At 48.6% G+C, this 57,746-nt stretch overlaps 1 protein-coding gene across 1 annotated transcript; it reads right to left on the bottom strand.

Moving 5' to 3' along the window:
- Positions 1-328: 328 nt before the first annotated feature.
- Positions 329-56,965, bottom strand: LOC117658223 (myosin-7). The gene is made up of 40 exons (XM_087891685.1): positions 56,786-56,965; positions 55,163-55,219; positions 54,024-54,223; positions 51,955-52,098; positions 50,922-51,078; positions 50,249-50,276; positions 49,078-49,192; positions 47,384-47,476; positions 47,204-47,267; positions 46,977-47,075; positions 45,062-45,165; positions 42,451-42,589; positions 40,919-41,037; positions 38,858-39,007; positions 36,109-36,279; positions 33,881-34,190; positions 32,742-32,812; positions 30,877-30,964; positions 27,113-27,230; positions 25,981-26,104; positions 23,824-23,960; positions 22,517-22,772; positions 21,271-21,513; positions 19,771-19,947; positions 18,530-18,675; positions 18,350-18,440; positions 16,550-16,939; positions 15,007-15,133; positions 13,718-13,836; positions 12,760-12,956; positions 12,279-12,462; positions 11,454-11,619; positions 11,251-11,375; positions 9,555-9,863; positions 8,459-8,662; positions 7,170-7,295; positions 5,308-5,583; positions 3,669-3,764; positions 1,509-1,643; positions 329-514 (listed from the first exon to the last, which is right to left on the bottom strand). The coding sequence occupies exons 3-40, from the start codon at positions 54,213-54,215 to the stop codon at positions 491-493; spliced, it is 5,814 nt and encodes a 1,937-aa protein (XP_087747811.1). The 5' UTR covers positions 54,216-54,223; positions 55,163-55,219; positions 56,786-56,965; the 3' UTR covers positions 329-490.
- Between the last annotated feature and the right edge of the window lie 781 nt (positions 56,966-57,746).

Here is a 57,746-nt window from a genome sequence, read left to right as displayed (position 1 = left end):
GGAGATGGGGAGTTCTAGTTCCACCTTAGGCGTGAAATCCAGCTGGGTGACTTTGGGCCAATCACCAGGAGATGGTGAATTCTAGTTCCACCTTAGGCGTGAAAGCCAGCTGGGTGGCTTTGGACCAATCACCAGGAGATGGGGAGTTCTAGTTCCACCTTAGGCATGAAAGCCACCTGGGTGACTTTGGACCAATCACCAGGAGATGGTGAATTCTAGTTCCCCCTTAGGTGTGAAAGCCAGCTGGGTGACTTTGGGCCAATCACCAGGAGACGGTGAGTTCTAGTCCTGTCTTAGACACGAAATTAAATAAATAAACAAACAAACATCTTTTTCATCATTTTTATTCTACCTTGGAGAAGCGGGCAATGCTGATATACAGAGCACAGGAGAGGGGGCAGCGGTTCCCCCAGGGCCTTTTAGGTCTGGGGGTAGATGCGTGAGGGGGAGGGGCAGTCTCGGAGAGCAGGCCATCCGGTCTTCGAAGGAGTTACTCCTCGTACAAACCTTTAGGCTGGGGAAGAAAGGAACAAAAAGGTGAGGAAGGAAGGAAGGAAACGACTGAGTTGGCTTAGGGTTATGGGTAGGGGAAGGGTTAGAGTTAGGGTTAGCAATAGGGTTAGGTTTAGAGTTGGGGTAGAGTTTAGGGTTAGGGGAAGGATTAGGGTCAAAGTTAGGAGTAGGGTCAAGGTTAGGGTTAGGGGTAGAGTTAGCGGTAAGGATAGGGGTAGGAGTAAGAGTAAGGTTAAGGTTAAGGAATAGGAGTAGGGTTAAGGTAAGGGTAGGGTAGAGGTAGAGTTAGGGGTAGGAGTAGGAGTAGGAGTAGGAGTAAGAGTAAGAGTACGATTAAGGTTAGAGGTAGGATTAAGGTGAAGGTAGGGATGGGATAGGGATAAGAGTAGGAGTAAGAGTAGGGTTAAGGTTAGGGGTAGGGGTAGAGGTAGAGTTAGGGGTAGGAGTAGGAGTAAGAGTAGGGTTAAGGTTAGGGGTAGGTAGGGTTAGGAGTAAGGTTAATGTTAGAGGTAGGATTAGGGTTAAGTTATGGATAGGGTAGAGTTAGGGGTAGGAATAGGGGTAGGAGTTAGGGGTAGGGGTAGGAGTAGGAGTAAGAGTAGGGTTAAGGTTAGGGGTAGGGATAGGTAGGGTTAGGAGTAAGGTTAATGTTAGAGGTAGGATTAGGGTTAAGATAGGGATAGGGTAGAGTTAGGGGTAGGAGTAGGAGTAAGGTTAGTGGTGGGGTAGAGTTAGGAGGTGGGGGTAGGAGTTGGAGTAAGAGTAAGGTTAGTGGTAGGGGTAGAGTTAGGGGTAGGGGTAGGAGTAGAAGTAAGAGTAGGATTAAAGTTAGTGGTAGGAATAGAGTTAAGGGTAGGTGTAGGGTTAGTGGTAGAGGGAGGGCTAGGGTAAGATTAGGATTAGAGTTAGGATTAGAGTTAGGAGTAGAGTTAAGGTTAGAGGCAGGGATAGGGTTACGGGGTTAGGGTTAGTCTCTCTTAAGGGCAGGTCCTTACCTTCACCCCAATGTCACGACTTTTGGCTCTCAGCTTGTTGACCTGGGATTCTGCGATGTCGGCCCTCTCCTCGGCTTCGTCCAATTCGTGCTGAACCTTCCGGAATTTGCCCAGGTTGTTGTTGGCTTGCTCCTCCTGTGGAGAACCGAGAAGGGATGCATTGAAAATTACAGAGAACTTTCACCTCTGAGGAGCTCCCACTACCATGTTGCTCCAGAGACAATCAAGATCCAATTTCCCATTCAAAATGTTTGGACGCATTTCAGGTAGTCCTCGACTTATGACCGTTTGCTTCAAAACCATTTGAAGTCACAAAGGTGCCGGGGGGGCGGGGGAAAGTGATTTACGACCAGTCCTCACACTTATGACCAGTCCTCGCACTTATGACCATCACATTATTATTTACTTTATTCATTAAACATGAAACCCAGGCAACTGTTTAATTAACAATTTAATTATCAGTTAACTGTTCAACCACCATAATATTATTATTATTATTATTATTATTATTATTATTATTATTATTATTATTATTATTATTATTATTATTATTATTATTATTATTATTACCTTTAGAGCACTCCATGGCTTAGGGCCTGGTTATTTACGGGACTGCCTCCTGCCGCAAACGGCCTCCCACCGGCCGGTACGCTCTCACAGAGAGGGACTCCTCCGGGTGCCGTCGGCCAAACAATGTCGGCTGGCGGCCCCCCGGGGGAGAGCCTTCTCTGTGGGGGCACCTTCTATCTGGAACGAGCTCCCCCCGGAGATACGGAGGATCCCGGATCTACGCACCTTCCGCCGCGCTCTCAAGACCTTTTTATTTCACCAGGCTGGTCTGGCCTAACCTCTCCCATTCTCTTTTTAATGTAAATTTTAATGTAAATTTTAATTTGTTCTTAACCTGGGGTTTTAAATTTGTCTTGGGCTAAATTGATTTAATTCGATTTTACTTCTGCTCTTAAATTTTTGCATTCTATGTGTTTTATCTTGTGCCTGTTCACCGCCCTGAGTCCTTCGGGAGTAGGGCGGTATATAAATCAAATCAAATGAAAATGAAATGAAATTATTATTATTATTATTATTATTATTATTATTATTATTATTATTATTATTATTATTATTATTATTGACACTTGACTATTGAAGTACAGCATATTTACGACTGTCCATAAGTAGTTTCAAAATGAAATTGGGTTATAATATTCTTCATTTTACAAGCATTTGAAAAAAGTGGGCTGAAAAAAGTGACTTTTCTCGCATTTACAGCTCTGTGTGTGTTGGGGGCGTGGTCCTTGCACCCACAACCTCTGGCCTCTGGAGGGCCTCCAGCGGGGCGGGGGAGGTGATTTTCGTCCTCCCCAGGCTCCAAGAAAGCTTCTGGAGCCCGGGGAGGGCGAAAAATGGGCCTACCAGGCCTACCAGAAGTCTGGAAATGGGCCGTTTCCAGCCTCTGGAGGCTTCAGGGAAGTCTGCTAGGCCCAAAACGGGGTGCGGGGGGCATGCGCGGGGGAGTGGGGCACAGGGGGCATTGAACTATGGATGTGGGCACACGCGTGCACGACCCCTCTGCACTCCCCCCGCTTTTGGCACACGACGGCAAAAAAGTTAGCCATCACTGGTATAGAGTCTCCTGCTCGAGCAAGGGGCTGGACTAGAAGACCTCCAAGGTCCCTTCCAGCTCTATTCGGATTCGGATTATCTCGAGGTCCCCGTATCACATGATCAAAATTTGGGTATTTGGCAAATAGCAGGCTGCAGTCTCTTGGGGTCATGTCATCATCCTTGATGACCTTCTCCCAAAACTTCTCACAAGAAACATTAACAGGGAAAGCCAGATTCATTTAACAATTGTGCGATTTGCTTAATGACTGCATGAAAAAAAGGTAAAAAAAAAAACCCGAGCGTGACTCGCTTAATGACCTCATCGCGGAGGAGTCGTAAGTCGAGGACTATCTGTACTAATGTTGAGGGGGTGAGAGAGGAGGTTTGGATGAGGGTTCTGATAGGTCGCCATGATTGAGGTGACTATCGATGTTCTGAGATGGGAAAGAAAGGCCAACTTCTCCAGCTCAGCATCCTGAGATGGGCTAAAATAAACTAGGATGAGTGATAAACCAGGATGGTCCCAAGGAAGACGGAAAGATGGACGCTACTTACCGCCTCCTCTGCTTGCCTCTTGTAAGCCTTCACCTTCAACTGGAGCTTGTCAACCAGGTCTTGGAGACGGAGCAGGTTCTTGCGATCCTCCTCCGTCTAAGGAACCGGAAGAGAACGAGATGGAGAGATCAGGGTTTGTTTGGCGGCAGCAAAAAGTGGATTTATACCACCGAGTTTAAATAAGAACTTGCCCTGGGTCGCATCACCAGCTCTTAATTATTTGGAAGCATTTGTGAAATGGACAAAAAAATGGTATTTTTTAAGGAAATCCTTCTCTAAACCATGGTTACATTCTAGCCTAGATGGGGAAATGTTGCTGTATTCTGAATCTAGGGCAGTGTTTCTCAATCTTGTGTACTTTGAGATGGGTAGACTTCAACTCCCAGAATTCCCCAGCCAGCTTTGTCTAGAAGAAGAATTCTAAAGTACCCAAGATTGAGGAAATACTGTTCTAGAGTATTCTGGAATAGTGGGAGTGGAAGTCCACCCATCTTAAAGTACCCACAGTTGAGGAAACACTATTCTAGAGTATTCTTGAATTCTGGGAGTTGAAGTCCACCCATCTTAAAGTACCCAAGGCTGAGGAAAGACTATTCTGGAGTATTCTGGAATTTTGGGAGTGGAAGTCCACCCGTCTTAAAGTACCCAAGGCTGAGGAAACACTATTCTAGGGTATTCTGGAATTCTGGGAGTGGAAGTTCATCCATCTTAAAGTATCCGAGGTTGAGGAAACAATATTCTAGAGTATTCTGGAATTCTGGGAGTTGAAGTCCACCTGTCTTAAAGTACCCACGGTCGAAGAAACACTATTCTAGAGTATTCTGGAATTCTGGGAGTTGAAGTCCACCTGTCTTAAAGTACCCACGGTCGAGGAAACACTATTCTAGAGTATTCTGGAATTCTAGGAGTTGACGTCCACACGTCTTAAAGTACCCAAGGTTGAGGAAACACTATTCTAGAGTATTCTGGAATTCTGGGAGTGGAAGTCCACCCGTCTTAAAGTACCCAAGGCTGAAGAAACACTATTCTGGAGTATTCTGGAATTTTGGGAGTGGAAGTCCACCTGTCTTAAAGTACCCAAGGCTGAGGAAACACTATTCTAGGGTATTCTGGAATTCTAGGAGTGGAAGTCCACCCATCTTAAAGTACCCGAGGTCGAGGAAACACTATTCTAGAGTATTCTGGAATTCTGGGAGTTGAAGTCCACCCATCTTAAAGTATCCACGGTTGAAGAAGCAATATTCTAGAGTATTCTGGAATTCTGGGAGTGGAAGTCCACCCGTCTTAAAGTACCCAAGGTTGAGGAAACACTATTTTAGAGTATTCTGGAATTCTAGGAGTTGACGTCCACACGTCTTAAAGTACCGCAAGGTTGAGAAACATTATTCTAGAGTATTATTTTACCTCATGGAATTTTCTTTGGATGGACAAAATGTTATATTTTATAAGATTCCAGGGGGGGAGGGGAATACAGTTCAATCCATCCAACCAACCCCAAATTCTTCATCCCACCCATTTTAGAGGGGTGCCTCAAAAGCTTTGTTGAAGTCACCATGGCCGACCCACCCATTCCACACAAAAACTTGGCTTCAGAACCAGGTTGTAACAGAACCAGTCAGGTTAACCTGTGTCTCCTTACCTGGTAGGTGAGCTCCTTGATGCGTCTCTCACACTTGCGCATCCCTTTGACGTTCTCCGCATTGCGTTTCTGCTCCCCTTCCAGCTCGTTCTCCAGCTCTCGCACTCGGGCCTCCAGTTTCTGAAGCTGCTTCTTGCCGCCCTTGAGGGCCAGCTGCTCCGCCTCATCCAGACGCAACTGGAGGTCCTTGATGGTCTGCTCCATGTTCTTCTTCATCCTCTCCAGGTGGGCGCTGGTGTCCTGTTCCTTCTTCAGCTCCTCCGCCATCATGGCCGCCTGCCCCGTTCAAGAGGACGAGAGAAAAAGATGTCCACCAGGCTTCACTCTTTGCATGAATTGGGAATTTAGTCCTAAACTCAAAGGCTAATTATTCATGTCAACATTACGGGTCTTCTTTTGATGCTCCTGGTGGACCAAATCAAAGGAGGACCTGGAGATGTGCCTTATTTCAGATTTTAGATCTCCACGACTTGTGACCATAATTGAGTCCAGAATTATAGCTGTTACACATTGTGGTTAAATGCATTGGTGGTATTCAGCCAGTTCTATCCAGTTTGGGCAAACCAGTAGTGGCGGCTGTGGGAAGCTCCGCCCACCCACCCGGACATCATCACGTCCTGTTTTTGACGCTCTGCGCGCTCACATTTGCGAACCGGTAGTGAAGGTAAGTGAATACCACCCCTGGTTAAGTGGATCGCTTCTTCAGCTCCTCTGCCATCATGGCCATTCAAGAGGACAATGGAGAAACGTGTCCACCAGACAGAAGGACATGATTTTAGATTGGGGAGACCTCTCATATGTTTACTCCTTCCAAGAATTGATCATATTCGTGTGAAGATTATGATTGGGGGGTCATCAAAGCAAAGGAAAACCTGTTGATATGTCTCAATTCATGGACTTTCGATCTCCTTATTATTAAAATCAGGAGAAAGTGGAGGTATTTTGGCCCCACGGGGTTGTTATGGAGAAGAGGGGAGATCCTGCCCCATGGATACCCCATGGTCAGCCTTGCTTTCTCTTTCACACATAACTTTTGTCCTCATCCTTCATCACAGGGTCTTCTGAAATCAGCTTTATGGGTGTAAGGAAGAGAGGTGTGCTGGAGGGTATCAGAGGTGGTATTCAGCCGGTTCGGACCAGTTCAGGTGAACCGGTAGTAGCGACCTGCCCGGGCGCAATCCCGTCCTATATCGCTGTGGTGTGGACAGCACACACAAGTGAATTCCTGTGTTGTTTGACACTGCATGCATGTGCGGACGGCACATGTGAGCGAATAAATTCCTGTGTTGTTTGACGCCGCACCACTCACATTTCCGGTGCTGGGCGAACCGGTGATGACAGAATATGAAGCCCACTTCTGAGGGGTATGCGTGGAAGAGGGAGACCAGAACCTATACACCTTTCCTCAGTGAATGCCATCTTTTTAGCTCTTGTTTTTTTCATAAAGAAAGCAAAGATTTTATCTCAGGTTCATCTATAACTCATAAACTATTCTTGGATGTTAAAGAAAGGGCTGCCGTGTGAGTTGATCTCAAAACAGGACCTACGATCCTTTCCGAATTAATAATAGCCGTCAAAGATAGCATGACATTAATTTAGTAGTAATAAACCCCTGTGCACAATGAAGGCATCTGTTCCAAATTAACCACTCCTGTTTTCTGTTATCCGATACCAGGTTGGGTCTGCAAGCATCGAAGTGGCCAGAAGATGGCAGTAAAGAGAGACAGAAAATTCCCCTTTGCTGCCATCTGCTGGTCACTTACTGTAGATAGTTGCAGCCCAAAAACCGATGCTTTCTAAATAGCTCCTCATTGGAATTAGTGCTTGCTTGGAAAAGTAGATGCGCTAAAAATGTCACTCACGTCTGTGATAGCTTTCTTAGCCTTCTCTTCAGCATTTCTGCATTCCTGAATGGCATCTTCCATATCTGTCTGCAGCTGGGAGAGGTCGGACTCCATCTTCTTTTTCTGGTTGATAAGACTGGTATTCTGCGGGGAGGAGAGGAGGAAGGAAGGAAGGAAAGAGAGAAGAAAGGAAAGAAAGAAGGAAGAAAGGAAGGAGAGGAGGAGGAAGGGAAGGGAGAAAGAAAGGAGGAAGGAAGGAAAGAGAGAAGGAAGGAAACAAAAAAAGAAGGAGAGGTAGAGATAGAGATAGAGGTAGGAGAGGAGGGGAGGGGAGAGGAAAGGAGAAGAGAAGAGAGAGAAAAAGGAAGAAGATAAGAAAAGGGAGAGGAGGGAAGAGGAGAAGAGAAGAGAAAAAAGAAAGGAAGAGGAGAGAAGGAAAGGGAGAGGAGAGAAGAAAAGAAGAGAGAAAAAGAAAGGAAGCAATTAAGAAAAGGGAGAGGAGAGGGGAGGGGAGGGGAGAGGAGAGGAAAAGAGAAGAAGAAAAGAAGAGAAAAAGAAAGGAAGACATTAAGAAAGGGGAGAGGAGAGGAGGGGAGGGGAGGGGAAGGGAAAGGTGGGGAGAAGAGAAGAGAAGAGAAGAAGAGAATAAAAGGGAGAGGAGAGAAGAGAAGAGAGAAAAAGAAAGGAAGAAGTTAAGAAAGAGAAGAGAAGAGAAGAGACGAGACGAGACGAGACGAGAAGAGAAGAGAAGAGACGAGACGAGACGAGACGAGACGAGAAGAGAAGAGAAGAGAAGAGGAGAGAGAAAAAGAAAGGAAGAAATTAAGAAAAGGGAGAGGAGAGGGGAGGGGAGAGGAGAGGAAAAGAGAAGAAGAAAAGAAGAGAAAAAGAAAGGAAGACATTAAGAAAGGGGAGAGGAGAGGAGAGGAGGGGAGGGGAAGGGAAAGGTGGGGAGAGGAGAAGAGAAGAGAAGAGAAGAGAAGAAGAGAATAAAAGGGAGAGGAGAGAAGAGAAGAGAGAAAAAGAAAGGAAGAAGTTAAGAAAGAGAAGAGAAGAGAGGAGAAGAGAAGAGAAGAGACGAGACGAGACGAGAAGAGACGAGACGAGACGAGACGAGACGAGAAGAGAAGAGAAGAGAAGAGAAGAGAAGAGAAGAGAAGAGAAGAGAAGAGAAGAGATCAACAGAGTCTTTAATTTCTGGAATGTGACATAGTGGAAATAATTTCATGGAAGCAGGACCAGGAGGGCATCTCTCTTGGCTCCTCCCAACCCCGGAGGAGCTTGGAGAACTGTCAGATCGTCCTTACCTGGGTGTGAAGGAGCTGGACTCTTTCACTGGTTTCGATGAGTTCTTGTTCCGCCAGTTTCCGGGCCCTTTCCGTCTGCTCCACCACGGCCCGCAACTCCTCCAGCTCAGCCTGGAGCAGGTTGTTCCTTCGCTCCACGATGGCGATGTTTTCCTTCAGGTCCTCGTTGGCTCGGATCGCGTCGTCCAGCTGTATGTGAGTGTCCTAGGAAGAAGGGAAGGAGAGGTGGAATGAGCAAGGGGGAAAGCTGAACTGGAACCATGCTGGAGACGGACAGACAGACGGACGGACGGATGGATGATTGGATGGATGGGTGGGAGGGAGGGAGGAAAGAAAGAAGGAAGGAAAAGAGCATGAGAAAGAAGGAAGGAAGGAAAAAAGAAAGGAAGGAAGATGGAAGGAAAAGAAAGAAGGGAGAGTGGAAGGAAGGAAGAAGGGGAGAGTGGGAGAGTGGATGAGATGGAGGGAGAGGGAGGAAAGTAGGGATGAAGGAAGGAAGAAGAGGGGAGAGGAGGAGAGGAAGAAAGGAAGGAGAAGATGAGGAAGGAAGGAAAGGAAGGAAAGAACTGAGGAAGGCAGGAAGGAGACAAAGAATCCTTGTGTGATGCAAGGAAGAAAGGGAGGAAAGGGAGGGAGGGAGGAAGGAAAGAAGGGAGAGAGATGGAGGGAAAGAGGAAGAAAGTATGGGAGGGAGGGAGGAAAGAAAAAAAGGAAGGAAGATGGAAGGAAGAAAAGAAAGGGAGGGAGGAAGCCAGGAAGGGAGTAAGGAAAGAACGGAGGAGGGAAGAAGGGAGGGAGGGAGGCAGGAAGGAGGAAGGAAGGAAAGAAGGAAAGAAGTGAGGAGGGAAAGAGAGAAAGGAAGGAAGAAAGGAAGGAAGGCAAGAAGGGAAGGAGGGAGGAAGGCAGGAAGGAGGAAGGAATAGAGGTAAGGGAGGGAGGAGGGAAGGAGAGGAAGCGGAAGGAAGGAAGGAAGGAAGGAAGGAAGAAAGGAAGGAAGGAAGGAAGGAAGGAAGGAAGGAAGGAAGGAAGGAAGGAAGGAAGGAAGGAAGGAAGGAAGGAAGGAAGGTCCTCCACCAGATCAACATCCAGGCTGTACCTTCAGGTAGCCTTGCAAAGATTTCACTTGCTTCTGAGCTTCGACTGCTATGCGGTTGGCATGGCTGAGTTGAATCTCCATCTCGTTGAGGTCGCCCTCCATCTTCTTCTTGACCCTCAAGGCCTCGTTGCGGCTGCGGGTCTCGGCATCCAAGGAAGCTTGGAGCGAGTCCACCGTCCTGAGGTGATTCCGCTTGGCCTGCTCCATCTCTTCGTCCTTCTCGGCCAACTTGCGCTCCATTTCGGCCTTGATCTGGTTGAACTCCAGCTGAGCTCGGAGGATCTTGCCTTCCTCGTGTTCAAGAGAAGCCTGGAGGTTTGGGAAAAGGTTGGACGAGAGAGAATCCTTAGATCCTGGGTAGCCAACATGGTGACCGTGATACCAACAGGATCTCAGACACCAACTTGTGGCCTCCAGAAAGCTCCATCACTTCTGGATCATCGTGGCCGCCATTTTGTGAGAAGACAATTCTATCACAGCGGCCATTTTGTCTGCACTTGAGACCAAGTTCTCAAGGTTTCCGATGCCCCCAAATATTATTACTCGTATTTCCAGTGAAGAAACTAAAATACATCTGGTCCTCCACTTACAACAGTTCATTTAGTGACCGTTCCAAGTTACAATGGCACTGGAAAAAGTGACTTGGGACCGTTTTTCACGCTTATGACCGTTGCAGCTTCCCCACGTTCACGTAGTCAAAATTTGGACACTCCACAACTGACTTGTATTTACGACAGTTGCAGTGTCCCGGGGTCACGTGATCTCCCTTTAGCGACCTTCCGACGAACAAATGTCAATGGGGAAGCCAGGTTCACTTAATAATTGTGTTACTAACTTAACAACTTGCAGGGATTCAACTTAACAACCGCGGCAAGAAAGGTCGTAAAATGGGGCAAAACTCACTTAACAACGGACTCGCTCAGCAACAAAAATTTGGGGCTCAATTTTCGCCGTAAGTCGAGGACTGCCTGTACCCTATGAATGGAACTCACTCCCCATAGATGGAGCTATGGTGTGGTAAATTTCTTAATAACCATAAACACAATTGTTTTATCCCTGCTAAGCTTCCAGTCCTTGACTATCAATCAATCAGAATAGAGCTGGAAGGGACCTTGGAGGTCTTCTAGTCCAACCCTCTGTCAACTCGCAAAGCATTTCTAGTCTGCTCTTGAGTTGCCATGGGCAGAAAGAGGGGAGAACTGACAGAGCAATTCAGCTGCCACATTCCACGCATACCTTCCTTCAAGGTTGGATCTCAGATTACCAGAGCCAGTTTGTGAGGCGTGGTTTCTACAGCCCATGAAAGTGCCTCTTTGGAGAATGTGATTTATGACACAGCCTGAGAGTAGGGGGAAACGGTCATAGTTGAGCCGTAAATTACGTGCGGCAGAGTTGACTACACTTGGGAAGCTGCCAACATGTTGCTCCTAATAAATAATTGGATTTCTTTTGAAACTTGGCTCGAGGCTCATGAGTTAATTAGGGCATTCATCGGAGCCCTGACACCCTCCTCATATTTTTGAAGATGAGAAGAAATGGAGTCTAGAAAGAACAATGTTGCTTTGGCCACCATTTTGAGTTCTTCATCCACATTCTGAAGGTCCTCCTGAAGCCCGGGAAGAACTCAACTGAAAACAAAATGGTGGAGAACTTGAGTTGAGGTTGCTGGTTTTTCACAGCCCGGAGGACTTCTCACCTCAGCTTCCTCAAGAGCCGCCTGCAGCTCCAACTTCTCGGCCTCCAGCCCCTTCCGCGTCTTCTCAAGCTCATTGATGGTCTTGCCAGTGCTTCCGAGCTGCTCGGTGAGATCCGAAATCTCCTCTGTACAAAAAGACAAGAAAATGTTGGAAGCAATGCCTAGAAATAAGGAGGCTCTCAACGTGAAGGGGACGGACCCACCTTGCAAGTTCTTGTTCTCCCTCTTGATGGTCTCCAGATGTTCCAGAGATTCCTCGTAGGCATTCTTCAGTTTGAAGAGCTCTGTACTGAGGGACCTGGCCTCTTTCTGAGATGACTCCAGTTCAGTTTGGGACTCCTCAAACTTTTGCTTCCACTCTGACAAGATCTGGGGTGGAGGGAGGAGGAGGAGGAGCAGAAGGAAAAGGAGAAGGAGGAGGAGGAGGAGGAGGAGGAGGAGGAGGAGGAGGAGGAGGAGGAGGAGGAGAAGAAGAAGAGGAAGAAGAAGAAGAAAGTTGTAACTTTGAACAGTTGTTAAGCGATCATTTGTAAGTTGAGCACCACCTGTATACAGGTAGTACTCAACCTACAACCATTCGTTTAGTGACCGTTCAAAGTTACAACAGCTTGGGAAAAAAGTGACGACCATTTTTTCACATGACCGTTGCATTATCCACATGGTCCCATGATCAACATTCGGACGCTTGGCAACTGTCTCGTATTTATGATGGTTGCAGTGTCCTGAGGTCATGTGATCCCCTTTTGCGACCTTTCGACAAGCAAAGTCAATGGGGAAACCACATTCGCTTAACAACCATGTCACTCACTTAACAACTGCAGTGATTCCCTTAACGACTGTGGCAAGAAAGGTGGTAAAATGGGGCCAAAACTCACATCACAAATGTCTCACTTAGGAGCAGACATCAATTGTGATTGTATGTCGAGGACTACCTGTGGTCCCTTATTCCCCCCCCCGAAGAGTCCACATCGTAAGATTTCCCCCACCCATAATCCTCTGCTCTGTTTCTCCCATGTTCCTCAACATACTTTGTCGAAGTTCCTTTGCTTCTTATCCAGGGCGGCTGCGGCCGCGTTTGAACGCTCCACATCCACCATGAGATCTTCAATCTCGTTCTGCAGGCGGTGTTTGGTCTTCTCCAGCGAGGAACACTTGGCGTTCACCGCCTCCACCGCTTCTTCGGCATCCTGAAGCCGCTGAGCCAGCTTCTTCCTGATAGGTGAGATGACGTCCCGATGTCAGTCGGCCCCCACCCCAATACCATGAAGATGATGGGACACCCAGGCTAAACTGGAAGGTAGGACATTTATGGGTCAACTCAAAGCTAACCAGTTTCTGAGGGAAAGTGAAAGTGAGGATGTCAGGATGGGGTGGAAGGGAACCATCTTGGATGTAGAGGGACACAATGAATTGGAGAGGGACGAGGAGGAAAACCGGGAATGAGGAGAAGAACCACTCAGGTGATGGATCTTCTCTGGGGACATGGATGAAGATGATGGAGTCACTCACTTGGCCTCCTCCAGTTCCTCTGTTCTCTGGATGGCGTCGGTTTCATACTTGGTTCTCCACTGGGCCACCTCTGAGTTGGCCTTGGAGAGCGAGCGCTGGAGCTCAGCTTTGGCCTCCGTTTCTTCTTCGTACTGTTCCCTCAGAAGGTCACAGTCGTGTCGGGCCGACTGGAGCGCGTGGGCCAAAGCATTCTTGGCCTAGAAGTGGAGAAGAACGGGGATGCATTGTCAGTGTCTCGTTCTTGGCCTAGCTAGCTCCATTGTTCTGACCTAGGCTTCCCAAGAGCGTGAAGCAGACTCCTTGTCCCGACAAAACCCACTTTTTATTAAGTTACTGTGAATTCCTCTCATTCACATCCAGCAAAGTCTTTCAAGGGAGAATTTACAGTCACAGACCTTATCTGGCTTGGAGAGCTGCCAGGTCGATATCTTCAAAACTTGGCAAGGGGCCACGAACCAATTAAGTGAACTAATTGTCTCCTGCAAACTCCACTCCCCTGTGGTTCCTCTTTTATTCCCTCTGAGAGGGGCCATTCATTGTCCACCTTACTCCCTAGTCGACCCTTGTTCTTTAAGCTGTTCCCTTCGTCTGTGGCCTTACTCCCTAGTCGACCCTTGTTCTTTAAGCTGTTCCCTTCGTCTGTGGCCTTACTCCCTAGTCGACCCTTGTTCTTTAAGCTGTTCCCTTTGTCTGGAAACTCTGTGCACACTGGGAACTGGCTCCAGCTGTTCATCTGCCTCACTGATGTCTCACTCCGAAGGCAGCTGATAACTGGCGTACGGCATTTCTGCCTCCGACGCAGAGCCCTCATCAGAGCCTTCCCCAGACTCCAGGACTGTCCCATGTTCCTCCCCAACCTCCTCACTGTCCGAATCTGCTGCCAGCTCCACTGGCAGGCCACAACATCCATCTCTCTCAATTTGTCCCTCGTGACCCTCAGCCTCCATGTGTCTCATGCCTTCGCTTCTTCTTCAAGTTGCCTCTTCAGATCTTCTAGCTGTTGGGTGTAGGTCAACTTTCCCCGTGTCAGCTGGCTGATCAAAGCTTCCTTCTCATCCAACTGGCGGGACAATTCACCTGGAATTAAAAAAAAAAAAAAACATAGGCAAGGGAGAATGAAGGACGAAGGTCTCACCAGAAGGCTCGCTTGGCGGTAGACAATTGGTTACAGGTAGTCCTCATGTTAGGACCATAATGGAGCCTGCCTATCATTGGTCCCCACACTATAAAAAAAGATGTTGAGACTCTAGAAAAAGTGCAGAGAAGAGCAACCAGGAGGATTAGGGGACTGGAGGCTAAAACATACGACGAACGGTTGCAGGAACTGGGCATGGCTGGTCTAGTGAAGAGAAGGACCAGGGGAGACAGGATAGCAGTCTTCCAATATTTGAGAGGCTGCCACAGAGAGAAGGGGGTCCATCTATTCTCCAAATCACCCTAAGGCCAGACAAGGAATAATGGATGGAAACTGATCAAGGAGAGATTCAACCTGGAAATAAGGAGACATTTTCTGACAGTGAGAACCATCAATCAATGGAACAGAAGTTGCCTTCGGAAGTTGTGGGAGCTTCATCACTGGAGGCTTTCAAGAAGAGACTGGACTGCCATCTGTCCGAAATGATGTAGGATTTCCTGCTTGGGTGGGGGATTGGACTAGATGACCTACAAGGTCCCTTCCAACTCTGATGATCTGTAATCTATAATCTATCATGGTGGAAACTCGTAATGGTCGTAAAACAGGGAGGTCAGATCGCTGGTGGTTGCTAAGAAAAACACTGGTCGTTAAGTGAATCTGAGTCATTAAGCGAACATCACGCTTATTAAGTGAATCGATGGTTTGGTATGGGGATGGTTTCACCAAAATTTGAAAGTGAATTGCCGAGTTTGGGGGGAAATTGTCATAAAACATGGTCACATGATTGTAGGATAGTCAAAATGACCACAAATGGACCATGGTTGTTGAGGGTCCATGTGGCCATGTGACCACAGGGGGGTGGCAGCCATTAGAACTTCAAACCCAGGTTGTTGGTGTCCTCCAGGTAGATCTGTCAGAACTTTGAATGGTTGCCGAACAACTGGTTGTAAATTGGGAATTATCTGTATTCTGACAGATTATTCCTCAGGTTTAGTATCTCCAAGAAAGATTGCGACAATTTGTTGGTGAAAGTGGACAATTTTGGAAAAAGAAGACCAAGAGAACGATTGGCGTTCTTAAGGATAAGCGTGTAGAGTTCTCCCATTGCTTACCGTTCTCGGTCTGGAGCTTGGCTCGTTGCGAGGTGAGGTCGTGGACCATGCGTTGAGACTCTTCGGACTTGGCCCGGTGCTCATTCATTTGGTCTTCAAAAGTCCGACACATCTTCTCCAGGTTGGCCTAGAGTTCCAGAAGGAGAACACATGGTGAAAAAACCTAGAGAAATAGATTTAAATAAAGGATGGGTGGGTGGGTGGGTGGGTGGGTGGAAGGAAAGAAGGAAGGATGGAAGGAAGAAGGGATGGATGGATAGATAAAAGGATGGAAAGATGGATGGATGAGAGGATGGATGATGAGGATGGATGGATGGTTGGATTGATGGATGAATGGTTGGATAGATGGATGGAAAGAAAGAAGGACAGATGGATGAGGATGGATGGATGGTTGGATGGATGGATGGAAGGAAAGAAGGATGGTTGGATGGATGGAAGAAGGGGTGGATGGATAGCTAGAAGGATGGAAAGACGGATGGAAGAGAAGATGGATGGATGAGGATGGATGAATGGTTGGATGGATGGAAGGAAAGAAGGATGGATGGATGGAAAAAGGGATGGATGGGTAGATAGAAGGATGGAAGAGAAGATGGATGGATGAGGATGGATGAGGATGGATAAATGGTTGGTTGGATATATGGATGGATGAATGGTTGGATGGATGGAAGGAAAGATGGATGGATGGATGGATGAGGATGGATGAATAGTTGGATGGATGGAAGGAAAGAAGGATGGATGGATGGAAGAAGGGATGGATGGATAGATAGAAGGATGGAAAGATGGATGGATGAGAGGATGGATGGATGAGGATGGATGAATGAATGGATGGATGGATGAATGGTTGGATGGATGGAAAGAAGGAAAGAAGGATGGGTGGAAAAAGGGATGGATGGGTAGATAGAAGGATGGAAAGATGGATGGATGAGAGGATGGATGAGGATGGATAAATGGTTGGTTGGATGGACGGATGGATGAATGGTTGGATGGATGGAAGGAAAGAAGGATGGATGGATGGATCGATCGATGGATAGATAGAAGGATGGAAAGATGGATGGATGGATAAGACGATGGATGGATGAGAGGATGGATGGATGGATAGGTGAGTGGGTGGGTGGATGGATGGAGAAACAAGTCATTTTGTCTTGACATACATCAAACAACAACTCCTATCATCCTTCCAAAAATGGCTGTGCTGGTTGAGGATGACGGTAGTTACGATCATGATATGCCATGATGACATATAAAAAAAATAATAGAGGAGCATGGAAGGTTCAAAGAAAAAGAAAACAGGAGGAAGGTTGAGTAAAAGTTCAGATCTTTAAGAACCAAAACATTGAGGAGCAGATCCGGTTCAGATGTAGGAACGATTCATGTTCTTCTCATCTTTTGGGCCCTTCCCCCTTTCCAAATGAATTATTACTGTGTCTCCTGAGCCATCCCTAAAGCCCAACCTTGTCCACAAATCTGCATTTCCCCCCACCCACTTCTAAGGGGCAGCTCCAATGGGGGGGGGTGTCCCACCCCGCCTTCATTAATGTCGGACCTTGGCTTTCGTGAGCTGCTCCATGTTGGAGGCCATGTCGTCCACTTCTAGCTTCAGCTCGCTCTTCTCCTTCTCCAGCTTCTGCTTCACCCGCTGCAGGTTGTCGATCTGCTCGCCCAGCTCGGCCACGGAATCCGCGTGCTTCTTGCGCAGGGTGGCCGCCGTGGCCTCGTGCTGCAGCGTGGACTCTTCCAGGTCGCGCCGCATCTTCTGGAACTCAGCCTCCCGCTTCTTGTTCATCTCGATCTGCACCGAAGTGGCCCCTCCGGCTTCTTCCAGACGCTCGCTGATCTCCTCCAGTTCTCGTGAAAGTTCGGACCGCTGTTTTTCCACCTTGGCACGAGCCGTGCGCTCCGCTTCTAATTCTTCCTCCAGTTCCTCGATCCGGGCCTGGGTCAGGGAGAAGGAGGCCGTTTAATGGGTCAAAAAAGTGGACTTCATCTGAATGAATTTAGACTCAAAATCAATCTGACATCTCCAGGTGGTCATACCTAAACCTAAGATCCTAAGAGCTTCCAGAGAAAGACATCGGAAACACAAAAAATATATATCCTCGAGAACCAATAATTTAGGTAGAACCAGAGGTGGTATTCATCCGGTTCGGGAGAACCGGTAGTGGAAATTTTGAGTAGTTTCGAGAACCAGCAAATACCACCTCTGGCTGGCTCTGCCCTCCTGCCCCTGCCATTCCCTGTTCTATATTCCCTTGGTTTTTTAGCTCAGCTGATTCGCGCAGCAGAGCTGATTGCCGCACCTCAACTGAGCTAAACAACAGCTCAGCTCACCAGCGCTGACACCGAGGGCGGTCTTTTGAGTGCTGCGCAATTTTGGAATCCCACCACCGGTTAGAGCCCAACTAGATTTGAAGTTCTCAACTACTTCAGCCCATGAGAACCTTATGGTGGTTGTATTATGGCTATTGATTAGTGGAAACAAAGAGTGGTACCAGTGAGTATTTTGGTACTCATGGATACCATGTTTGACATCCTAGACCAGGGCCGGCCCATGACGTGGTCGGATCTGGCTTGCGAGGCCGTCCTTGTCTACCCAATGGGAAGAGGAAACAAGCCAGCAGTTTGGGGAGTGGCGTCAAGATGGCCACGCCCACCCATCTGGCCACGCCCACCCAGTCGGCCATGTCCTGTGAGTGGTGTCAAACTGGGCATGCCCACACAGTTGGCCACGCCCCCCCCGGCTCCCCCCTCCGAGGTCAACCACAGCCCTGATGTGGCCCTCAATGAAATTGAGGTTGACATCCCTGTTCTCAGTGGTGAAATGTAAAATTTGTTACTACCGGTTCTGTGGGCGTGGCTTGGTGGTGGTGGGAATGTGACTGGGTGGGCGTGGCCAACTTTTTTTTTTTTTTACTTTTAAAAGCATTTTTTCTGCAACCTTTTCGGCCGAAGAGGCTGTAGAAAAAAATGCTTTTAAAAGCCTCTGACGATCCCAGCTGAGCCGCGCGATCATCAGAGGCTTTTTTTTTTTACTTTTAAAAGCATTTTTTTGGCCGAAGAGGTTGTAGAAAAAATGCTTTTAAAAGTAAACAAAAAAAAAAAAGCCTCTGATGATCGTGCGGCTCAGCTGGGCATAGGGGATGGTGGGTGGGCAGGGATTTTTGCTACCGGTTCTCCGAACCACCCATTGCCATCGCTACTGGATCGAGTGATCCGGTCCAAACCGGGAGCATTTCACCCCTGCCTGTTCTTGACCTTATTCAAAAATGCTGTTTTCTAATTTTGATCTAGATTTTTTTTTTTTTAAAGAGAAACCACACCAATGTAGACTTTTGGACTTTTGTACCTGTAACTCTTTGAGTTTCTTCTGTAACTGGGCGGCCAAGGACTGCTCATCTTCAATTCTAGCGTTCAAGGCGTTCAACTCAAAATCTTTCCTGAGGATCGGGAAGGAGAACCAAGTTGGGATCCAGCAGTAAAGAGATGGACAACAGCTTACACCTCCATAACTACGTATTAGACCTACTTTTTCAGCTTTTCGTCAAGTTGTTGCCTGTCGTTCTCCAGATCCATGATGCTTTCTTGGGCCAGCTTCAAATCTCCTTCCAGCTTCCTCTTGGCCCGCTCAAGGTCCATGCGGATCTTCTTCTCCTGTTCCAAGGAGCCTTCCAGCTGTCAGGCCAAGAAAAACCAAATCAGCTTGGTCAATTCTGTAGGAATTGGGACTAGAAGTCCTTTGAGGTTGCTTCCAGCCCCATTGTTCTATGTTCTATGTTCTAGCGCCGTGATGGTGAACCTATGGCACACGTGCCAGAGGTGGCACGCAGGGCCCTCTCTGTGGCCATGCACACCGTCGCCAGCTGCTCTTCTGGTTTCCGGCACACCAGCTGGTCTTTGCGGGCACTGGAGCACCGGAAAACAGCCTGAAAACGGCCCAAAAAATGGCCTGGAAACGGCTCTGGAAAACGGCCTGAAAATGGCCCAGAAAAACAGCCTGAAAACGAGCCAAAAAACAGCCAAAAACAGCCCAGAAAAACAGTTTGAAAATGGCCCAGAAAATGGCCAAAAATAGCCCAGAAAAATGGCCTGAAAATGGGCCAAAAAACGGCCAAAAACAGCCCAGGAAAAAAGCCTGTAAATGGCTCAAAAAATGGGCAGAAAACATCCCCAAAACAGCCTGAAAACAGCCCAAAAATGGCCTGATAATGGCTCTGGAAAACGGACTGAAAATGGCCCAGAAAAACCGCTTGAAAACGAGCCAAAAAATGGCCAAAAACGGCCCAGGAAAAGGGCATGAAAATGGCCCAAAAAATGGCCTGAAAACATCCCAAAAAACATCCAGGAAACAGCTCAGGAAAACGGCCTGAAAAAGGCCCAGAAAAACGGCCTGAAAATGGGCCAAAAAACAGCCAAAAACAGCCCAGGAAAACGGCCTAAAAATGGGCTGAAAACATCCCCAAAAAACAGTCTGAAAATGGCCTGAAAAACAACCCAAAAAACTAGACCATTTTCTGGGCTGTTTTTTGGGCCAAAAAATGGCCAAAAAACCCGCCCAAAAAACAGCTGTGCGTGCGCCAGCCAGCTGGTCTTTGGGTTTCCGGTGCTCCAGCACATACGCAGGCACATGCATGGAAGCGCGTTCCGGTTTGGGCACTCGGTGCCAAAAAGGTTCACCATCACTGTTCTAGCATCTTCTCACCAGGAAATTTTCTCTAGGAAAACATGGGACGGGCACAATTTCTGGCACCCCAAGGTCGGTGTACTTACATCATCCATCTGTTGTTCCAGTTTGACCTTGGCTTTGGTCAACGTGTTGACCTTGTCTTCTTCCGCTTGAAGGTCATCCAGAGCTTGCTGGTGGGCCTCTTGGAGAGCCTTCTTCTCTTTGGTTAGCTTGACGATGATTTCATCCAAACCAGCCATTTCTTCGGTAAGATTCTTCACCTGTGGTCATATCACAACATACCACATCAGCTGCCGAGAGCTGTCAAAAATTCACACCTTGGTGGCAGGGGTGGGTTCTAAATTTTTTTACTACCGGTTCTGTGGGCGTGGCTTATTTTGTGGGTGTGGCTTGGAGGTCATGTGACTAGGTGGGCGTGGCTAGCTGGTCAGAGTCATTTCTGGAAGGTCCTCACACTTGCGACCAGTCCTCGCACTTACGACCCGACTCATTTGTTTGCTTTTAACACTGATCAGCTGTAGGACAGCTCTTTGAAGTCCCGCGGCAAGAGTTTAAACAGGTTTTTTCCCTCTAGTCATCAGCTGGGACTCAGGAGGCAGCAATAGATTGGGGGTGGGACCAAATAAAAGGTAAGAATAATGTGGGGGGGTGGGGGAGTGGGAGGGCGGGGGGGTGAGAATCGGTTTGGTTATGTCATATCGTCACCGCTACCGGCTCGGCCGAACCGGACCGAACCGGGAGGAACCCACCACTGCTTGGTGGACACCTGAAGATCTGGTGACTTAGTTACCCAGGTCACCTCTAACTGTGGAGGTTTCACATCAGTGGATTGTGTCTCTCACAATCCCCAACTCTTTACGGATGAATGAAAGCTTGTTACTTTGCTGCTTAAATCCAAGGCCTTAAAGATCTATCCAAGTGGCAGATCACAAGGGACCTGTTTTGTCATCCACTGGAATAAATAATACTGTATCAGGGAACTAATGGACGGATGTTGTGTAGGGCAGCTATTTGTGTGTATGTGACAGAGAGAGAGAGAGTGTGTGCGCACACTTGCAGATATTCCTAATTGTGGGATCTTTGGTCCTCTCTGAGCTTGGTTGTTTTCCCCGCAGACGTTTCATGACCCAACTAGGTAACAACAGCAGTGCTAAAAGGGAGGTGCGTTTGCTCTCTTTATAAAGAGAGCAAGCTTGCTCTCTTCTTCTACCACTGATGATGTTCTCTAATTGGGTCATGAATGGAGGAAAACAACCAAGCTCAGAGAGGACCAAGGACCGCATAGCTCTCCTCCTCCTCCACCTCTTCCTCCTCTCCACAAACCCCACTCCCTTCTAGCACTGATGATGTTGACTAGTTGGGTAATGAAACGTCTAGAAGAAAAGAATAAAGCTCGGAGATAAGCAAGGGCCCCACATTCTTCCTCTTCCTCTTCTCCCCTTCCTCTTCCACCTCCTTCACCACCACCTCTTCCCCACCAAGATCAACATTTCCATGAATGATGGCCCCCAACCAATATTTCTGATATCCCCTTGGCCACCTAATAGATTTCGGATTCCATGCCACGTCAAATCCATCCTTACCTTGTTCTCCGTGGCATGCTTCTCCTTCTCCACCTTGGCCAAGGTCAACTCCAGGTCATCAATATCTTTCTTGAGTTCCGAACATTCGTCTTCCAGCTTCCGCTTCTTGGCGGTCAGTTCGGCATTCATTTCCTCTTCATCTTCAAGCCGTTCAGTTATCTCTTTCACTTTGGCCTCCAGCTGGATCTTGTTCTTGATCAGCTGGTCGCAGCGTTCCTCAGCGTCATTCAAATTGTCTTGCTCCTAAAGAGGGAAGAATGTGAGATGAAGAAGTGACTCACACCTGAGTATGGAGTGTCTCAACCGTGGCCACTTTAAGACGAGCGGACTTCAACTCCCAGAATTCTATGCTGGCTGGAGAATCCTGGGAATTGAAGTCCACCGGGGTGGGCTGCTGGGGGTTCGCAGGGGTTCGGGAGAATCTCTAGCTTAGATTTTGTACAGTTTGGAGAACCCCCAAATCACACTCCTGGCTGGCCCCGTCCACCCTGCCCCAACGCTCCCAGAAGTCCCCACGTGGTCTGTTTTGGATGCAGGTAAGTGTAGGGTGCACGTGGAGGCTCAGGGAGGGCAAAAAATGGGTCTACCGGAAGTTCAGGAACGCTGGAAACTGGGCCGTTTCTGGCCTCCAGAGGGCCTCCGGAGCTTGGGGAGGCCATTTTCACCCTCCTGGAGGCTCAAGGAAAGCCTTTGGAGCCCAGGGAGGGTAAAAACACCCCCCGCCGTGGTGCAGGAGGCCGACTAGGCCATGCCCACCATGGCCACACCCACCCACCAACCGGGCAGAGAACCCCTTGCTAAAATTTTTGAAGCCTATTCCTGAAGTCCGCCCATCTTCTAGTTTGCTAAGTTGAGAAACGCTGCCTTAGTAAGGAATGGGATTCTACCGGTTCGGACCGGTTCAGGCGAACTGGTAACTCTGAAGATTAGCTGGAAGTGAACCAGTTCACTCCGACAATCAGCTGGGCCCGCCCGCCCCTGCGCTTTACTTACCTTTATCTTCACAGCTGATTAGTGGGGGAGAACGGATTGCCGCGCCTCAGCTGTTTTAATTCCCTAGCACTAACGCGGAAGGTGTTTTTTTCGTCGAACTGCACATGTGCACGCAGCGTGCGATCACCGAACCGGTTGTTAAACCAGAAGGATCCCACCACTGGCTTAGTGCTTTGATTATCATGTGGAGTCAACATTGTTCTTCACTTAACATGACCAACCTAGACACCGAGGGGAACCCTCCGTGACTTACTGTCTGAACTTGCAATTGTAGGTCATTCTTCTCCTGCACTAAGGAGACCATCTTCTCCTCCAGCTCCTTCCGACGGGCTTCCGTCTTCTCCAAGGCCTCTTTCAGCTTGGCCAACTCTTCCTTCAGGGCCAGCAACTCTTTCTCCGACTCGGCGCTCTTCAACAGCGGTTTGATCTTGAAGTACAACTTCATCCACGGCCAGTTCTTCACCACCATGAAAGCCCGGATGTTGTACTGGATCACCAGCAGGGATTCCCTGCAAAATAATTAGAGGAGAAGACCATCAGGCCAAAGGATCATGGACCTCGGTTTCATAGGCTTTCCCACACGCTGATGATGTTACCTAGCATGGTAAGGAGACGTCTGCAAGGAAACAATCAAGCTTGGGGAACACCACGAACCCAATCATTCAAGCTGAGCTACAGATATTCTCAAAATCAAGAACTTCTCTGTTCCATAAACATTACAGAAGTCTGATCTGGGTGGACAAGAAGCTATTTCATACATTCAAATCTGGAGGTATCTCTTTCTTCCAATAATTCTGGAAGCTACTTCAAAATAAGGAGTATCTTCCTTATTCTTGTGTCCCCTAAATAATTGGGAAGGAGACAGAAGTTGGTGGACCAAACCTTCCCATCATCCATTTGCGTTCTCCAAATCGTAGGACAAGGCCACCACAATCAGGAACCCAGTCCACAACAACAGAAGTGGGTCTATGTTTGAACCAAGATGAGCGAGGGGACCCAGGAATGGTCACAGAAGGTCTTTGCAGAGAGTTAACCACCAAAAAGGACCTCCTCCAGAGGAAAGAACCAAAGCAGGAGGACCACCAGAGGTGGTATTCAGCCGGTTCATACCGGTTCTCCCAGGGGTGGGATTCAGCCGGTTTGGACCTGTTCAGGCGAACCGGTAGCTCCTATTCTATGATCAGCTGAGAGCGAACTGGTTCGCTCCGATGATCAACTGGGCCCGCCCATCCGCCCCTGCGCTATTCTGACCTATATTTCCTTTGTTTGAAGCCCAGCTGATAGGCGCGGTAGAGCGGATTGCCGCATCTCAGCTGTTTTACTCACTGGAGCTGCAGTAGAAGGTAAGTTTTAGAGCTGTTTTCAAATGCACTGTGCATGGGCGGAGCACGCGCTCAGCGAACCGGTTGTTACACCAGTTGAATCCCACCACTGGATTCACCCGAACCGGTAGCGGAAATCACAGGCGGCCCTGCTCACCCACCACCGTTCTATGTCATCCTATTTAGGCACTTTTGCGAACTGGTAGGGAAAGTAAGTGAGGACCACCAATGGACTTACTTCCGTTCCATGATCTTCCTGAATTCTATCCTGGCCAGCACACCACGGGATTGGGCTTGGATGCGAGTGATGATCCGGGAGAGACGCTCGTCTCGCATTTCCTCCAGCAGTCCCAGGAGACCAGCCTTAAAGAACACCTGGATGGAAACAGAGTCGAACATAGCACAGGGGTGTCAAACTCGATTTAATTGAGGGCCGCATCAGGGTTATGTTTGACCTCAAAGGGGGGACAGACGGAGGGGCGTGGCCAGATCGACGTCACTCATGTCGGGGGCACCTGTGATGGCCAAGTCCTAAGACAGGACTTCCCTCAGACCAGAGGTTGGTTTCACATAATTTTACTACCGGTTCGCCGCGCACCGAAAACATGCGTGTGCACCTTCTGTGCATACACGTGGCCTTCTGCACATATGTTTCACTCACACGTGTGGCTTGCATGCATGCGCGCGGCTTAGAAAACGTGGCTGAATAGGACAGCATAGCGGGCAGGCCCATCCACAGGTCGCCACTACCAATTCGCCCGAACCGGTCTGAACCGGCTGAATACCACCATTGCCTCAGACCCTCTCTCCCTCTCATTATAATCTCCTTCCTTCCTTCCTTCCTTTCTTCCTTCCTTCCTTCCTTCTCTTCTTTTTCCCATTCCCTCTTCATTTCCTTTCTTCTTCCTTCCCCTCTTTCCTTCTTTTTCCTTCCTTGCTCTCTTCCCATCTTCCCGATTTCTTTTTCTTTGGTCTTTCCTCTTTTCCCCTTTCCCCTTTCCTCTCCCTTCTTGGATGCTCAAATGAAAATGGGGAAACATTTCTCCTTTTCTTTTCTTTTGCTTTTAGTTTGTTTTGCTAGCCCTGCTGCCTGGGAAAATGGAGCTCGAGAGGGTTGTGCGCGGCTCCCACCAGGGCCCTGTTTTTTGGCCGTGATGGTCTCCTGCAGCCCTCTGCCAGCAAAAAGGGAGCTCGGGGTGGAAGGCTGTGCCGTGGCCCTCTCGAGCTCTGTTTTTGGTGGCAGAGGCACCGTGGGCTGGTCCTTTGCTGTTTCCAGGGTGGCCCGGCGGGCCAAATTTAAGCAGAACTGGCCCGCAGGCCTTGAGTTTGACACCCCTGGCATAGAAATACAACATCGAATAATAGGTCCGAAAGGTGCTTTTTCAAGAGGACACAGATAAACCTCCATGTGGCCTCAATGACTCCCAGAGAGAGTACTAACGACCAGATGACTGCAAAGAAATATATATCCTTCCATCCTCCACCATTCAGTCAGAACTGAAGAAAGCTTCTTGGATGAGAAGCGAAACATTTTCAAAGAAAAACACAGAAAGTCCAGTTGCCTCTTGAAAAAAGCCCCTTTGGGACAACCATGACCCAGATGATTGAGAATCTCCATAGATATTTAGTGGTTGGAAGGGACCTTAGAGATCTTCTAGTCCAATCCCCTACCCACGGTAGGAGATCCTATATGATTCCCGACTTTCTTTCGGCATGATGGGATAGCTACATAGAAAGAATAACGGAACAACAGAACAGAATAATCAGATGGAAGGGACGCTGGAGGTCCTCCAGTCCAACCTCTCACCCAAGCAGGAGAAATAACAGGATAATGGAGTTAGAAAGGACCTTGGAGGTCTTCTAGTCTAACCCCCTGCTCAGGCAGGAAACCATTTCAGAAAAATGGCTGTCCAATCTCTTCTCAAAACCCAATTCCTGCAACCATCTTCTTTCTTTTAACAACCACATAATCCCTTGCGGGGTGGAGTCTGGGCAACTGAATGGAGCTGAGTGTTTAGTGGCCAGATGCCCTTCCTGTCGCCAATGAGGAGTTTTGTTCGGCAGATATATATATACTCATTGTGCTCTCTGGGCACTCTCATTGTGCCCAGAGAGAGAAATAGCAGTCTCTACTTAGGATCGAACTCACAGCCTCCTGATTGTGAGGTGAGAGCTCCACCTCTAGGCCACCGCACCACTCGCCCAATTCCTGAAACCATTCTTCGTATATTTTAGACTCCAGCCCCTTAATCATCTTAGTTGCTCTTCTCGGCACTTTTCCCTCAGATTCTTCTTAAAATGGCTGCCGTTTTTCTCCTAGAGCCCAACGGGAGCACCTTGAATGAAGCCCATCATCCTTTTCCAAGCTTCTGGAGTCTTTCAATTATTCACTCACCTTGGTGTGTCCAAATTTGTATTGGCTGTGGTCGATGTCCAGGGAGCTTAGAAGTTTCTCGGCCCCCTTCCGGCTGTCGATGAACTGGCCTTCCGGAATGGCCGCCGGGTTTAGGATGCGGTACCTCAAAAGGGAAAAAAGGACGGTCTGCAAGTTCAACTTACAACTGTTCATTTAGCGACCATTCAAAGTTACAGCGGCCCTGAAAAAAGTGACTTGCGACTGTTTTTCACACTTATGACCATCACGGAATCCCCATGGCCACGTGATCAAAATTTGGGCACTTGGCCACCGATATTTAGGACGGTTATAATGGAAGTTCCGGGCTCGGTTTTGGTCGTATGTCGAGGACCACTTGTAGACGCATTGAAGATTTGATTGAATTTTGACAGCTTAAGTCTTTTAAAGAATTGGCAAACCAAAAGACTTAGAATTTTTCATTCAGAAAACACCTTTTTTTTTTTTTTAGAAATATCTTCTGCCAATATAAATAAGATATTTGGTACTTTTCACTTTTAGATACAGCTAGTCCTCGACTTACAACAGTTCATTTAGTGATTGTTCGAAGTTACAACGGCACAGAAAAAAGTGACACTTAGGACCGTTTTTCACACTTTCAACTGTTGTGGCAACCCCACAGTCAGATGGTCAAAATTCAGACCCTTGAGAACTGACTCACATTTACGACCGTTGCAGTGTCCCTGGGCCCCCTGATCCCTTTTTGCGACCTTCTGACAAAACCAAGTCAATAGGGAGAAAGCCAGATTCGCTTAACAACCGTGTTCCTAATTTAACAACAGCAGGGATTCGCTTAACGTCTGTGGCAAGGAAGGTCGCAAAATGGGGCCAAATTCACTTCACAAATGTCTCACTTAGCAACAAACAATTTGGGACTCAATTCTGGTCGTAAGTCGAGGACTGCCTGTAGCCATTTCTATAACAGCAAACCTGTCTAATCGGTAAACCCCAAAATCAAAGTTACATTTTTTTCCCCACCTCAAGCATAAAGTCCAGAAATGGTTTCCAAATAGAAACGAAAGTCGTCGTGTTTTTTTTTTCTTTAATCGTTTTTTTTATGACTTTTCTAAGAGTCTTAAAAGCCCCTCCCCAAATTCCTGAATTTCGGGCCTACCTTTGCCGGAAATCCCCATAGAGGATCCTGTTAGGGAATCCTTTCCGACAGATACGGATCCCTTCCAACACGCCGTTACAACGCAGTTGGTGCATGACCAAAGCATTGTCTATGTGTCCTGTGGAAGATGGAGAAAAAGCCGGTAGGTGCGAAAGTAAGAAGCCAGTCCTCATTGAGGAAGTATCGGAAGACGATGAGGTGACCTTTTCTAACAGGATGCCACCCGTAAGGCTTACCAGTTCGGTATAACCAGACATATAATATATGCATAATTCTGTATTTATATGTATTTATTTATTTATTCTGTTATATTATGTAGTGTATATTGGAAGTGGTGACCCTTTGAGAACTGTATGCAATGAAATTTAATGTGTGCCGATTACTGTATATTCAAAGTGACAATAAAGTTATTATTCTATTCTATTCCAGTCCAGTCCAGTCCAGTCCAGTCAATTCCATTTCATATTTTCTACCGCTATTCTATTCTATTCTATTCTATTCTATTCTATTCTATTCTATTCTATTCTATTCTATTCTATTTCATTCTTCCATTCCATTCCATATTTTCTATTCTATTCTATTCTATTCTATTCTATTCTATTCCATTCCATTCCATTCCATTCCATTCTTCCATTCCATTCCATTCCATATTTTCTATTCTATTCTATTCTATTCTATTCTATTCTATTCTATTCTATTCTATTCTATTCTATTCTATTCTATTCTATTCTATTCTATTCTATTCTATTCTATTCCATTCCATATTTTCTATTCTATTCTATTCTATTCTATTCTATTCTATTCTATTCTATTCTATTCTATTCTATTCTATTCTATTCCATTCCATTCCATTCTTCCATTCCATTCCATTCCATATTTTCTATTCTATTCTATTCTATTCTATTCTATTCTATTCCATTCCATTCCCTTCCCTTCCCTTCCCTTCCCTTCCCTTCCCTTCTATTCTTACATTCCATTCCATGTTTTCTATTCTATTCTATTCTATTCTATTCTATTCTATTCTATTCTATTCTATTCTAGTCTAGTCTAGTCTATTCTAGTCTATTCTAGTCTATTCTAGTCTATTCTAGTCTAGTCTAGTCTAGTCTAGTCTAGTCCATTCCATTCCACTCTACATTGCACTACACTACTGTTGTGCCTGTCAGCCGCCGGCCCCTCCAGCAGCTGAATCAGAGGAGGAGGCGTGAGAATCAGGGCCAGCATCAGGGCAACCTGAGAGCTCCGAGGGGGAAGAGGGAATGGAGCTTTCAGAGAGAGATAGAGACAGAGGAGGAGGCGGAGCCTGGGCCGTCCGTCAGCCCTCAGATGGAGAGTCAACAGCCCCCAGGTCTGGAGGTAGCTGATGAGGAAGAGGAGGAACAGCTGGGTCCAGTGCCTGACGCATGGATGCACAGAAGGCAGAGGAGAGGAGAGCAGTGGAAATCTATGGGCCGGTCCTCGGGACGGAAGAGCCACCGCTGATAGCGAAGTTCTAGCTCTGGGGATAAAAGGCAGGGGGCGGAGATGAATAGATGTGGCAGACAATTATTCATCTTCCGGACGGACGGACTTGTTAGCCTGCGGTGAGAGAGAAACTTTTTGCCAGGGCTGCCGGCGCTCCTAATTAAGGGAATCTGCGTTAACTTCAGAGGGTTTGTCGTGTTTGGGAGCTGGGTCAGAACATCTCCTCTCCTCTCCTCTCCTCTCCTCTCCTCTCCTCTCCTCTCCTCTCCTCTCCTCTCCTCTCCTCTCCACTCCACTCCACTCCTCTCCTCTCCTCTCCTCTCCTCTCCTCTCCTCTCCTCTCCTCTCCTCTCCTCTCCTCTCCTCTCCTCTCCTCTCCACTCCACTCCACTCCTCTCCTCTCCTCTCCTCTCCTCTCCTCTCCTCTCCTCTCCTCTCCTCTCCTCTCCACTCCACTCCACTCCTCTCCTCTCCACTCCACTCCACTCCACTCCTCTCCTCTCCTCTCCACTCCACTCCTCTCCACTCCACTCCACTCCACTCCTCTCCACTCCACTCCACTCCTCTCCTCTCCTCTCCACTCCTCCTCTCCTCTCCTCTCCACTCCACTCCTCTCCTCTCCTCTCCTCTCCACTCCACTCCTCTCTTCTCCTCTCTACTCCTGTCCTCTCCTGTCCTCTCCTCTCCTCTCCACTCCACTCCACTCCTCTCCTCTCCTCTCCTCTCCACTCCACTCCACTCCACTCCACTCCACTCCACTCCACTCCACTCCACTCCTCTCTTCTCCTCTCTACTCCTGTCCTCTCCTCTCCTCTCCACTCCACTCCACTCCTGTCCTCTCCTCTCCACTCCTCTCTTCTCCTCTCTACTCCTGTCCTCTCCTCTCCTCTCCTCTCCACTCCACTCCACTCCACTCCACTCCACTCCTCTCCTCTCCTCTCCACTCCTCTCTTCTCCTCTCTACTCCTGTCCTCTCCTCTCCTCTCCTCTCCTCTCCACTCCACTCCACTCCTCTCCTCTCCTCTCCTCTCCTCTCCTCTCCACTCCTCTCCTCTCCTCTCTACTCCTGTCCTGTCCTCTCCTCTCCTCTCCTCTCCACTCCACTCCACTCCTCTCCTCTCCTCTCCTCTCCTCTCCTCTCCACTCCTCTCCTCTCCACTACTCTACTCTACTCTACTCTACTCTACTCTACTCTAGTATAAGACAGCTAGCATTTCTCATACTTAATACTATCCCTCTGTTGATGCAGCCTTGGATTGCATTGGCTTTTTTGGCAGCCGCAGCACACGGCTGGCTCATTTTTACGTTCATTAGCGCTGAAACAGGTTGTTAGGACCCTTGGTTGCCGTGCCTTATGGCTGTACAGGTAGTCCTCGACTTACAACAGTTCATTTAGTGACCGTCCAAAGTTACAATGGCACTGAAAAAAAGTGACCTACGACCGTTTTTTTCACAGTTATGACTTTTGCGGCTTCCCCAGGATCGCGGGATCAAAATTCAGACACTTGCCCACTGTTTCATACTTATGACCGTTGCAGTGTCCCGGGGGGGGGCGGGTCGCGTGATCCCTTTTGGCGACCTTCTGACAAGCAAAGTCAACGGGGAAGTCAGGTTTGCTTAATGATGGTGTTATTAATTTAACAACCGCTGTGCCTCACTTAACAACCTGCGGCAAGAAAAGCCATAAAACGGGGGCCAAACTCACTGAATAATTGTCTCACTGAGCAACGGGAGTTTTGGGCTCAACTGAGGTCGTAAACCGAGGATTACATGTAGTTATTATTACATCATTGCCTTTTAATGATCCAATAACCCCTTGCGGGGTGGAGTCTGGGCAACTGAACGGAGCTGAGTGTTTACTGGCCGGATGCCCTTCCTGTTTCCAATGCGGAGTTTTATTCAGCAGACATATTATTATTACATATTTACTTCAATCTGGAAATTCAGATTCACCCAGTGTTTCTACAGATCACAGGATCTGCTAAAATTAGCGTTATCCTTCTTACTGACCCACACGTGCAAAAACACACATGGAAACACACACACACACACACAAGCACAAACACACACACACACACTTCCTGTTGTTTGTGCATTTTCTCGCTTAGCAACATACATTTTTGGGCGTAAGTCGAGGACTCCCTGTATTGATAGTGTCTCGTTTTATACTGATGTACTGCGAGCCACCCAGAGTCGCTAGATGAAATTGGGTGGCCGTGGACGGGCTTGCAGTGAAGATGTAATAAATACATAAAGGGGGTTCGCCCCCCCCAGGGTGGGATGTGGGGGTGAGGTCTCACCTGGGGTTTTGGTCTCGTTGGGGATAATGCAACGGACGAAGTGGGGGTGGGTGGAACGCAGGTTGGTCATCAGTTTGTTGAGGTTCTCCTAGGGAAGAAAAGGAAAGCGGGAGTTTTCAGTTTGGAGGGAAGGAAAGGAGGATAAACGGATTGGTGGGGAAAACCGAGGAAGGGGCGGGGAAAGGGAGGAAGGGGGAAAAGGGAAGAAATCCAAAATGGGCGGATGGTATACAGAGGTTGGTGGGGAAGAACTTCCGTTAGGCGAGAAAGAAAGGAGATAAACAGAGAGGATGGATGGATGGATGGATGCAGAGGTGGGATTCAGCTGGTTCGGACCGGTTCGCCCGAACTGTTTGCGGAAATCACGGATGGTCCTGCCCACCTGCCCTCGCTCTATGCCATCCTATTTAGGCATGTTTTTGAGGCTGGGTGCATGCATGGAAGGCGTGTATGCCAGCAAAGAGCATGCATGAAAGGTCGGGCACATGCGTGGATGCGCGCACGCGCTCACATTTGCGAACTGGCAGGGAAAGTAAGTGAATACCATCCCTGGATGGATGGATGGATGGATGGATGGATGGATGGATGGATGGATGGATGGAAGGAAGGAAGGAAGGGGAACAGAGGGAAGGGGAGGGAGGGAGGAAAGTAGAGAGAAAAAAAGGAGAAAAGGGGATAGGAGGAGAGGAAGGAAGGAAGGAAGGAAGGAAGGAAGGAAGGAAGGAAGGAAGGAAGGAAGGAAGGAAGGAAGGAAGGGGAAAACAGGGGAGGGAGGAAAGAAGACAGAAGAGGAGAGAGGGGAGGAGAGGAAAGGAGAGAGGGAGGAAGCAGAAGAGAGGAGAGGAAGGAAGGGAGAAGAGGAAGGAAGGAAGGAGAAGAAGGGAGAGGAGAGGAGAGGAGAGGAGAGAGGAGAGGAGGAAGGAAGGAAGGAAGGAAGGAAGGAAGGAAGGAAGGAAGGAAGGGGAAAGCAGGGAGGAGGGAGGAAAGAAGACAGGAAGGAAAGAGGAGAGGGGAGAGGAGAGGAAAGGAGGGAGGGAGGGACGAAGCAGAAGAGAGGAGAGGAAGGGAGAAAGGAAGGAAGGGAGAAGAGGAAGGAAGGGGGAATGAAAGAAAGGGGTAGGAAGGAGAGTAGACAGGAAAGAAGGAAGGAAGGAGAAGGGAGAGGAGGAGAGGGAGAGAGGGAGGAAGGAGGAGAAGAGAGGAGAGGAGGAAGGAACAAAGGAAGGAAGGAAGGGGAAAGCAGGGGGAGGGAGGAAAGAAGACCGGAAGGAAAGAGAAGTGGGGAGAGGAGAGGAAAGGAAAGGAGGGAGGGAGGAAGGAAGCACAAGAGAGGAGAGGAAGGGAGAAAGGAAGGAAGGGAGAAGAGGAAGGAAGGAAGGAAGGGGGAAGGAATGAAAGGGGGAGGAAGGAGAGTAGACAGGAAAGAAGGAAGGAAGGAGAAGAGGGGAGAGGAGGAGAGGGAGGTAGGAAGGAAGGAGGAGAAGAGAGGAGAGAAGGAAGGAAGGAAGGAAAATGAAGCGAGCAAGACCAATGGATTTAAAAGAAAAGAAAAAAAGAAAGAAAGCTGGGAGTCACCAAGAATCCTGGCGTGAACCCTTTCCAATAACCTCCGCTGAAGGCAAACTCAAGACTTAGGAGAAACCGGCATTGGCAAAGCCTTCCGTGAAACGGCCACCAAGACTTTTCTCAGCCCCCAGGGTCGGGACTTCCTTCTTCTCCTTGTACAGCAAGTGGCTGAATAAGGCCCCAGAACTGGAGCTCAAACGATGCCTCGGACGGACATCGACGGTCCAGAACGAACAGGGGAACCAGCCCAAAGAAGATCCCCGAAAGTCCCGTCCCACCAACTTTTGGGTTCTCCTTACCCTGTGCAAGGCCGACACCGTCTGGAAGGAAGACCCCTTCTTCTTATGAGTCCCCTTCCCCTTCTCTATTGCTGCGGAGGAGAGAAAGACAGAAGAAGAGCCAACTTGATAAGCAATTCCGTGTCCGGTCGATTCCGGCTACGTCTCGGACTACAATTCCCATCGTATCCCAGCCGGGCCAAAGGCAAGCCGGCTGAGGATGATGTGGGGTGGAGTTCTATTTTTAGGGAGAAACCAAAATCAAAGCCACCCATTCATCAAGACGACAGAAATTGGCCTGATTTTATGTATTAAATTATTGTATTTTTATCCTATAGCTATCGTATTTCACCCTACTTCTTATTTTAAATTCTTTGTATAGGATTTTATTGGTAACATGGGTTCAAACCTTGTACGTTGAGATGGCCTATAGGCTAATCAACAAATAATAAAAGAAGCAACTACTCTGATATTAGGATAGATTAGCTGCCTATTTATTTAAACATACAGATAGCCTCAAGGTATGCCTCAAGGTATTCATCTTTCTTTCTCTCTCTCTCCCTCTCCCTCTCCCTCCCTCCCCCTTAATCCCTCTCCCTTCCTCCCCCTCCCCTCCCTCTCCCTCCATCCCTCTCCCCCCTCCCTCTCCCTCTCCCCCTCCCTTTCCCTCTCTCTCCCTCCCCCTCTTTCTCTCTCGCTCCCTCTTGCTCCCTCCCTCTCCCTTCCCTTCCTCCTCCTCCATTTCCCTCTCCCTCCCTCTCCCCCTCCCTCCCCACCTCTTTCTCTCTCTTGCTCCCACTCTCCCTCCCTCTCCCTCTCCCCCTCCCTCCCCTCCCCCTCCGTTTCCCTCTCCCTCTCCCCTCCCTCTACCTCTCTCTTTCCCTCTCTCCCTCCCTCCCTCTCCCTCCATCCACCACCCTCTCCCTCCCTCTCTCCCTCCCTCTCCCTCTCTCCATCCCTCTCTCTCCCTCCCGCTCCCTCTGTTTCTCTCTCATCTAAGTCCATCCCACATTCCATATGGCCACACTTGGCTTCCACTCTCCCTACTCTGAAGGCTGATGAGTTCTGCTCGGCCTTCAATCTCATAGACCAGAAGGTTGTGTGAAGGCACTGGGGCCTCCTCTCTTATCTCCTCCGCGCCCTGCACCCGTTTTTCTTACGTGCATCCGCTCCAGCGTAGTTGGCAAACAGGTTGGCGAGGAGCTTCATGGATGTTTTCTGATAGAGGCCAACCACCGTTTCGTTGAGAGGGTCCTTGTTCTTCTGGAGCCACCCATTGATGTTGTAGTCCACAGTGCCCGCGTAGTGCATCAGGGCAAAGTGGGCCTCGGGTTTGCCCTTGATGACTCGCGCTTTGCCGAAATTGGCCGATTTACCCAGGTGGTTATCGTACAGCTTGGCCTTGAAGGTCATGTCGGTGGCTTTGGGGAACATGCATTCTTCTTCCAGGATGGACATGATGCCCATGGGCTGAAGAAGAAGACCAAGGGATTACAACTGAGAAGATCTGTCCTTCAGTATCCTGCCGTGGGTTAACATGAACAGCAATAACAGAGGGATAGAATCAGGGGTGGGATTCAGCCGGTTCGGATCAGTTCGGGCGCACTGGGTGCTAATTTTACGTTTGGTTCGCCAAACCGGTAGTTGCAAGGCCTAGCTGGCTCCGCCCACTCTGCCCCTCCCAGGAGTCTCCACACGGCCCGTTTTGGATGCCAGGTAAGGGCAGGGCCCATTGGGGGCCTCTGGGAGGGCAAAAAATGGGCCTCACAGAAGGTCCGGAAATCCGGAAACTAGTCTGTTTCCAGCCTCCAGAAAGCCTCCAGAGCCCTTTTCCTTTTTGAGGAAAACCTCTGGAGCCTGGGGAGGGTGAAAAACAGGCCTCCCAGAAGTTCCAGAAGTCCGGAAACGAGCCTGTTTCCAGCCTCCAGAGGGCCTCCAGAGCCGGGGGGCAGGGGAGGCTGTTTTTGCCCTCTTGGAAGCTCGACAAAAGCCTCTGGAGCCTGGGGAGGGTGAAAAACGGGCCTTCCAAAAATTCCAGAAGTCCGGAAATGAACCCGTTTCTGGCCTCTGGAGGGCCTCTGGAGCCAAGGGAAGGCCGTTTTCGCCCTCCTGGAGGCTCAAGCAAATCCTCTGGAGCTTGGGGAGGGCAAAAACTCCCCCCTGCCATGGTGGAGGAGGCCGAGTAGGCTACACCCACCATGGGCACGGCCACCCAGCAACTGGGCCGAGAACCGGTTGCTAAAATTTTTGAATCCTACCCCTGGACAGAATCAAGTCGTAATAGAGTGGGAAAGGGACGTTGAAGGTCTTCTAGTCCAACCCCCTGCTCAAACAGGGGAGACTTTATACCGTTTCGGACAAATGGTTGTCCAATCTCTTCTTAAAAGCCTCCAGTGATGGAAGCACCCACAACTTCTAGAGGCAACTTCTGTTTCACTGGTTAATTGTTCTCAGGAAATTACACTTGAAGCATTAGCGCTATTTTATAATGCTTTGATAAGACCACACTTGGAATATGGCATCCAGTTTTGGTCACCATGATACAAAAAAAGATGTTTGTTTGTTTGTTTGTTTTATTTATTCAATGTATATGCGGCCCCTCTCCGAAGACCCAGGGCGGCTCACGATACACTCAAAAAAATCACTATAAAAATACTTAAAAATTAAAAACATTAAAGACATTAAAACCCATTCACACCATTCATGGCCGGATCTCGTCAGATCACAAAGCAAGATCAACGGCCCCAGGCCTGCCGGAAAAGCCAGGTCTTCACCGCTTTTCGGAAGGCCAATAGGGTGGGGATGGTCCAGATCTCAGGAGGTAACTGGTTCCAGAGAGCCGGGGAAGCCACAGAGAAGGCCCTCCCCCGCGGGCCCGCCAGCTGGCATTGTTTAGCTGACAGGATCCAGAGGAGACCAACTCTGTGGGATTTTACCGGTCGCTGGGAGCTATGCGGTAGAAGGCTGTCTTGAAGATACCCTGGCCCTGAGCCATGTAGGGCTTTAAAGGTAATAACCAACACCTTGAATTGTGCCTGGAGACCAATAGGGAGCCAGCGCAGCTCACGGAGAATTGGTGTAATGTGGGCGTATCTAGGTGCACCCACGACAGCTCGCGTGGCTGCGTTCTGGACCAACTGTAGTCTCCGAACACTTTTCAAGGGCAGCCCCATGTAGAGCGTGTTGCAATAATCTAACCGTGAGGTGACGAGGGCATGAGTGACCATGAGGAGAGCTTCCCGATCCAAGTAAGGTCGCAATTGGTGCACCAAGCGAACCTGTGCAAAGGCCCCCCCTATGTTGAGTCTCTGGAAAGAGTGCAGAGAAGAGCAACAAAGATGATTAGCGGGCTGGAGGCTACAACAGTGCCTGGAGAAGAGCGAAGTACCTTCTCAATCAGGTCAATGCAGGCCTGGAGGTCCATGCCGAAGTCAATGAAGGTCCATTCGATGCCCTCCTTCTTGTACTCCTCTTGTTCCAGCACGAACATGTGATGGTTGAAGAACTGCTGCAGCTTCTCGTTGGTGAAGTTGATGCAGAGCTGCTCAAAGCTGTTGAACTGGGAGTGGGAGCGAACAAAGAGACAAATCAGCCTTCCTGGAGGTGACCCTTTCTCGAAGATTAGACTTTTTTCAGCAGGAATCCCTGTCGGTTAAGTCAAAGCCGGGTGTTCTGTTCCCGTCCCACATGCACACACACCAACAGACGTTCAAGAGTTAAAGACTAAACCAGCCGACAAAATCCTTTTCCTTATGATAACGGAACTTGGCAACAACCTAGTGGCTGCCTGCCAAGAGTTTATTACTTACGAAGAGGAGAGATAACTTCTCCCCGCTTCTGGTACATCAAAAGAAACAGCTCAATAATTACAGAGTCAATCAAGTGCAAAGTTAATCCAGCAAAGTCTATAGCAAAAGTCCGGCAATGCAGAATGGCGTGGAAGCTTTCAGCTTTGTTCGTCACAAGGTTTGACTGGCCACCACGCTCCCTTTTATACCTTGTGGGGTATGGTCCAGTGACTCAGCCTAATCTCGGGCACGCCTTTTCTTCTGTTGCGCGCGCTTATCTCTGCGATGCTGGCGTGGATCCAGCCAAGACTCATTACCCTCATCACTGTCCATCTGTGGCTGCGTGGACATGCTTGGCCCCGGCCCTATCTCTTGCCCTTTGGCGGACACCGAAGGCATTGCCAGAGAGGAGGGTCCTGGAGAGAGAGGCCTTGCCAACTCCTCTCCTTCACTCTCGGAGTCCTCTCCTGCCGATGACACAGGCTCAGGTAACGGAGCCACAACACCGGGGTGGGATTCAGCCGGTTCGGATACTAATTTTACATACAGTTCGCCAAACTGGTAGTTGCACGGACTGGCTGACCCTGCCTGCCCAGCCCCTCCCCTCCCAGAAGTCTCCATGCGGCCCGTTTTGGATGCCAGGTAAGTGCAAAGCCCAGGCGGATACTCTAGGAGGGTGAAAAACAGGCCTCCTGGAAGTACCGGAAGTCCGGAAATGGGCTCATTTCTGGCCTCCAGAGCCCAGAGGAGGCCATTTTTGCCCTCTTGGAGGCTCGAGGAAAGCCCCCGGAGCCTGGGAAGGGTGAAAAACAGGCCTACCAGAAGTACCCCCGTGGCCACGCCCCCCCCCCCCAGCAACCAGGCAGAGAACCGATTGCTAAACTTTTTCAATCCCACCCCTGGTCAAAGGAGTGAATGGGTGAATGGATGAGTGGATAAGTGGAAGGGAGGGAGGACGGTGGAGGGAGGGAGGGAGGGTGGGGTGGGTGAAAAAATGGATGGGTGGGTGGATAAGTGGAAGGGAGGGAGGGAGGAAGAGTGGGTGGATGGATGGATGGATGGATGGGTGGAAGGGAGGGAGAGAGGGAGGGAGGGAGGGAGAGAGAGGGTGGATGGATGGATGGAAAATGGAGGGGTGGGTGGAAGGAAGGAATGGTAAAAGGAAAGAAAGGAGGGAGGGAGGAAGGAAAGGGAGGGAGGGAGGGTGGGTAGATGGATGGATGCATGGAGAGGGGTGGATGGATGGAAAATGGATGAATGGGTGAATGGATGAATGGAAGGAAGGAAGGGAAGGAGGAAGGAAGGAAGATAGAAAAATTGATAGATGGATAGGTAGGTGGAAGGAAGGAATGGTAAAAGGAAAGAAAGGAGGGAGGGAGGGTGGGTGGGTAGATGGATGGATTCATGGATAGAGATGGATGGAAAATGGATGGGTGGGTGAATGGATGAATGGAAGGAGGGAAGGGAAGGGAGGGAGGAAGGAAGGAAGATAGAAAAATGGATAGGTGGATAGAAGGAAAGAATGGTAGAAGGAAAGAAGAGAGAAAGGAAGGAAGAAAGGAATGATGGAAGAAGGAAGGAAGGAAGGAAGGAAGGAAGGAAGGAAGGATGGAAGGCAGGGAGAGAGGGATGAATGGATAGAGATAGAGAGATGGATGGATGGGTGGGTGGGTGGAAGGGAGGGAGGGAGGGAGAGAGGGAGGGTGGATGGATGGATGGAAAATGGATGGGTGGGTGGAAGGAAGGAATGGTAAAAGGAAAGAAAGGAGGGAGGGAGGAAAGGGAGGGAGGGTGGGTAGATGGATGGATGCATGGAGAGGGGCGGATGGATGGAAAATGGATGAATGGGTGAATGGGTGAATGGAAGGGAGCGAGGGAGGAAGATAGAAAAATGGATAGGTGGATAGGTGGGTGGAAGGAAGGAATGGTAGAAGGGAGAAAGGAAGGAATAAAAGAATGGTGGAAGAAGGAAGGAAGGAAGGGTGGATGAATGGATAAATGGATGGATGGATGGATGGAAGGCAGGGAGAGAGGGATGAATGGATAGAAATAGAGAGATGGATGGATGGATGGATGGATGGATGGATTGGTAGTGGATGGATAGAAGAATGGAAGCATGGATGGACGGGTGAATGGATGGGCCTGGTAAAAGCTGGACAGGATGGCTTGAGGGCCAAAAAGCATCCTGACAATTTCTAACTGCAAGCAAGAAGGTCCCACCATTCCTCCATCCATCCATCCATCCATCCATCCATCTCAACTGTACCAACACATTGGAGAAGCAACTTGGGGAAGGTGGATCTATCCGAGAGGCAAACCAAATCCGTGACCTGCGAAGGAATTACTCACATCAAAGATCTCGAAGCCAGCGATATCCAACACCCCAATGAAATACTGGCGGGGCAGCTTGGTTTCCAGCGTGGTGTTGATTCTCATGACCATCCAGACAAACATCCTCTCGTAAACAGCCTTGGCCAGAGCCCCAGTGGCATAGTTCACCTATGGAGGAAAAGGAAGTTAGCGGGAGATGAGGCTGCTTCACTTCCGAAATTCTACGACAAAGTTCAAGAGGACTAGACTAGACTAGACAATAGAGTAGACTAGACTAGAAAAGAAAATGAATAGAATAGGATAGGATAGGATAGGATAGGATAGAATAGAATAGAATAGAATAGAATAGAATAGAATAGAATAGAATAGAATAGAATAGAATAGAATAGACAGAACAGAATGGACTAGAAGAGAGAATAGGATAGGATAGGATAGGATAGGATAGGATAGGATAGGATAGGATAGGATAGGATAGGATAGGATAGAAAATATAGAACAGAATGGACTAGAAGAGAGAATAGGATAGGATAGGATAGGATAGGATAGGATAGGATAGGATAGGATAGGATAGGATAGGATAGGATAGGAGAATAGAATAGAATAGAATAGAATAGAATAGAATAGAATAGAATAGAATAGAATAGAATAGAATAGAATAGAAAATATAGAACAGAATGGACTAGAAGAGAGAATAGGATAGGATAGGATAGGATAGGATAGGATAGGATAGGATAGGATAGGATAGAATAGAATAGAATAGAATAGAATAGAATTAGAATTAGAATTAGAATTAGAATTAGAATTAGAATACTTTATTGGCCGAGTGTGATTAGACACCCAATGAATTTGAATTAGACACACAAGGACACAAACTGAGTCACCCCATTAAAAAAAGAAATCAATAAAAAGCTCTCTAAAAAGTTAGAGGTATTAAGACGGTAAATTGAAAAATTGAAAGACACCCTCCTGTAGATTCTGAAATTTATATTTGGTAAATAAGTGCTTTAAAGGTATTAAGAGATTTTTAAAATGCTTAACATAAGACTATATTATTTTAAAAGATATATGAGATAAAATGTGTAAGATTTTAAGATGAAAATTTTTTCTTTTTTTCTTTTCTTTTTTTGGGTATAGAAATGGAATTTATTCATGATTTCTACTGTTTGTAAGACTGCTAAAGTATCGGATTATACATCAAGAAAAAGTTTTTTTTTTCTTTTTTATAAGTAGGAAGAATGAGAATTTATAAAAGGGAGGTTGATGAATTGGAGCAAGGGAGTTAAAGAACATGTGGGAGTTTTGAACTTTATAATTTGTTAGTTTATTTTAGCATATGGTCGTTAGATGCTATACCCTGTTTTTGCTCTGGGAAGTCAGGGGGGGGATAAGGGAGGGGGGGGAAAGTGGTGAATAGAGAAATGTTTTAGCAGAAGAAAGTATATTCTATGAGTAGAATACAGGAGTTGCTCAGACATTAAAGGAGGAAAATATTTCACAGCAAAAAAGTTAGAAAGGAGAGAGGAGGAGGGGGTAGGAGGAGGAGAGGGAGGGTGAGGAATGGAAGAAAGGAGAGGAGGAAGGGAAGGGAAGGGGATAGGGGTAGGAGTGAAGGCAAGAAGGGGGAAGAGAAGAGAGAAGTGGGGGAAAGGGAAAGGAAGTAGGATGAGGTGGGAGAAGAGGCAGGAGAAAGTAGGAGAGAAGAGGAGGGAGGGAAGGGAAAGAAAGGAGGAGAAGAAGAAGGTTTGTTGTGGAATGAGGGAAGAAAGAGAAGAAGAGCAACTCCGAATGTAATTAAAATGTCTTATTTTAATGCTTTCTTTAAGGGAAACATGTATATGTAGGATTTCTTATGTATAAGAAAATGTACAATTTATGTGGGGAAGGGGGAAGGGTGGGGGGAAGAAAATTGTTTGAATTTCTTATAAAACTTTTCAATAAAAAAAAAGAAAGAAAGAAAAAGAAATCAATAGAAATTATATGTCCACCTTGAGTTTAAACGTGAAAACTGGGTCCTTCTCCTTTTTTCTTTTTCTTTCGAGAGTGTGGTTTTTCCTCTCTCTAGGCAGGTGGTGCTCTTACCTGTTGGACAGTTTGCCCTTTGGTGACGTACTCGTTCCCCACTTTAACCCTCGGGTGGCAAAGGCCCTTGAGGAGGTCTGCGGAGTTGAGGCCCATCAGGTACGCTGACTTGTCGGCTTCTGCAAGAGCCACGGAAGGGTTTCAGTGCAAGCCCATCTCTTGGGTTAGGAGATCGGGGTGGACAGGTTGGGAAAGGACTCAAGTGGTCGACGGTCAACTTGATCTCGTGCAGGACCCAACGCGCTTTTCAGCAGAAAATGGGCGTGCTGCTGCTTTAATTATTATTGAATTTTTTGGGGGATACATGGGTTGGAGACCCAAAACATGAAGCTGCACGCCTTAACGTCCACGGAGATTCTCAGCCATCCGGATCATCCTTTGTCTTTTACACGCGGATGGACTGCTGAATCTCGTCCTGATGGTTTGTTCTGCTATGTTGTGCCATGGGGTTTGTGAAAAGGCTGTTTTGTTTCCCCAGTGGACAGATCTGTGCATGGCTCACTGCCTTGCACTGCAAATACCACGTTGATGAGTTTGTGTCTGGGTGTTTTATCCTTTTTTTTTTTTATTGAAAAAGTTTTTCAAATACAAATTTTTCCCCTTTTTTCTCCCCCCCTCCTCCCTAACCCCCCCCCTCACCATCCGTCCCCCTGTGGCTTCTTCAAAATAAAATCCAAATTCGTAACAGATTATATAATATTTTACCATCCCCTTACTCCATCCCCCAAATACTGACCCTTTCTTTCTGATAATATTATTACATCCCCCTTTTACCATACATTTCAGAATAACATTCTACTATAACATTGTATAATAACTTCTAATTTAGCATAATAATATTATTATAACTCCCAATTTAGCAATAATCTGCCCTTTTTCTCCTCCCCCATACAAATATCTATATATTAATTTCAAAACAACCTTCCACTTTAAGACTATATAATAGGGGTGTTTTTTCCTTGGGGCGGACAAGCTTCTGCCTTCCTGGGTTTTGAAATGTGCACATATGTTGTGTCGGCTGAAGATCTTCCCGGTAATACTGCAATGTAGGCATGAAAACGTTGCTTTGTTTATTGTTCTCTTCATTGTCTCATTATGGAGGAGCTCCTGTGGGGTCTTTTTTTTTTTTTTTTTGAAGATTTGATGAAGGCCCACTTGGGATAGCCACACATTCCGAGAACTTCCTTGATGTGTTTTCGTTCTTTTCCGGGAGGATCTTCATCCAACACAACATACGTACCCATTTCAAACCCGAGAAGGCAGAAACTTGTCCACCCCAAGGATAAAACACCCAGACACAAACTGAGCAACGTGGTGCGACAATCAGCTGTGCCGCGCGATCGTCGGAACCTTTTTAAAAACTTTTTAAAAGCATTTTTTTTTACTACCGGTTCAGGCGAACCGGCCGGAACCGGTACCATTTCACCCCTGCTTTTAATAATTTTATCCTAACTGTGAATGAATAAACCTTGGTAAATTATTTCTCATTATCGTAATTGGGGGGGGCCACCGTGATCATTTCTTCCCCTCACCTTCGGTGCCGTCCGGTTCAGCTTGTTCTTCTCGCTGCTTCTGCTTGAATTTCATGTTCCCGTAGTGCATGATGGCTCCTGTCAGTTTGTAGATGGAGTTTTTCTCCTCTTGGGTGAACCCTAAGATGTCAAAGGCACTCTGGGTTTGGAGGGGAGAAAAAAAAACAGGGGATGAGTATTTTCTCCAAGCTCAAGCAAAACCAGCCAGTTATTCAATTTCCAACAAAACGATCTCCAATTTCAGATTTCTCAGATACAGGTTGGACTACACGTCCCTGTTCTGTCCCCGTCCCACACGCACACATACCAACAGACGTCCAAGAGTTAAAAACCAAACCAGCCGACAAAATCCTTTTCCTTATGATAACGGAACTTGGCAGCAACCTAGTGGCTGCCTGCCAAGAGTTTATTACTCACGAAGGGAAGAGATAACTTCTCTCCGCTTCAGGTACATCAAAGTAAAATGTTCAATAATTACAGAGTAAATTAAGTCCAGAGATAATCCAGCAAAGTCTATAGCAAAAGTCCGGCAATGCAGAATGGCGGGGAAGCTTTCAGCTTTGTTCGTCACAAGACTTGACTGGCTACCACTCTCCCTTTTATACCCTGTGGGGTGTGGTCCAGTGACTCAGCCTAATCTCTGGCACACCTTTTCTTCTGTTGCGCGCGCTTATCTCTGCGACACTGTCGAGGATCCAGCCAAGACTCATCTTCCTCATTACTGTCCACCTGTGGCTGCGTGGACATGCTTGGCCCCGGCCCTATCTCTTGCCCTTCGGCAGACACCAAAGGCATTGCCAAAGAGGAGGGTCCTGGCGAGGGAGGCCTTGCCAACTCCTCTCCTTCACTCTCGGAGTCCTCTCCTGCCGATGACACAGGCTCAGGTAACGGAGCCACAACAGTCCCATAAGCCTTTACTTGGGGAAAGTTCAGGGCGCAATACCGTAGTTTAAACATCTTGAACTAGAAGTGTCCTACCTGGGCAACTTGAGGGCCTGTGGACTTCAACTCCCAGAATTCCCCAGCTAGCCATGCTGGATGGAGAATTCTGGGAGTAGAAGTCCACAAATCGTAAGTCTTCAAGTTTGCTGAGCATCATGCCCCCGTCGGAGCCTGAATCTGCGGGAGATGATGAGCTGAAGCTAGAGCCTAGGGAGATCGAGGGGGCGGCTTTGTTGGCTTTGGAGGAATGTGGGGAGGAGCAGGATGAGGTAGCCCAGGATCCCTCAGGATTGGGACAGCTTGCTAGCAGGGAGGAACGGGGACAGGATGACCGAGAGAGGGCAAGGAGTGGAAATGAGGAGCGACAGAGCTCAGGCGATGAGCAAGGACTTCCCCCTCCTGATCCCCAAGCATGGAGAGTGGAGAGAAGGCGAGAACAGCGCAGATTGACCCAACTACTCAGGAGGAGAGCGCCCCGCCCATCTTCACAAGGCACACTTGAACAAGGGTTGTCCAACCTGGGCAATTTGAAGACCTGTGGACATCAACTCCCAGAATTCCCCAGCTAGCCATGCTGGATGGAGAATTCTGGGAGCTGAAATCCACAAATCTTAAGTCTTCAAGTTGCCCAGGTATAGGGTTCAATAGTCCAAGACATCTCGAACTCCAACCTTGGCACCTTTAAGAGTTGTGGCCTTCGATTCCTAGAATTCCCTAGCTGGAATGGAGAATTCTGGGAGCTGAAGTCCACAGATCTTAAGTCTTCAATTTGCCCTGGTTCAGGGTTCAAACCCATGCTGCCTGGGGAATTCTGGGAGTTGAAGTCCACAGGTCTTCACCAGGGAGTGAAATTAAAAAAAATTCCCCTACCAGTTCTGTGGGCGTGGCTTGTTGGGGGGGAGGGTCATGTGACTGGGTGGGTGTGGCCAACTCAACATCACTCACATCAAGGGACTCCTCACCGGCCCCTCCCCTCCCAGCCACTCCTTGTCGCAAATGGCAGGAAAAATGGGGAGGGGCATATTCCTGCCTACCATCCTTCCCTCAGTCTGTGCTGAGATTGAGGAATGGATGAGAGGCAGGAAAATCCCCTTCCCCATTTTCCTGCCTTTCACAAAAACGGCTCCATTCCAGCTGCTCCCCTGCCCTCCCCATCCTGTTCCCTCCTGGGGATTACCTAAAAGAGACAGGCTGCAGCAGCTCCGTTCTGAATGGAGGGAGAAAAGTTAGCATTCTCTCGGCTGCATTTAACATTGAATTCTGTGGCAGGGAGAATGCTAACTTTTCTCCCTCCATTCAGAATGGAGCTGCTGCTCCCTTTAGGGTTCCCTCCTGGCCCCCTCCCTCCTGGGGCTATCTTAAAGGGACAGGCTGCAGCAGCTCCGTTCTTAATGGAGGGAGAAAAGTTAGCATTCTCTCTGCTGCATTTAACATTGAATTCTATGGAATATCGAGCGTCTGGAAGAGGTAAGCGGTGACCGGCCGGGCGTGGGTGGGGCCAAGGAGAGGTAATTACTACCGGTTCAGTGAACTGATGCCGATAATCCCTAGCAGTTCACCCGAACCGGTCCTAACCAGTAGGATTTCACCCCTGGTCTTCACGTGGCCAAGGTTGGGATCCCCTGATCTAGGAGCCAAGTTGGAGGGACACTTGGAGAATAGTACTCACGTCAGTTGCCAACAGCTCCTCAGCATCATCGATGGAGGGTACCGTGGTTTCTCCTTGGGAGATGAAGGCGTAGTCGTAAGGATTGTTGGTGACCAACATCATATCTGGAAAGAGAAACGGGTGGAAGAAGTCAGGCGTTGACACAACGTGGCCAACCTTCTCTTCCTAAGTGGTTATTCCAACACCAGAAGAGGACAAGGGTCGTTGTGAAATGGAAATGACACTTTACCACTGCTGTAACTCTCACAACAGGTCCCTAGTCCAGCCCCCTGCTCAAGCAGGAGAACTTATACCATTTCAGATAAGTGACCGGCCAGTCTCTTCTTAAAAACCTCCCGTGATGGAGCGCCCACGATTTCTGAAGGCGAGCTGTTCCACTGGTTAATTGTCCTCACTGTTAGGAAGTTTGCTTCTCTCCTTGTTTAGTTTCCCCCCATTGTTTCTTGTCCTGCCCTTGGGTGCTTTGGAGAATAATTTGACCCCCTCTTCTCTGTGGCAGTCCCTCAAGTACTTGTTGTGACTCCGACCCCCGAGGCCAACTTATCGGAGGGAGAAGGCTCCGAACATGAAGGAGAGGAGTTGGCCAGGCCTCCCTCTCCAGGACCCTCCTCTCTGGCAATGCCTCAGGTGTCTCCCAAAGGAGAAGAGATTGGCCAGGAGGCAGGTATCTCCTCGCAGTCAGACGGTGACAGAGATAAGTCTTGGCTGGATCCACGCCAGCGTCGGAGAGACAAGCGCAAGCAGCAGAAAAGGAGGTGTGCCAGAGATTAAGCTGAGTCACTGGACCACACCCCACAGGGGATAAAAGGGGGTGTGGTGGCAATTCAGACTCTGTGACAGACAAAACTAAACTACTAGTGAGTCACATTGTATCTTTGAAACAACATTATCTGCCTTGGATTTAATACGGACTGGACTTGACAATTCTTTGACTGTGTGTATATTGTTTTGGTTTATCTGACGGAGGAACAACCGCTCCCTCTGTGAGTAAAGTTCTTGGCAAGCAGCTACTGGGTTGCTGCCAATCCTCTTATCGAAGGAATTTGTTGTCTGCAAGTTTTATTTAACCCCTGGCTGACTGTTTGTGTGCGTGTGTGAGACAGGGACAGAACAGTACTGGAATACTGCTATAATCACCTTCTTTTAATGACTCTTGTGGTGGTGGAGTCTGGGTAACTGACTGGAACTGAGTGTTTACTGGCCAGATGCCCTTCCTGTCGCCAATGCAGAGTTTTGTTCAGCAGAGATATTCTCATTGTGTCGAGAGAGAGAGAAGTATCTGCCTCTACTTAGGATTGAACTCACAGCCTCCTGATTTTGAGGCGAGAGCTCCACCCTCTAGGCCACCGCACCACTCTTCGAATACTACTATTGTGTTACCCTTAATTCTTTTCTTTAGACTAGCCAAACCCAAATCCTGCAGCCGTGCTTCAAATTGGTTTAGTCTCTTGGCCTTTGATCGCCTTAACTGCTCTTCTCTGAACTTTTTCCAAACTCTCAACAACTTTTTTTCTAGTATGGTGATCAAAACTGGCTGTAGTAATCCAGATGTGGTGTTAATCAGTGGTGGGATTCAAATAATTTAACAACTGGTTCTCTGCCCTAATGACCGGCTGGGTGGGCGTGGCCAGGGTGGGCGTGGCCAGGAGTGTGACAGGCAGCACTCGGCCTCCTGCACCCCCGTGGGAGCAAAAATGGGCTGCGGGGGGCCGTGTCGCACCCCCTGTGCCCCCTTTGGGCCTAGTAGGCCGCTCTGCATTTACCTGAGAACCAAAACAAGGCATAAGGGGACTCCTGGAAGGGGTGGGGAGGGGTGAAGCCAGCCAGCAACCGGCTCACCCGAACCGGCCCAAACTGGCTGAATCCCACCACTGGTTTCAATTAGAGTTTTATAAATTCATGGCGAATGACTCACCCAACAGCTCTGGCTTCTTGTTGGACAAGATCTGGTAATAGATGTGATAATTCCTCTCAGACTTCAGCTGGAAGATTACTCTGGATTTTTCCAGGAGATCTGAGGAGAAGACGGAAACGTGGAGAACGACAAAAGAGACCGAGATGGTGAACAAGTGGGAAAAACCCAGAAGAACTTTCAAAGAATCGATCAAAGATTTGAGAATTTTGGAGACTCCCAACACTCACAGGTTTCTATGTCGGCTGAGGCCAGCTTTCCTGTTGCCCCAAAGTGAATTCGGATGAATTTACCCTGAAGAAGAAAGGAGAAGTGGATTGAGAGCAGGTTTAGAAGTTGGCAAAAATTGAACACGATGGTCTTCGGTATCCCAGAGAGGTCAAAAACCTCCTCCTTTCAGCCCTACTTACAAATCTGGAGGAGTTGTCGTTCCTTAAGGTCTTCGCGTTGCCGAAGGCCTCCAGAGCTGGATTGGCTTGGATGATTTGATCTTCCAAGGTGCCCTGTAGATGGGGTGGGGGGTGAGGGGTGGATGTGTTAGAACAGGATATAGCAAAAGGTGAAATCGTGGCAAGTGGACCCAAGTTTATTACGTGGAGATCAGAGGTGGTATTCAGCCGGTTCGTACTTGTCCGGGCGAAGCGGTAGCAGAGATGCTCTATGCCAGCGGTCATCAACTGGTGGTCCGTGGACCACTGGTGGTCCGCGAGAAAATTTGGGTGGTCCGCAGAAAAATCCCTTGCATTTTTTTATATTGCACTAAATCAGGGGTCCTCAAACTAGAGCCCCTGGGCCGGGCATGTGCAATGAATGTTTGTGTTGCTGCAGAGAGTCTCCCCCTTAGGGGTCTTTTTGTATGGGTAGATATTTTGGGGTCTGCTTCAGCCTCCTAGTGCCGGGGCTTTGGGCGAAGGCTGGAGGGAAGCGCCACTGGTGGCAAAGAGCCGGACAGTCCAGTGGGACTGTCTCATGGCCTGGAACTGGCTGATCATCTCAGCCCACTGAGCCTCCAGACGCTGGCACCTGGCCTTGCACTCCCACAGGTCTTCCCTCTGCTATCCCTTACGCACAGTCACTCATGCCCTCGTCACGTCCCACCTGGACTACTGTAATGCTCTCTACATGGGGCTCCCCTTGAGGAGCACCCGGAGGCTCCAACTGGTCCAGAATGCGGCCGCGCGGGTGGTTATGGGGGCGACTCGGCGCTCCCATGTAACACCTCTCCTGTGCGAGCTGCACTGGCTCCCGGTGGTCTTCCGGGTGCGCTTCAAAGTATTGGTTACCACTTTAGAGCTCTCCATGGCTTAGGACCCGGGTACTTACAAGACCGTCTTCTGCCACCGGTAGCCTCCCCCCGACCAGTATGCTCCCACAGAGAGGGCCTCCTCAGGGTGCCGTCGGCCAGACAATGCCGGCTGGCGGCCCCCAGGGGGAGAGCATTCTCTGTGGGGGCACCGACCCTCTGGAACGAGTTGCCCCCAGAGATACAGCGGATCCCTGACCTTCGCGCTTTCCGAACTGCCCTAAAGACGTTTTTGTTTCATCAAGCCGGGCTGGCCTGACCTACTCTTTTTAAAAAGAATTGTTTTTTTAAAAAAATTAGGGGTTTTAATATAGGGTTTTTAACTATGGGCCAAATTGATTTAATTGGATTTTAATATTGTTTTAAATTTTGTATCGGTGTATTTTATTTGCTGGCTGTTCACCGCCCCGAGTCCCTCAGGAGAGGGGGGCGGTATATAAATATAATAAACTAAACTAAACTAAACTAAGGAGACATTTTCTGACAGTGAGAACGATCAACCCATGGAACAGAAGTTCCTTTCGGACGTTGTGGGAGCTTCATCACTGGAGGCTTTCAAGAAGAAACAGGACTGCCATCTGTCAGAAAGGATATAGTGTCTCCTGCTTGGGTGGGGGGTTGGACTAGATGACCTACAAGGTCCCTTCCACCTCTATTCATCTATCTATCTAAAGTTCCCAAGGTTGAGAAACATGGAACTGGAGTACCGGTAGTCCCTGAGTACAAGGATTTCTGGGAGTTGAAATCCACCCCTCTTAAAGTTCCCAAGGTTGAGAAACACCGTTCCGATTGGACGCTCACCTTCCCCGTTGCAGCTGCTTCGTCTTTCTTGGTACGGTCCCCGATGGCAGCGATGACCGCAAAATATTGGATGACCCTCTTGGTGTTCACCGTCTTCCCAGCACCGGATTCTCCGCTACAGGTTGGAAAAACGACATTAATTTCATGAAGGCCCGATTTGTGGGACAGTTTTTATGCGGGCGGTATTGTGGCCCGCTAGCGGCCTGCGCGGTTTGTGGCTGATCCCGACGATGAGGAGGCTGGTGTGGTGTCGCGCCAGCAGCCTGTGCAGCCGGCACTCGCGTTGGACAGCGAGGAGGCTGAAGAGCATGTGGTGCCACAGGCAGAGACTCAGCCAGGGCCTTCAGAACCTCCAGAGGCTCCTTCAAGTGCAGAGAGTGAAGTGGAGGAGCCTCTCCTCAATGCTCGAGCACGCAGGGCTGCCAAAAGGCAGGAGTGGCTACTCAGGAGGAGGAGGTCTCCTCGAGAGTAAGGCTTGGGGCTAATTGGCCACTCCCTTATCCTATTTAAGTCGCACGCAGTTAGCAATTGTTGCTGGAAACAACGTTTAATTATTACGCAGCGCATTTTGGAGAGTGAGTTTCTTATCACATCTTGGTTTCTGGGCTGGTTGCCAACCTTTGTCAGACTTTGTTTATTCTTTGTACTTTATAGCAGGCTGATAAGGACATTTGCACTGAAAGCCTGCATTTTGAAAGGGGTCTGTTTGTAATAAACGGAGTTTTTGGAGCTTGGTGTGTGTCACACTCCTTGGGATCCGGAGCTGGGGCAGAACTGGCGGTAAATAAGATCACCATAAAGTACCCATTGCGGTCATATGTCAAGGACTGTCTATACATAAGCAAGATTTATTCAACCCGGGAGATATCAGACAGCAATATGTAAGTCCTCGACTTACAACAGACCACTATCAATTATTGTCTTTTATATATACTTAATACTAAATAATCCAGCACCATTTTTCAACCCAGCTCCTGCAAATGGGTAGGGATCCCAGATCCATAAATAAACGATGTCCACATAACTTCATGCTAGATTGAAGACTGAAGAAAACCACTTTAAATTCACTGTGAGAAGGAGACCCACAATCAAAATGGAAAACAAGTTCCGTAGGTTGGAAGGACGACTAAAGTGTATTGTGAAAGATCGCGAGGTAGGAGATGGGACTTACGTGATAAGGATGGACTGGTTCTCGCGATCTAGGGAAGAGAAAGAAAAAAAGGTTAGAAAAGAAAGGGAGAACTGTGAAAGCAAGGGAGGAAGAGCAGAAAGAGACAGACAAGGAGGAAGAGGAGGAAGGGAAGGAGAAGGTAGACAAGGAGGAAGAGAAGGAAAGGGTGAAAGAGACAGACAAGGAGGAAGAGAAGGAGAAAATAGACGAGGAAGGGAAAAAGAAGATAGACAAGGAGGAAGGGGAGGAAGGAAAGAAGACAGACTAGGAGGAAGATGAGGAAAGGAAGAGGAGAAGGAGACAGGGAAGGAGGAAGAGAAGGAGAAAATAGACAAGGAGGAAGGGAAGAAGAAGGAGAAGATAGACAAGGAGGAAGAAGGGAAGAAGAAGACAGATGAGGAAGAGGAGAAAAAAGAAGGAGAAAGTAAAAAAGAGGAAGAGAGACAGAGAAGGAGGAGAAGATAGACAAGGAAAAGAAGAAGGAGAAGATAGACAGGGAAGTGGAGGAAGAGAAGGAGAAGATAAAGAAGAAGAGGAGAAAGAGAGGAGAAGATAGATAAGGAGGAAGAAGAAGAAGAAGGGAAAAGGAAGAGCAACATTTGACTTCCTGAAACCTTCGTTCTTCTCTGATGACAACCAGGTCCCTCCTTCTGGCTCCCTGGTCCTCCTTTACCTGTCAACATGTACTGATAGGCATTGTCGGAGATCGAGAAGATGTGAGGAGGAGCTTCACTCCGCTTCTTCCCTCGATAAGCGCCCACCACTTCCGCGTTGTAGACGGGCAACCACTTGTAGGGGTTGACCGTTACACAGAAGAGCCCCGAGTAGGTCTAGAGAAGAAGAGAAGGACGAGAAGTGAAGTTCCGAAGGTCCTCCTGGATTATGGAAGCACCTCCAGACTTAACATCTCCAAGCTTGGGGAGAGGACAATTGATTTCTTCCTTAGATGAATGCCCGCCTTCTCTCTGGAGAAGTGCTCCTCAACCTTGGGAATTTTAAGACCATGGACGTCAACTCCTAGAATTCCCCGACTGACCAACCATGGTTGGAAGTTGAGGACTACCTGCATTGTTGCTGTAACTGGGATGGCTTCCGAACACACAACCCCACCTGTGTTTTGCTCATCACCCCCAGATCCCTGCAGGCTAGGAAGAAGGACCACCTCGCAAAGTGTTGTGGCCTATCAGCCACCGTCCCCTCCAGCTGCCGAATCAGAGGAAGAGGAGGAGGTGTGGGAGTCAGGGCAACCTGGGAGCTCTGAGGGGGGAGAGGAAATGGGGCTTGCAGAGAGAGAGAGAGACAGAGGCGGAGCCTGGACCGTCCGTCAGCCCTCCGATGGAGGGTCAACAGCCCCCAGGTCTGGAGGTGGCGGATGAGGAAGAGGAGGAACAGCTGGGGCCAGTGCCTGACGTGCGGATGCGCAGAAGGCAGAGGAGAGGAGAGCAGTGGAAATCTATGGGCCGGTCCTCGGGACGGAAGAGCCACCACTGCTAACGTAGCCCCCCTAATTCTGGGGATAAAAGGCAGGGGGTGGACAACTATTCATCTTCCGGATGGACGGACTTATTAGCCTGTGAGAGAAACTTGTTGCCGGGGCGGCCGGCATTCCTAATGAAAGGAATCTTTTGAGTTCACATCAGAGGATTTGTCGTGTTTGGGGAGCTGGGTCAGAACACAAAGTCATCCCTCCCCGTTCCTCGGCTTACGTAGATCATCCAGGCGGCGTAGCGATCCTTCAGGTTGTAGAGCACGGCGGGCTCGTGTAGAAAGGTCAGCATGGCCATGTCCTCGATCTTGTCGAATTTGGGCGGGTTCTGCTGCATAACTTGGTCTTCTTTGACCGTCACCGTCTGCCAACGAGAAGGAATCGGATATTGAGTTCCTGACAGACCTCACCGCGAAAACCTACTCTTTGAGTCCTGTATCTGGCACGAAAGTCGGCGGGGTGACTTTGAACCAATCACCTGGAGAAGGGGAGTTCTAGTCCCGCCTTAGACTAGAACTCCTGGCTGGGTGACTTTGGGCCAATCACCAGGAGATGGTGAGTTCTAGTCCTGCCTCAGGCATGAAAGGTGACTGGGTGACTTTGAACCAATCACCTGGAGAAGGGGAGTTCTAGTCCTGCCTTAGACTAGAACTCCTGGCTGGGTGACTTTGGGCCAATCACCAGGAGATGGTGAGTTCTAGTCCTGCCTCAGGCATGAAAGGTGACTGGGTGACTTTGAACCAATCACCTGGAGAAGGGGAGTTCTAGTCCCGCCTTAGACTAGAACTCCTGGCTGGGTGACTTTGGGCCAATCACCAGGAGATGGTGAGTTCTAGTCCTGCCTCAGGCATGAAAGCTGGCTGGGGGACTTTGAGCCAATCACTAGGAGATGGTGAGTTCTAGTCCTGCCTCAGGCATGAAAGCTGGCTGGGGGACTCTGGGCCAATCACCAGGAGATGGTGAGTTCTAGTCCTGCTTCAGGCATGAAAGGTGACTGGGTGACTCTGGGCCAATCACCAGGAGATGGTGAGTTCTAGTCCTGCCTCAGGCATGAAAGGTGACTGGGTGACTCTGGGCCAATCACTAGGAGATGGGGAGTTCTAGTCCTAGTCTAAGTTCTAGTTCTAGTCTAAGGTGGGACTAGAACTTCTGACTGAGTGGGCAAATCACCAGGAGATGGTGAGTTCTAGTCCTGCCTCAGGCATGAAAGCTGGCTGGGTAACTCTGATCCAATCACCAGGAGATGGAAAGTTCTAGTCCCACCATAGACATGAAAGCTGGCTGGGTGACTTTGGGCCAGTCCCTCTCTCCCAGCCCTAGGAAGCAAGCAATGGCACATCACATCCAAAATCTTTGCAAGAAAACTGCAGGGACTTGTCCAGGCAGCTGTCAGGAGTCCACACCGTCTCAAAAGCTCACACACAAGTACACACACACACACACACACACACAAAAGGGAACAATGGTATTTGACACCCCCCCCCCCGGAAGATTTATAACTGTCGAGCCCAACAGACCAGATTAAGAAGTCTATACCATGTTAGGTCGGCATTTACAATATTACAATATAAATGTAATATTGTAATAGTTCTAGCGATTGAAAACATGTCCCCTTTCCCTCCTTTCTCTTCATGCGAATTGGGGAGGGGCTTGTCTGAAATATTTTCTTACATTGTTTTCTTGGCCAGGGCTGAGTCCCCTCTTATCTAACCATTGTTTTGTTAGCAACTGTTCCTGCTGTCCATAAGGCCATTTTGTGTTTCTCAACCACGGCCATTTTAAGAGGTGGGCACTTCAACTCCCAGAATTCCCCAGCCAGCATCACTGGCTGGGGAATTCTGGGAGTTGGAGTCTGCACTTCTTAAAATGGCTGGCTGGGGAATTCTGGGAGTTGAAGTCCACACCTCTTAAAATGGCCGTTGTTGAGAAGCACGGCTCTGGGCTCTCTACTATTATTTCTTCTCGGTTTCTCTACCCTTCTCCGAGGGGTACCGTCCAGGTAGCTTGGATTTTAAGCCCCATCATCCTCAGCCAGCACTTGTTTTACAGCACACCTGGGTGGAAGATGCCAAGAATTAAGGGGAATCCATCCAACTCCTTCAGGTACAAAGGAATGGCTTACAGCCTTACCGTCATTTGTCTAACATGGTATAAGGTCTCCTGCTTGAGCAGGGGGTTGGACTAGAGGATCTCAAAGACCCCTTTCCAATTCTTGTTATTATAAAGATCTGGCTAGGAATCATCACCCTTGGTCCGGAAAGTAATCTTAGCGGGACAAGATTCGCCCACCTTGCCCTTTTCCGTTTCCGCGGTGACTTTGCCACCTTCTTTGGAAACGATTTTGGCCTTCACGAATTCCTCCTTGTCATCCGGCACGAAGACGTCTTTCTTCAAGTCGAACGGCCGAGTCTGAGTTTCGATGCGAGCCTTTTCCGACAGGCGCAGGAATGGGGCGGCGGCCCCGAATTCAGATACCTCCATGGCGGGAGCTGCGAAGGAAAAACAACAAAACCCAGTTTAACGAAATCTACGGGCCGTGATGCACTTATGGTGGGCAGGTGGTAGGATTCACACGTTCCGGTCTTGGGGGGAAAATTTGAACCAGGGAGGTCCCTGAGGTGGGTGGTTTTCTTGAGGACATTTCATGACCCAACGAGGGAACATCATCAGTGCTGGAAGGAGGGAGAGGAGGAGAAGGGAGGGAGGGAGGAGAAGGAGGAGGACTGAAGGGTCTTTGATGCTCTCTGAGCTTGGTAGTTTTCTTGCAGACCTTTCATGACCCAACTAGGGAACATCATCAGTGCTCGGAGGAGGAGGAGGAAGAGGAAAAGGACAAGGACAAGGAGGACGAGAAGGACAAGAACAAGGACAAGGAGGACGAGAAGGACAAGGACAAGGACCGAAGGGACTTTGGTGCTCTCTGAGCTTGGTGGTTTTCTTGCGGACGTTTCATGACCAAATTAGGTAACATCATCAGTGCTCGAAGGAGGAGGAGGAGGAGGAGGAAAAGGGAGGGAGGAGAAGGAGGAAGACTGAAGGGTCTTTGGTGCTCTCTTAGCTTGGTGGTTTTCTCGTGGACATTTCCTGACCCTAGTAGGTAACATCATCAGGACTCTGACCGCTTAACAGATGCAAATCTGCAATGTGTCATTCCCAAGAAATCCACCAGAGGGCACCCTGAGCTAGGCCAAGTTTTGAATAGCGCTGCTTTCCCTCCCTCAGGTGTGCAGCACTGGAACTGCACCTGATTTAATCCCTCTCCTTCCAATGCGAATACGCTGCCCCCTGCTGGCTGTTAGCAGAATTGCACGCTCTAGAAAACCAGCTTTAGGCAGGGCTGCGCCCAGAACAGCTGTGCCTGGAGTGTGAATAGCTATACTAGGAATAGATCGCTCTCTGGGTCAGAAATAGCTACTCCTGATAGTTACCCTTTGTTTTTAGTGGATTTCACAAGAGAAGAATCGCGGACACCTCAGGACGGACTCCTGTTGTGGAAAAGGGACGTATTAGTACAATATACACCCCAATTCTTTCCCCAGCCACCCAGGGATCCTTTCTGACAGGATTATTCCAATATATATTTAAGGAGAAAAGCAAAATATCGGGAGGCGAAACCCTGCAATATATAGATTTTCATGCATTTTATACCTCAGATCGATTCTGAGGTATATTTCCGTAGTGTCCGATTGTTTCCTTAAGGAAAGAACTAAACTAAACCCCTCAAAAGTTGTGGTTTTTTTTTCCTTTCAGTCGGACACGCTGAGCATGGCAGCCATTTGTTCCCAAAGGTGGCGAAGATAACAAAGACCGTGTTTCTCAGCCAGCGATGGGAGTTGTAGTCCCAACTATTTTGAGAGCAAAAGAAGGGGTCTCTGGGAGTGCCTTTTCTGATGATTTTATTAAAGGGATGAGGGAGGGAGGGAGGGAGGGAGGGAGGGAGGATAGGGGGAAAGGAAGGAAGGAAGGAAGGAAGGAAGGAAGGAAGAAAGGGGAGGAAGGGAGGAAAGAAAGAAGGGAGGGAGAAGGGAGGAAGGAAAGAAGGAAGGAAAAGAAAAGGAGAGAGGAAAGAGAAAGAAAGAAAAAAGGAAAGGAGAGAGGGAGGGAGGAAAGAAGGGGGAGGAAGGGAGGAAGGAAAGAAGGAAGGAAAAGAAAAGAATGGAAGGAGGGAAAGAAGGAAGAGAAAGAAAAGAAAAGGGAGGGAGGGAGGGAGAAGGGAGGGAGAAGGGAGGAAGGAAAGAAGGAAGGAAAAGAAAAGAACGGAGGAAGGGAGGGAGGGAAGGAAGGAAGAGAAAGAAAGAAAGAAAGAAAGAAAGAAAGAGGAAGGAAGGAAGGAAGGGAGGAAGGAAGGAAGGAAGGAAGGAAGGAAGGAAGGAAAGGAAAAGAAAGGAAAGGAAAGGAAAGGAAAGGAACAGAAAAGAAAAAGGAAAGGAAAGGAAAGGAAAGGAAAGGAAAGGAAAGGAAAGGAAAGGAAAGGAAAGGAAAGGAAAGGAAAAAGGAAAGAAACGGATCTTTTTGAATTAAAAGCCAGACTAGGGCGTGAAAATGTAGAATATTCCTGGCCAAAAAATGAGACCATTTCAAGAGAAAAAATTCCCTCTTTACAGACGGCGCGATGCTGCTAACTCATCCTTCCCCTGCCTGGCTCCTCCAGCCGAGCTGGACTACATCTCCCATGCTCCCCAGCTGGGGGAAAAGCTTCAGCTGGAGCAAGGAAGGATGCCCACTGCCTCACAGGTGGCGACATCGCCCACCGCAGCAGGTTGCCAGAGATGCCCAGCGAAACGTGGCTACTACCAGCTCATCCCCTACAACGCCTTCCTCCCCCTTGCCCCCCTAAAATTCAGGATGGGGGGGATGCATGTAGACCTTGCATTGCCCCCCCCACCCCCTACTGCATCCTGGCCTTCGAGACACGCGTCTCATTCCCACAACCCTAGAAAGATCATTTCTGAATGCCCCAAAACCTCGCCGTTTTCCCTGAAGCATGGGGGATTCCCTAACCCCACACTTTTGGGGCTGGAAGGCTGCAACGGGGATGGGGGGGGTCTTACCTGTCACCAGTACAGGAGGAGTGGGGTTCTAAGCAAGGGTGCCTGGCCGGGACCCTGGTTATAAATCCCCAATCCCCCCGCCCCCTCCTCTTGGCCGGCCTCATATGGACAGGCAGACCCATCTCGGCCGCCCCCCCTCCCCTCCCCACATCTCCAGCCTGGCCCCGAACAATTGGAAGTGTCATCATTGTTGTGGTATGAAGAATAGGAACAGGTTTCAGGGAGGAGGTGGAGGACGAGGAGGAGGGGGGCTAGCGAGACTTCAAAATATCTTGGAACAACAGGGCTGAGATTCCAGAGGGAGGGGGAGAAGGAGAGGAAGGGGAGGGCAAGATATGGGGAGGGAATTCGCTCAATGGCTACCCCCCCCCACGGCTCAGTTGGCTTCGCGACCGAAATCCTCCCTTCGCATGCAACCTCGCTGCAAAATTGTAATCGCAACCCATCTAAAAACGAAAAGAGTGAGTTGACATCGCGGGTACCAAATCTGGGACTGCAACGCTCCGAGATGCCCACTAGAGGGCTGCAGATGGTGCTTTATATAACTGCCCTCTCCTGGAGATGCGGAGTATTGCAGCCCGGTTGTACGTCTTCCTCTCTTTCTTTATATTATTCTAGTTATATACATTGGGAGCGCTCGTTGGCTTCGCTACAGAATCCTCTCCTTGCGGGCAACCTACACTGCAAGGTTGCGGTTGCAATCCATCTAAATAGAATAAAAGAGTTAGTTGCATTGCGGGAACCAAATCTGAACCGCAACGCTCCAGATGCCCAATAGAGGGCTGCAGAATAACATGGTGCTTTATACTGCCCTCTTGTGGACTTGTGGAGTATTGCAGCCCGTTTGTACATCTTCCTCTCTATATTTGTATTATTCCAGTTATATAAATTTGGAGTCCTAGTGGCTCATTGGCTTCGCGACAGAGTCCCCTCGTTGCGTGCAACCTACACTGCAAGATTG

This window comes from Pantherophis guttatus, chromosome 4 (genome assembly GCF_059756535.1).
Source record: "Pantherophis guttatus breed Tessera chromosome 4, ASM5975653v1, whole genome shotgun sequence".
NCBI classification, from domain to species: Eukaryota; Metazoa; Chordata; class Lepidosauria; order Squamata; family Colubridae; genus Pantherophis; species Pantherophis guttatus.
The sequence above is the reverse complement of the archived record's forward strand: the minus strand, read 5'-3'. Positions and strand labels throughout refer to the sequence as shown.

Coding starts and splice junctions, on each gene's coding strand:
- LOC117658223 (XM_087891685.1), bottom strand. CDS start 54,215: ATGGAGGTATCTGAATTCGGGGCCGCCGCCCCATTCCTGCGCCTGTCG. Junction 39,008..40,918: donor AAGGGCAAACTGTCCAACAG/GTAAGAGCACCA, acceptor TTTCCTCCATAG/GTGAACTATGCCACTGGGGC. Junction 515..1,508: donor GTCGTGACATTGGGGTGAAG/GTAAGGACCTGC, acceptor TTTCTTCCCCAG/CCTAAAGGTTTGTACGAGGA.